We start from the raw sequence: 72,089 nt of genomic DNA, 5'->3' as shown, positions 1-72,089 counted from the left end.
CACACACACACACAAACACGTGTGTGTGTGCCTCTTTTTCAGTGCAGAAAGGCAGTCAGCCTGCAAGATGAGAGTATGTCCCTGAAGTTGCAACTGATTGGGTCATTCTTAATCCAGTTCCCAGACTTGGGTTTTCCAAGGTGAAGGACAAAGCAGAGCTGGGAGAATGCTGCATCTTAGACAGTTACCAAAGAGCAATCTGTTAAATCTTTGCAACAGCAGAGGAGATGGGTGGGCAGAGCAGCCCACCAGGGTGTCTCAGTGATTGAAAGTCTTCATGCTGAGATAGAGGAGAACAGCATAACAACAAATGTCCTGGCACATGGTATTTCACAACTTGCTAAGTCCCATGAGCCTCAGTTTATTCATTGGTAAATGAGGTCAGTGATTGCATTTGTCCAGAGGGGTTGGGTGAGGATTAGAGAGAGTCTTTGGATCATAATCAGCTTGGTGGGTGCTATTTGGTGATTCAGAGATGATGCTCCCTGTTGGGAGAACATCAAGTAACCATCAGGTATTCAGGATATCCTTGTGTATTAGCTGGGGTAGTCTCAGAGTCATATAAACACATTAGCTGAGGATTCAGAAGACCTGTGCCCAAGCTAACCTGTGCTTCTACTAAGCTAAATGATCTTGAACCAACCAGTCTGCCATGTTTTCTTGCTTCAGTCAGGTTTTCTGCTGTTGTAGCAGAAATCCTCAGATTGGATCTTCTGTAAAGAAGAGAAATTTATTTAGCTCACTGTACAGGAGATGGAAAAATTCAGGATCAGACTGTTACATGGGGTGAGAACCTCATGTTACATCACAACATGGTGGATGCCAACACATAACAGAAGGACTCAGGAGCATGGGGTTTAAGCACCTGAACACAAGGCGAGCACATGGGCTGACCTATATCTCCCTGCTCTTTCGATAGATAACTCAGTCCTGCATGAGTGAGAACCCACTCATTCCTCCACCATTAATCCATAAGGACTTTGTCCCAGTGACATAAACATGTTCTCTTAGGCTCTACTGACCAACACTGCCCAGTGAGGAATTACAAGTTTTGGTGGAAAGTGACCATACTTGAACCGTGGCACACCCCATCAGGAAAGTAGCAGGAGGAGGAGTGCCAGAATGTGGGGGTTCTGTACTGCACAGACATCTCCTCCTCTGCCCTCCCCCATTCGGACACAGATAGCTTACAAACACCCACAGACCTGGAGTCCTCCAGCAGACGTCTACCCTGTGTTCAGTATGTGTGGCTTGCTCTGCGTGCCAGATCCTGGGCCAGGCAGTGAGACGGAGATTTGGGGGGGGGGGGGTCTGGGATTGCAGAAGAAGAAAAGGCGCAGTTACATTGTTATTGGGGACAGTGGGTGCTGGGACAATAATACAAGAATGTTCAGAGTGGTTAGAGGTCTCTGAGAAAGTGGTAATAGAGGTGGGACATGTGTGGCAAGGAGGAAGCTAGGGAAGAGGTTCAGGTGAAATGTCTGGTAGGTGATAGTAAGGTTAAACTCCTACTCTCCTGAAAAGTGTTAATGGCACTGGTGCATTTGTGTCATTGTGATCAATTGCCTCACAGATACTAGAGAGGGAAGAATTGACCCATGGTTTCAGAGCTTTGATTCCATCGCCACAGAGAAGGCAGGGTGGAACCCAGTAGCTCACATCATTGTAGTCAGTAAACAGATCAAAAGAGTGAATTCTGGGACATGACACAGTCCCCAAGGATTTATCTATCCCCTTATGGTAGAAATCCATCAGATAGGCATGTCCTCCAAAACCTCTCAAAACATATCATCTGGAGATCAAACATGCAACATTTAATCTTATGAAGGGTCGTCATTTCAAACCTTATGGATAGGGTTTTATTTACTGGAAATACAAAAACAGGCGGATTGGGAGTGGACTGTGACTAGTCATGGACCTAGTCTTGTCATCTCCAGTGGTTCAGAGGATCTTGAATTCCAAAGTGCACTCAGTGGGGCGTGGAAAAGGTCAAGTGGGGTGAGTGATATGGGGAGACTTAACAGACTGTCAGTTGGGGAGTCACAGAAGCAAACGAAGAATTGCATCTGCTAGAAATGTTGACTGTGGGGTTTAATGAAGCAAATAAATCTGTGTCAGGGTAGTGGTGACTTCGTGTGGGAAAGGAGAGGAAAACATTCAGATCCCCAACCCATATGATTCAATAGGGTCATTACTGAGGTGGAGTTGGGCAGGAGGGGCGTGGCAGGACATGTCGAGCTGCATTTAGAACTGTTTATTGGGATGCTTTTTACCCATGCCATGTCTGCTTTCCCAAGTGTACTTGCCAACATCCTCATTAGGCTAGCACCTGGCTTCTAGGAGCGTTGCAATTGGTCATTTGCCCTGCCCTAGGCAGGGGGCTTTTGGCCAGCAATAGAAGGTATAGGAGGATTGAAGGCCAAGTAGGCACAGTCTGTCTCATCAGGTATGTTCTCTGTGAGTGTGCCTCCATCTGTCTTTCACTTGTCTTTGTTTTTCTCATTCTATGTGTGTCACTTGCTCCCTCTGTCTACATTCTTGTGTCTACCTGTCTCTGTCTCTCTCTCCATATCTACCTATTAGATAGATAGATAGACAGATAGACAGACAGACAGATAGATGGGCAGGCAGATATAAATACAGAAATATATCTTCTCTGTGAGTGTTGAGTGTGTCAGTGTTGACAGACAAACATAGAGACAAAGACATCTACATGGGCCCCATACTATATATGTGTGTTGTCCTTTGGCAGAAGAATCATGCATATTTTCCAGATGACTTGGAATTTCTCATCATTACATTTTTTTCATTCTCAGGATCATTAAAGGAAGCCAGATCCCTTTGTTTTTAAGAAGAACGATGCTTGTTTTCTTATTCAGCAGGCTGGAAGGTTCTACCTGGTTTCCACATAGTGATGGTACAGGCATCTCATTGACTATTCTCTGCCTGCTCTCTCCAACTTCACATGTGCTACCAGTCTTGGTACCTTAGTGCTCAGAGCCAAGCCTAGGACCTTTTTCTCAAATCCAGAACCATGGGTGTATTCATAGGACACCATAACAATCAGTTTTAGACCTCATTGTTAACTGTTGAGTAGCACCAGAATCTTTCCAGAGGAGGGAATAATCCCAGAGAGCATAAACAAAATAAATTTCCAATCAGAGTGGGGGAAGCACAATGAAGGACAAGCTCGGGAGGGAAAACAGAGGTGAAAACACCATACAGAATAAAGGGATGGGGCCTCTGTGCCAATGGCCACACTCAATGTGAGCACCTGAGAAGCCAGATTCCAATGGGACAAGGCACCATGGTGTTTTGGAATGATCACGGACCATGGCCTCAGGTCTGCCAGGGCTCAGATACTAGAGCTATGAGGAAGTGGCACTGCTAAATGGTCAGGACTATCAGAGGCCACCAGAGCTCTACAATTGAGATATAGAACTAGAAGATTGGTGATTTAAGTTATGAGCCAGAGCCCATTAAGCTGAGGGACTGTGTTGTATCTGGTCTTTGACTTTTATATCAATAAAATGGAGGTGACAGCATTTCCTGCCCAAGGTTGCTGGGAAATCAAGTCGACTCTTTTGGTCTATCTCAGCAGAACCAGGATTTTAAGCCCAGTAAAGAGGCAACCCCTTTCCCAGCGTAGCCATAATCACTTTTATGATTATCACCACCAGCATCTGGATCACATTATACAGTCATCCCCTGCTCATTCTATTGTTGCTGACAAAAAGAAATTTAAGGAACAAAGTGTTTGCATTGGCACAGAGTGTGGGTGTGCAAACATCACGGCAAACATAGCAGCAGAATGTCAGATTCCATCCGCAGTCAGGAAGCAGCAAGAGATGGAGGCTGGTGCTCAGCTCTCTCCTTTTTACTCAGCCCAGAAGCCCAGCCCAGAGGAGAGTACCACCTACTCTTCCCACTTTAATTAACTCAATCTAGAAAGTCTCTTGAAGAGGCTTGTTTCCAGAACACTTTAAAGCCCATGAAGTTTACAAGGTTAACTGTCGTAGTTGTCAACCTGTGAAAGAGCCATCTATTTTGTTTTGTTTACAGTGATTCTTTAAATGCTGAGCCCTGAGTTTTAATTTCCAGATGGCAGTGCTCTTAACAGGCACCTGTCACATAATAGACCAGCACCTCTCTCTATCTCTCTCTCTCTCTCTCTCTCTCTCTCTCTCTCTCTCTCTCTCTCTCTCTCTCTCTCTCTCCCCTCCATCCCTACCTCCCTCCCTCCCTCTTTCCCTGTCTCTCTGCCTCTCCCTCTCCCTCCCTCCCTCTCCCCCCCCCCCGTCTCTTTCTCTCTCTTCTGTGGGGCTGACTACTCTGGCATCCCATTCACAGGAGAAAAGCCTCTAGGATTTGAACTCATCAAAAACAGAACACACTTTCATGATGATATGTCTAGGAAGTGGGCTTTACACTCCAAAGGCCCAGGACCTTTGTTAGAATCAGTGAAGCCATTCCTTTGACACATGACCTTTTCACTAGAAAGTTAAGTGTCTGTTAGCTTCAACCCAATATGAACTGTGGGTTGCCTACCTCCCATGAGAAACTTTCTGTACTCACAGTCATCAATATATTGGTGAAGCCCAAGCTATGCTATTTCTACCAATCATTTAACAAGCTAACCAAGGAAAATCAGGGAGAAAAATAATTCCTTTTACTCTTCACTCATGGAGCAGAGGACAGAGTGAGGGACACTATATGATTCTGAAAGTGTTGCTCAGAGGATTGGCCACTAAAAACTGAAGATTGCTATTCCCCCAAGTATGGTGTTTAGTTAACTGAGATGTGAGTCTGTCACCTAGAGAGCTTTCTTTAGTATAATGCATTTAGTCAGCACAGAAAACAGTGGAGGTAGTTAAACTTTGTCTCTGATGATTTTATGTAGATTTACTCGGTCAATGATTATTGCTACTCTACTATGTGGAGACACTGTCCTATGTGCTTAGGTGACACCAGGGGACAGGACACACAGTGGTATCTGATCTTGAGGCACTTGGATTTTTTCGGTACAAGCAGAGACTGCGTGGAGTAAATTGTAGGCAGAATATAGGTGAGACATGCTGTCGTGTTAGAGGAATCCCAAATGCCAGACAGTGGCCACCAGAAGGGAGTCAGTCCTCGAAGAGGGTGGCATTTATAATAACTAAAGGAGAGAAAGACTAAGCTGGGCAGGTGTCTAGAGGAACTCCCTGTTGAGGGAACAGCCAGTGTGCAACAAGCACAAGCAGGAAGATTCAATCTGTGATTCAGTCTTTCCTTATTGGTTAAGAAATGAGGTAGGCTTCACTTATTCCTCATCTAAATGACCCCTGCAGGAGGCCCAGGTGTCAGCTTGCAGAGCACTGTGCCAGTAACCTCAGAAGGGCGTTGTAAAGAGATCTTGTAGGGAATGATGGATCTATTCTGGGTTTTAGTGTTTATGAGAATGTATTAACACTCATAGAACTAGATAACCAGAAAGTCCATTTTCCTCCCTGTTAACTTAAAAGGCAAATATTCTCAAAATCGGTTTTATACCATTTACTTTTGATCTACTTTAGCTCCACAGGTCTGGGTGTTTCTAGATATTGCTAAAGATGAGCTCTTCTGATGCAAATACTGCAGCCCCCACCACAGTGCCTTCAGAACCACTGCTGGACCTTCTAGTGGTTGCTGTCAAAAAGGGAGTTATACTAGTGGTAAACAGATTGCTCATTAATGCCAGGCACTGTTTCCAACACCATAATTCGTCAGTTGTTACTCATAAGAACACCTTGAGGTAGATGCTAGTCTATCATCTGAATTCTGCAAAGAAACCCAAGCACTGTGATTGAGATCGTTTTGCCCAGACGTGAGCAGAATGTAGCAGAGCCCATCAAACCAACCTTCAGGCTAACTGGTTGTGTCAGGCTGTGTCAAAACCAGAGGGTTGGCACTGTGTGATGTTTATTCAGTGTGTTGAGAGAGGCCTGTTCTAAACAACAACCACCATTGGAGTCTGTTCACTGCACCCTGAAGACTAAGCAAGAGGATTGACAAGATAAAGTGAGCAGGAATTTGAATCCTCTTTGGTGGAAAAGAAGTCGAAATATGCGGTTTATTGATGGATCCCAGAATGGGAACCCAGTTCTGTGCTTCTACCTGATTTAATCAAGGAAATGAGACATCTGAGCAGATATTATCTCTCTTCTTCTCTGGGCTGATGCCACCATGAGATGGTTCTTTTCACTCCACAGAGCTCTTCCCAAGTTGATGCAAAATCTGTGACCCTATGATTGTCCCTCTTCGGGCTCTACTGCCAACTTGACCTGTTTTCATCCTCTCAGCACTCCTCCTTCCCACCTCAGAGTGGCAAGGCTGCCAGCCAAAAGGTTTATTTTCCAATCTGCTGTGGCCACTCCTCCCCTCTGGTGGCATGCATGTGGCAGTGTCACTGCTTTTTAACTTGGCAGCCATTAAAGAAAATACTCATCACTTAAACACAAGAACTGTTATATTATGATACTAGAATTCTTGTGACCAAGATGGGGTATAAGTGACTGATGGGCAGGTAGCATATACAATGTGCATACCCTGGACAAATGGGTGGTCATTGCCTTGTATGTGGTGGGTCAGTACAGTGTGAGATTTTACCACACCATGTTAAGCAATGAAAAAGTTAGAGCACATGAATAGTATCTGTCTTAATTAGGGTTTTACTGCTGTGAACAGACACCATGACCAAGGCAAGTCTTATAAGGATGACATCTGATTGGGGCTGGCTAACAGGTTCAAAGGTTCAGTCCTTCATCATCAAGGCAATAAGAAGCATGGCAATATCCAGGCATAGATGTTGTAGGATGATCTTAGAGTTCTACATCTTCATCTGAAGGCTAATAGCAGAAGACTGACATCCAGGCAGCTGGGATGAAGGTCTTATAGACCATGACCACAGTCACACACCTAGTCCAACAGGGCCGCCCTTTCAAATAGTGCCACTCCCTGGGCCAAGCATATGCAAACCATCACAGATTCTTTCTGGAACTTTGAAAGAAGAAGACTTTGGATTATGGTGAATAGTGGATGTCTAAGCACACAAAACAAAGCAAAACAAAAGCAAACAAATAAAACCTGAAACCCTGGGTAAGGGATACCTGGGTAAGGTAACAGTCATATAAAGTCTTTACAGTTGGTGTCTCAGATAAAGCCAGAAAGACTTGATCATGACTCTCTTTCCTATAGACCTTCTGTAGAGTACTGCCACTGTTGCATTACAGTCAAACTCACTTTCAATATGCCTGTTTTTTAACTGGTATTTAATCACTCTCCCTCTCATCTTTCTCTTCAGAAAGTGTATTTTTCCCCAGCAGAACGGACCTTTTCTCTCCCCTTCAGATGTGACAACATCTTTCCTATCATTTACATAAATACTTTCCATTCCTCATGCTTCATCTTAAAGACCCATGGCCTACAGTTAAGTACTCAAGAGATGGCTCAGAGGCTAAGAGAACCGACTTCTCTTCTAGAGTACCAGGATTCAGTTCCCATCACCCACATGCTGGCACACAAACATCCGGAACTATAGTTACTGGGATCTAATACCTTCTTCTGGCCTCTGTAGATACCAGGCCAGCCTATAATGCTCATGTGTACAAGCACAAAACACTCACATGCATAAAATGCAAATAGACAAGTGTTGGTACAGTACAGCAGTAAGGAGAAATGGATACATAGATCCAGAACAGAGCAGTGAGCTCAGGGATAAAGCTGAGCACATACAGGAAAATCACTGTGGAGATGGCTGACTATAGGCATAAAAATGACACTGGAGCCTTGTCTTACATAATATAAAAAACTGAATGAATCAGTATAAAACTGAAAATGAAAACAATTAGAAAGACAGAAAGTGATGGTAATCCATTTTGCATCGGTGATGAGATCTGGAATATGTCTCCTAAATCCAGGGGACATATAAGTCAAAACAAACAAAGTTTACACCAAATTGAAAGAAGCAGTAGCATGAGAGACAGCTTATAGGTTGGTAGAATAATTTACAAATATCTGTCTGATAAAAGGCTATCATCCACAAACATAAGAGAACTCAATTTAACAGAAAACAAATATCTATCCTAAAAATATATCAAGTGCCTGAATAGATACTTCTTGAAATAATGCACACCAAAGATATACAAAGGTAATGGTCATCACAAAGAGATGCAAATGGATGCAATAAAACTCCTCAAACAGGATGGAATAATTATTATACACAAAATGAAAACATGGCCCAGTGGGTAAAGGTGCTTGCTACTTAGTTTGATGACTTGAGTTTGATCCCTGGGAACCACATAGGAGAAGGAGAGAATTGATTTCTGCAAGCTGTTCTCTAACCTCCACAAGCACATTATGAAGTGCACAGAGGTAAATGTAATTTAAAATGATAAAGGTAGAGCCATCAAGAGCATGGAGAATAGAGTCAATGGGAGTATAAATAATATATATATATATATATATGAATTAATATAGTTGTTACAGAGAACAGTATAGTATTCTTTGGAAAAAGGGAAATGGAATTACCATTTGGTCCAGCAGTCTCACTTCTGTGCACACATCCAAAGAAATTGAAATCATCAGGACAATGAGCTAGAGAGAGTGGCTCTCCCATGATCATTTCGGCATGATTCACAATACCCAAGGTGTTAAATCAATCTGCCTTCATTGTCAGATCCTGTGGGACTGGTGATGATGAAATTGTATTAGACAATTGAAAAGACGAAAATCCTGTTCCTTGTAATATGTATAAAACTGGAGAATGCTATGTTAGGGCAGATAAGCAGGGTACAGAAGGACACATGACCTCAGTTGGGGCATCTAAGATTAGAAAGCACGGAAGTGTAACATCCAATTCTGGCTACTAGAAGTACAGAGAAGGTGTGGAGAGAAAGCCGGTGACACTGATCAAAGTTGCAACTGAGAATGAGCTTCAGTCGTCCACTGTAGGGACCTCAGGTGTTAAATATTAAACAATAGCATATCCCCTATTATCAATTTGCCAAAGAGGATGTTAATTAAATGTTTGTACCATGTAGAAAATGCTAACTACAGAACACAGTTTTATTTACATAATTTAATCATCCCACAGTGTAAACATATGTTTAAAAAGTCTCACATCACCTTCCAGGTAAAAATCCAGTTATGAAAATGGTCACATCCTCAGGAAGAACTTCCCAGATGTCCTATTTAAAGACACATTACTCTGAGACAAGCCACCTAGACTTCTTTACCATCACATACCTCAAGTCATAGCTACCGGTTCATCTGTTACCAACTCTCACTTGCCAGACCTAAGTCTTACTGGGGCCCATAGTAGTAGGGATTGCATGAATACCCCTGATCATTGTTGGGGTTGACCAGAAGTTTATTAGGAGGCATGCCTCTAGAAACACAAGTTCAAGGTCACCCTGAGCTACTTAGTAAAGCTCTGTCTCAAAATAAAAAGTAAAAAGGGCTTTCCAATAGACAGAAACATTTTTAGGAGGCAAGTCTAATGATAACAGTTGAATTCTTACCAGTGTGATGTTGACCAGAGTTCCCAAAAATGGGGATTGTTATATAAACTGCATAATCTCTTCAGCTCAAATATCTCACAAACTTTTTCATCCAGAAATTGTACAAAAAGAGCACTTCAATTTCAGTAGTGACCAGTAGCTTGTTGGGATTAGGCCCCTTCGCAGATGCTGATCATGAACATTGGACAAACATTTAAATCCAAATACATGATGTTGCTAGAGAGAAACACAAAGCAGAGGAGAGCACACCATGAGGGAGGGGAGTCACTTCACATCTACCCTGGTGAAACAGAAAGCAAGAGACTCCAGCACTAAAGCAGAGGGCTTCTGTAGTAATGGTCTAATTTGTAACCAGTCAGATTATAAACTGGTGTGGGGGGGAGGGTCATCAAGAGATGTTTCAGTTTCTCTCAAGAGGATCAGCCAAGCCTTTGCTCAGACCAGTTCCTCTTTTTCCTCTTGCTGACAGTTGTTGATCAGGGTGGCGCTTGTCATAAGTCACTATGGAGAGAAACAGCACAATGAAGAACCAAACAACAGAAAGTAATTTTAAGCATCTGAATTCTTGTCAAGTGTAATACACCATCATCAATTTGGATCATATTAAACCATGAAGTTGGCCTCAGGGCTACACAGGTGGCTTTGCCAATGAAGTTCTTGCTGTATGAACATGAAGACTTGAGTTGGTGTCTCTGGCACCCAGGTAAAATCCCAGGCACAGCAGTGTGCACTAGTATATCAGAAAGGTGTGGGTTGACCAGAAAACAGTATGGGAGAATTTTCAGAGGTGATAAGAACAACAAAACCCTACCTCACCTTGTCATTGAGCAAAATCAAAGAATTGTAAAGATTTTCTTAATTTTACTCTAGGTAAATTTACAAGGATAAAATATAAACATAGAGCAGAAACATATACTTCGGTTCCATGACTTAAGTAGTCATTGTTCTGGATCTCAAAAAGATAATAAGGTTTTAAAAATTATTCTTGGGTTGATAAGATAGCAAAGGCTCAGCCACTGAAGGCATCTGACACCATGCCTGGAAATGTGAGTTCAGTCTCCAGCCCCACAGACTGGAACTAGGGAATTAGTACATGTGTAGGTGTGTGTGTGTGTGTGTGTGTGTGTGTGTGTGTATCTGAGTGTGTGTGTGTGAGTGTGTGTTTATTAGAGTGTGTGTGTGTGTCAGAGAGAATGTGTGTGTGTGTGTGTGTGAGTGTGTGTGTGTGTGAGTGTGTGTGTATTATGATAACTGGAACACACTCTATCAATAAATAAATGCAATTTAAAAAGCACAAAATGTTTATTTTGCTTAGAAATAAATTGTGTGTGTGTGTGTTTTATTTATCATAACGAAATGACACAGCCTGTTTCGCTTAAACAGCAGGAATTTATTTTGACTCAGTCTAGAAGCTGGCAGCAGAGCATTGCATGTAGGTTTGGCTAAGCCCACCTCCTAGCTTGCAGAAGGTCACCTTTTGCTTGTGTCCTTACGAGGTACAGAGAATGTCTGTTTTAAGAAGAGCTGTACTCCATCCCAGGGTTCCATCAATACCCACCCATCTCCAGCTACCTCCCATAGGCCTTGTCTCTAAATTTCTTTTCACTGGGGTCACATTACACCTGAACTTAAGAGGGGTGCCGGATTTCACAAACTTCAGCATTATACATTCAAGGAAATTTGGAAATTACAAATAAACAAATAAATAAGTGTTGCCAGAATGCATTCACTGCTGTGATTTACTTATAATTCCTTTTGCTTTACTTGTATATGGCTGTACTTATGTCATACATATCATTTTATATTATGATTATTTTTCTTTATTCAGTGCTAGGGATCCAGATCAGAGCTTTCTGCATAATAGGCCCCTCTATTGCTAAGCTTTCTGCCCCAGTCATTTAAAGTCTAATTTAGATATTTGTTTATCCACCTAATTTGGAGAGCATCTCTAGCCTTCTGCTGAGTTACTCAAGCTGGCCTTGGGTACACTAGAGTCCATTAGACCTTCTGCATTCAGTGTAGCTGGGGTTGTTAGCATGTGCCAGCAAGCCCAGTCTTGATTTACCTAATATTACAGCATGAGGCTTCGCTACTCAACATGCTTCATCTGAACTCTGTTTGAATGGACAGCAACAATTCTCCGGGTGACTGCGTCATCCTCTGGCTGAATATTGAATTGTGTTAAATCTATTTAGACATGAAATATTTACCTGTTTCTTGGATTTTTTTTTTTTTTAGTATAGAATTCCTGAAAATGGAAGTTGTATGCTGTTAAAGCATATTGCCAAATTACTCTCTAAAAGTGCTCCAGTTTGCACAGCCACGAGCAATGGGCTGGAAGTGTGCTTTATGTATTTGCTTTTAAATGGGAGGTAGTTGGTTCCACTAATGTGCTTGCTGGCTTCTTTTCGACGGGTAAACAGAGTGCTGTGAAGCCCGCTTCTGACCGTGCAGAAGCCCTGGGATTCTCTGACCCCAACTTTCCAGCTCCCTTTAGCTGGCGACCTGCACTTCAAACCTCATCTGCTTGATTTTGTGTGGATGGAGGCTTCCCCTCCATCGTAACCATGAACTTCCTCAGGAGGAGACTGTCTGACAGCAGCTTTGTGGCCAACCTGCCCAATGGCTACATGCCGGACCTGCAACACCAGAGAGCTCCAGGAGCTCCCCAGCATCCCAGGCCACAGAGAGGCAACACCCCCAGCCCCTCGCTGCCTCCTTCTCTTCTCCAGGATCCAGCCTGTTCAGCTCCTTCTCCAGTGCCATGATACAGACCCCACAGGCTCCTTCGGGGCTGATGGAACCACCGACTCCTGTCACACCCGTGGTTCAGAGACCCAGGATCTTGTTGGTCATTGATGAAGCGCACACAGACTGGTAAGCAGCTTCAGGGATAGAATCTGAGTGGGGTTGTCTTCCCTCAGAGAGGAAAGAATAAGAAGCAAATTTCCATTTCCCTTTTTCCAAAGAATTCCATATTGTTCTGTGTAACAACTATATTAATTTATATTTATATATTTTATTTATACTCCCATTGACTCTATTCTCCATGCGCTTGATGGCTCTACATTTCTCATTTTAAATTACATTTACCTCTGTGCACTTCATAATATGCTTGTTGAGGTCAGAGAACACCTTCCAGAAATCAATTCTCTCCTTCTGCTGTGTGGTTCCCAGGGATCAAACTCAAGTCATCAAACTAAGTAGCAAGCACCTTTACCCACTGGGCCAAGTTTTCATTTTGCTTATATTCATTATTCCATCCTGTGTGAGGCATTTTATTGCATCCATTTGTGTCTCTTTGTGATGACCATTATCTTCATATATCTTTGGTATGCATTATTTTGAGAAATATCTATTCAGGCACTTTATATATTTTTAGGATATATATTTGTTTTCTGTTGAATTAAGTTCTCTTATGTTTGTGGATGATAGCCTTTTATCAGACAGATATTTGTAAATTATTCTAACAACCCATAAGCTGTCTCTCATGCTACTGCTTCTTTCAATCTGGTGTAAACTTTGTTTGATTTGACTTATATGTCGCCTGGATTTGGGAGACATATTCCAGATCTCATCACCGATGCAAAATGGATTACCTTCTCTTTCTGTCTTTCTACTTGTTTTCATTTTCAGTCTTATACTGATTTATCCAGTTTTTTATATTGTGTAAGACAAGGCTCCAGTGTCATTTTTATGCCTATAGTCAGCCATCTCCACAGTGATTTTCCTGTATGTGCTCAGCTTTATCCCTGAGCTCACTGCTCTGTTCTGGATCTATGTATCCATTTCTCCATTGCTGCTGTACTGTACCAACACTTGTCTATTTGCATTTTATGCATGTGAGTGTTTTGTGCTTGAACACATGAGCATTACAGGCTGGCCTGGTATCTACAGAGGCCAGAAGAAGGTTTTAGATCTCAGCAACTATAGTTCTAGATGATTGGGTGCCAGCATGTGGGTGATGGGAACTGAATCCAGGTCCTCTAGAAGAGAAGTCGGTTCTCTTAGGCTCTGAGCCATCTCTTGAGTACTTAACTGTAGGCCATGGGTCTTTAAGATGAAGCATGAGGAATGGAAAGTATTTATGTAAATGATAGGAAAGATGTTGGCACATCTGAAGGGGAGAGAAAAGGTCCGTTCTGCTGTGGAAAAATACCTTTCTGAAGAGAAAGATGAGAGGAAGAGTGATTAGATACCAGTTAAAAAACAGGCATATTGAACGTGAGTTTGACTGTAATACAACAGTGGCAGTACTCTACAGAAGGTCTATAGGAAAGAGAGTCATGATCAAGTCTTTCTGGCTTTATCTGAGACACGAACTCTAAAGACTTTATATGACTGTTACCTTACCCAGGTATCCCTTACCCAGGGTTTCAGGTTTTTATTTGTTTGATTTTATTTTGCTTTGTTTTGTGTGCTTAGACATACACTATTCACCATAATCCAAAGTCTTCTTCTTTCAAAGTTCCAGAAAGAATCTGTGATGGTTTGCATATACTTGTCCCAGGGAGTGACATTATTATAAGGTGCGGCCCTGTTGGACTAGGTGTTTGACTGTCGTTATGGTCTATAAGACCTTCATCCTAGCTGCCTGGAAGTCAGTCTTCTAGTAGACTTCAGATGAAGATGTAGAACTCTTAGATCCTCCTAATCCATGTCTGCTTGGATGTTGCCATGCTTCTTTCTGCCTTGATGATGAAGGACTGAACCTTTGAACCTGTTAGCCAGCCCCAATCAGATGTCATCCTTATAAGACTTGCCTTGGGCATGGTGTCTGTTCACAGCAGTAAAACCCTAATTAAGACAGATATTCATGTGCTTTAACTTTTTCAGTGCTTTACATGGTGTGGTAAAATCTCACACTGTACTTAAAAGACCTCCGAAGGGAGACCCTCACTCAAATCTCTGGAGAGGTGTGCACCCAGTGAGGCACCGAGACCAGACTTGCTGCAATCGCATGAGGAAGTTTATTGAAAGTGAAAGAGTGAGATCTCAGGCCAGCATGCTGGGGTCAAGACTCATACACCACACAGGGGTAGAGGAGTTCGACCCCGGCCTGAACTTGTAACAGTCTTATAAAGGCAAAAATCACAAAGGAGGGGGAGGACAGGGGGAATGAGGAAATTCATAAGGGGAAGAATAATACATTTTTTATCAGTACACCCCCAGGCACACCTAGGGCGTTGGAACATTCCACAGAGGTCATCCGGACCTTCTGTGGTATTTTGGGAACTCAAATCTCAAGAAAGTGGGATTTCCTGGGTGGGATTTCCTGGGAGCGGCAGAGGAAATCCCTAGGGCAAGGAATCAGTGTCTTTTGACAACCTTTTACTCTTCATTCCCCTGTTTTTCTTTTTGTAAAAAAGCTCTAATCTTAGAGCGATCCCTCAGCTTCTTGTAATATCTGGTATTGTTGTCTTAGGACCATTACCTGTCCAGCAGTCACCCTTTCTTTTATAAAAGCCAACAGTCTATTGAGGATGCATGGTCCAAAGGTTAGGATTAGCATTAAAATGAGTAAAGGCAGGACCAAAGCAGAGACTAGCTTAGAGAACCAGGGTGACCGGTTAAACCAAATTTTCATACCATCCTTGGTATGTTTCTCTCTTTTTTTTTTTTATGTTTTCTAGTCTTTCTCTAAGCTTTGCCATAGAATCTCTTATGACACCAGAATGATCTATGTAAAAGCAACATTCTTCTTTTAGGGCAGCACAGAGCCCTCCTTCCTTTAGAAAAAGCAGATCTAATCCCCTCCTGTTCTGTAGCACTACCTCTGATAATGAAGTCAATGACTCTTCTAGTTTGGTTATGGACTGTTCTAATGCTCCCAGGTCCGTGTCCATAGCTGCTCTGAGTTCATTATAATAGTAAGGTTGTTGGATGAGGGCAGCTGCCCCTGTTCCAATTCCTGCTGCCACTCCAAGTCCTAACAAGACAGCTAAGGTCAAAGTAGTGGCAGTTTAAAACAACAAATGCACTATCAAGCAGATTGAACAGGCGGTCCTCAGTTCTCATAGGGAGATAGGAGGGTGTGGTCAAAAGGGGATACGAGTCCTCCTTTGGTGACAGAGTGAGACAAGGAGGTCTCTCAGGCCTGGGTGCAGGGTTATCAAGCACCGAATTGGGGCCTACGGGTCGTGTGGGCGGACTCTCTATCTTTATCTTAATAACAAAAATGAATCTAGGGTCCCCTCTGCCAGTATAGACTCTCCATCCCCAACGGTTTCCTCTTACCCACTGACGATCTTGTTTTCCCTATGGGGTGAAGCTGATATTTAGAGGGTTACAATAACTGTCTTTGCACGGTCCCTGAGGGCTACCGGAGCTTTCAGAGGCACACCCAGTCCTATAAGCCAGGTATTTGGATGGATCTCTTTCCCCTTTCTCTGGCTCCCCTGGCCTACGACCCTATTAGATCCCAAGCGGAGGAAGGGTTCCAGTAGGCTTCTCCCGTGGTCTCACATCCCCATTTACTACAAAAATAGTCTGAGGCCCCTCTCTTCATTTCCCTGGTGTGTCCCTGTCCGGGGCAGACATAGAAGTCTGCTGCCTGAAGGTTGGCTCAGTAAAACTGTCCTGAACACCCCAATGTGATCCCTATGCCATGAGGGACACACTGTTCTTCTGGGGGTGGCTTTTCTAAATTGGTATAACTGGAAAGATCCCAGGCCATAGAGCCGGCTGCTAACTTACAGACATTGGGTGCAAGATCAGGCCACCAAGTCCAAGGGGGGTGCACTGCGGTTGTTGACCACACGACGTCGCCCACTTCATTAAGCACTTCCCAGGTTAATTTTTGAGGGGCATGGGGGTTATTACCCAAGGTTGGGGCTATGACGAAGGCGCAGCTTAAGAGAATTGTCACCAGCTGCCACCGTACCCAAACAGCAATCCCGTTGACCTTGACTGCCGAGGGTGTAGTCAACAGCACCAGGTAGTGTCCCATCCACCGGGGCTCAAGCATGCCAGCGCGATGTCGTCTGACTAGGACTGAGTCTCCGACCTAGAACCCGTGGGGCACCGCGGTGGTTCCTGGAGTGTAGGCTTCTTTGATTCGACTCCAGATCTGTGTTTTAATAACTTCTAAGGCCTTTAAGTGGGCAAATAGAGCAGAGGAGGAGGGGGAGTTAGTGCCAGGATCCAATATCCCGCACGACTCCATTAAGGGGGGCGGTCCCCCATGTAGGATTTCATAAGGGGTAAGGCCGAAACGCCCCGGCGAGTTTCGGACTCTAAGAAGCTCAAAGGGGAGGAGGGTCACCCAGTCTTTACCGCCGGTCTCAATAGCTAATTTAGTAAGGGTCTCTTTTAGAGTTCTATTCATTCTTTCTACCTGTCCTGAGCTCTGGGGTCTGTAAGCACAATGCAATTTCCAATTAGTCCACAATAAACAAGCTAATATTTAACTTACCTGGGCAACACAGATGGCCCATTGTCTGATCCAATTACCTTAGGGGTACCAAACCTAGGGAAGATCTCTTCAGGAATCTTCTTAGCTATGACCAAAGCTGCCATTTCTCTCTTTGTGGGGAGGCTTTTACCCGCCCAGAAAAGGTATCTATAAAGACTAATAGATACTTACATCTATATCTTCTTGGCTCAGTTCTGTAAAATCCACTTCTCAGTAAACCTCAGGTCTATCTTCTCTCCTCCCGGCCTTCTACATACATTTGCTTTCTAACATGGCACACAGTTATCTAGTCAAATCTGGCACAAAAGAATTTGACCTCAAGACAGTCTTTACAAGTTTGTCTACCTCTAGATGAGTCCATTGATGCATTTTCTTCAAGTCCAGTGCTGTACACCAGGTCCTGGATAGGGCAATGAGCTCAACAGGTTATAGGGGTTAAGTACTGTGAGGTGGAGTTCTGCCACCAATTTGTTTAAATCCCAGAGATCTTGAACTGTCCAGCAGTCGTTGGTTCCATGTTTCCGCACCAGTAGGAGAGGAACACCTCAGGATGATGGACACATACGAAGTTGTTGGAGTAACCGAATGATGAGTGTCTTGATCCCGTCTCATGCCTCCTTTTATATGGGGTACTAACGCACCACTAGCCTGGACTTTCAGCTCCATATGGGCAGGGGCTGGTTCTTAGCCTCCCTCATTCCTGCAGTCTCCGCCTAGGCCTGTGGATATGCCTGCAGCCACCAGTCCTTTTGATCTGAGGCAGGCTGTTTAGAATTGGTACTTGTCCTACAACTGGATGGTTAGAACCTGCACAGGCTCCCCTTCTGGACCTCTAACCTGTGGTCCATCAGAGTGGAAGTGAATCTGTGCCCCATCTTGGTCAGGAGGTCTCTCCCCAACAGGGTGCAGGGACAGTCTGGCATTACAATGAATAAATGGGATACCCAGCCCACTCCGAGATCCACAGATCTTCGGGTAGTCCATAAATATTTAAAACTTTGGAGCCACATGTCCGGGCCTTCTGTTGCTGGTGTCCCCTTTTTTCTTGTTGGGGCAATTTTTTTGTCTCAGTGGCCTTCTTCTTTATAGTAAGCACATTGACCTTTGTCAAGAGGCTCCCTCCTAGTGCCAGACTTGATTCCTAACTCCCTGGCCCTTCACTACTGTGGCCAAAATCCTAAAAATTCCTTTTTTGTCTACTACCCTCTGGTCCTCTCTTTCCTCTGCCTTCTGCTTCTCTCTTTCTCGCTTCTCTTCCTCAGTCTCCTCCTTATGAAACACTTTCTCTGATTCCTTCACCAAATCCTGCAAGGGTTTTGGAACCCCTCTAGCCACTGTAACTTTCTCTTAATATCTGATGCTGACTGCTGTATGAAGGCCATAGCCACCTCTGCCTGCTGACCCTCAGAAGTTGGGTCAAAGTATAACCCCTGTAAGCTTCCATTAAACATTCAAGAAACACAGACGGCGGTTCAACAGGTCCCTGAAGAACCTCTCTTACCTTAGCCAAATTTGTGGGTCGCCTTGCGGCTCCCTTGAGACCTGCCACTAGAGCCCAGCGTTAGACCTTGAGACGCTCCTTACCTTCTGCAGAGTTGTAATCCTACACAGGGCGGATCAAGGGAAAAGCTGCATCTATAAGATTAGGGAGATTGGTGGGGGTCCCATCTGGTCCTGGAACATTTTTTCTAGCTTCCAGGAGGATCCTCTCCCTCTCTTCCATAGTAAAGAGGACCTGCAAAAGCTGCTGGCAGTTGTCCCAAGTGGGCTGATGAGAAAACATCAGGGACTCAAGGAGTCCTGTCAGGCCCGAGGGGTTCTCTGAAAAAGAGGGGTGGTTATTTTTCCAGTTATACATATCGGCTGAAGAAAACGGCCAATACTGTAGCGGGACTAGTTCTCCCGGAGCTGGGGTGGGTCCATAAGCCTGTAATGATAGGGCAATAGCAGAGCCAAGCCCCGCGCCATTTCCCCCTGGGCTTCGAACCCGGGGGCTTTGGGTCCCGGCCGCTGGTCCTGTTTCAGAGGTCCTCTGGTAGTCAGTGGGAGTCGGCGCCTGTGGGGGACTTGCATGAGAAGCCAGTTGAGGGTATGGGGGTGGAGGGTTGTCGAGGAGAAAAAAACCATTATCAATTTCAGGATAGATCTGCGTGGGGGCCGATGGAGCAGGTGCCAGCTTGTTCGAGGCCACGGGCACCGTTGCCATTTCTGCCCCCGCTGTCCAGGGTCTCACCCAGAATGTCAGGTTTTGGACGAGGTCCTCCCACACGATGATGTATGGGACCTGATCGGGGTGTCCCCCTGAAGCCTGAAAAACAATTCGCTTAACATCGGAGATAAGAGATAGATTAAAAGTTCCCTCCGAAGGCCATCCTACGCAAAAACTTGGCCATTCGGAGGAGCAGAAAGTTTGCCACGGTCCTTTCCTAACTTCAACAGAAAGATTATGGGCCCTTGTCCTAACGTCCGTCCAATGGTTCAAAGTCAGTGTTAGTGGGGTCGTCACAGTCTGGCCCATTTCTAGTTCTGACACACACACACAAAACACTCACAGATACTACAAAACAGAGAGACAAAGTCAGTCGCCGACCTCGAGTCGACCCGAAATCCCGAAAAGAGCCAGATGGCCCAGAATTGGCCCTCTGACACAGATCGTCAAGGAGAAAAACTGATCTCCCGACTTTTCCCGTGGGGGTCCACCAGGCATCCCTGGTCCTCCCCCTGTCCTCCTGGGATGTCTCCCAGGGTGAGCAAACGGTGGACCCTGGACACGTCTATCCCTGTCCACTCCACTCCTCCCTTGGAAGAGCAGACTTGGTTAGAGCGTTTGCTGCGATCGCACCAGACCTCTGAACAAATCACAAACACAGAATCACAATCTGGACAATCCACAAACACAGAATCACAATCTGGACAATCCACAAACAAAGAGTCACAACAGGACAACAAGGAAAGAAAGGAAAGAAAATCCTTACCTCCAAGTAGGTCTAGGGCCCCTAGGTGGTCGCGCAAATCCAGGACGAGCCCCCAAATAAAAGACCTCCGAAGGGAGACCCTCACTCAAATCTCAGGAGAGGCGCGCACCCAGTAAGGCACCGAGACCAGACTTGCTACAATCGCATGAGGAAGTTTATTGAAAGTGAAAGAGTGAAATCTCAGGCCAGCATGCTGGGGTCGAGACTCATACACCACGCAGGGGTAGAGGAGTTCGACCCCGGCCTGAACTTGTAACAGGCTTATAAAGGCAAAAATCACAAAGGAGGGTGAGGACAGGGGGAATGAGGAAATTCATAAGGGGAAGAATCATACATTTTTTATCAGTACACCCCCAGGCACACCTAGGGCGTTGGAACATTCCACAAAGGACATCCGGACCTTCTGTGGTATTTTGGGAACTCAAATCTCAAGAAAGTGGGATTTCCTGGGTGGGATTTCCTGGGAGCGGCAGAGGAAATCCCTAGGGCAATGAATCAGTGTCCTTTGACAACCTTTTACTCTTCATACTGACCCACCACATACAAGACAATGACCACCCATTTGTCCAGGGTATGCACATTGTATATGCTACCTGCCCATCAGTCACTTATACCCCATCTTGGTCACAAGAATTCTAGTATCATAATATAACAGTTCTTGTGTTAAAGTGATGAGTATTTTGTTTAATGGCTGCCAAGTTAAAAAGCAGTGGCACTGCCACATGCATGCCACCAGAGGGCAGGAGTGGCCACAGCAGATTGGAAAATAAACCTTTTGGCTGGCAGCCTTGCCACTCTGAGGTGGGAAGGAGGAATGCTGAGAGGATGAAAACAGGTCAAGTTGGCAGTAGAGCCCGAAGAGGGACAATCATAGGGTCACAGATTTTGCATCAACTTGGGAAGAGCTTGTCGAGTGGGAAGAGCCATCTCATGGTGGCATCAGCCCAGAGAAGAAGGCAGATAATATCTGCTCAGATGTCTTATTTCCTTGCTTAAGATCAGGTAGACGCACAGAACTGGGTTCCCATTCTGGGATCCATCTATAAACCGCATATTTCGACTTCTATTCCCTCAAAGAGGATTCAAATTCCTGCTCACTTTATCTTGTCAATCCTCTTGCTTAGTCTTCAGGGTGCAGTGAACAGACTCCAATGGTGGTTGTTGTTTAGAACAGGCCTCTCTCAACACACTGATTAAAGACAACACAGTGCCAACCCTCTGGTTTTGACACAGCCTGACACAACCAGTTAGCCTGAAGGTTGGGCTGATGGGCTCTGCTACTTTGTGCTCACGTCTGGGCAAAACGATCTCATCTCACAGTACTTGGGTTTATTTGCAGAATTCAGATGATAGTCCAGCATCTACCTCATGGGGTTCTTATGAGTAACAAGTGACAAATTAAGGAGTTGGAAACAGTGCCTGGCATTAACGAGCAATCTGTGTCCCACTAGTATAACTCACTTTTTGACAGCAACCACTAGAAGGTCCAGCAATGGTTCTGAAGGCACTGTGGTGGGGGCTGCTGTATTTGCATCAGAACAGCTCATCTTTAGCAATATCTAGAAACACCCAGACCTGTGGAGCTAAAGTAGATCAAAGTAATTGGTATAAAAGCAATTTTGAAAATATTTGTCTTTTAAGTTAACAGGGAGTAAAATGGACTTTCTGGCTATCTAGTTCTATGAGTGTTAATACATTCTCATAAACACTAAAACCCAGAATAGATCCATCATTCCCTACAAGATCACTTTACAACACCCTTCTGAGGTTACTGGCACAGTGCTCTGCAAGCTGACACCTGGGCCTCCTGCAGGGGTCATTTAGATGAGGAATAAGTGAAGCCTACCTCATTTCTTAACCAACAAGGAAAGACTGAATCACAGATTGAATCTTCCTGCTAGTGCTTGATGCACACTGGCTGTTCCCTTAACAGGGAGTTCCTCTAGACGCCTGCCCAGCTCAGTCTTTCTCTCCTTAAGTTATTATAAATGACACCCTCTCCGGGACTGACTCCCTTCTGGTGGTCACTGTCTGACATTTGGGATTCCTCTAACACGACAGCATGTCTCACCTATATTCTGCCTACAATTTACTCCATGAAGTCTCTGCTTGTACTGAAAAAATCCAAGTGCCTCAAGATCAGATACCACTGTGTGTCCTGTCCCCTGGTGTCCCCTAAACACATAGGACAGTGTCTTCACGTAGTAGAGTAGCAATAATCATTGACCGAGTAAATCTACATAAAATCATCAGAGACAAAGTTTAACTACCTCCACTGTTTTCTGAGCTGACTAAATGCATTATACTGAAGAAAGCTCTCTAGGTGCTGGACTCACATTTCAGTTAACTAAACACCATACTTGGAGGAATACCCATCTTCAGTTTTTAGTGGCCACTCCTCTGAGCAACACATTCAGATTCATATAGTGTCCCTAACTCTGTCCTCTGCTCCATGGGTGAAGACTAAAAGGAATTCTTTTTCTCCCTGATTTTCCTTGGTTAGCTTGTTAAATGATTGCTAGAATTGCATAGCTTGGACTTCACCAATATATTGATGACTGTGAGTACAGAAAGTTTCTCAGGGGAGGTAGGCAACCCACAGTTCGTATTGGATTGGAGCTAACAGACACTTAACTTTCAAGTGAAAAGGTCACGTGTGAAGGGAATGGCTTCCCTGATTCTAACAGATGTCCTGGGCCTTTGGAGTGTAAAGCCCACCTCCTAGACATATCATCATGAAAGTGTGTTCTGTTTTTTGATGAGTTCAAATCCTAGAGGATTTTTTCCTGTGAGTGGAATGCCAGAGTGGTCAGCCCCACAGAAGAGAGAGAGAGAAAGAGAGAGAGAGAGGAAGAGGGAGGAAGGGAGAGAGGAAGGGAGGGAGAGAGAGACAAAGAGACAGAGAGACAAAGAGAGAGAGAGGGAGGGAGGAGGGAGGGAGAGAGGGGGGTGCTGGTCTATTATGTGACAGGTGACTGTTAAGAGCACTGCCATCTGGAAATTAAAACTCAGGGCTCAGCATTTAAAGAATCACTGTAAACAAAAAAAAAAAAAAAAAAAAAAAAAAAAAAAAAAAAAAAAAAACAGAAGGCTCTTTCACAGGTTGACAACTACTACAGTTAACCTTGTAAACTTCATGGGCTTTAAAGTGTTCTGGAAACAAGCCTCTTCAAGAGATTATCTAGATTGAGTTAATTAAGGTGGGAAGAGTAGGTGGTACTCTCCACTGGGCTGGGCTTCTAGGCTGAGTAAAAAGGAGAGAGCTGAGCACCAGCCTACATCTCTTGCTGCTTCCTGACTGCGGATGGAATCTGACATTCTACTTCTGCTGCTATGTTTGTCGTGATGTTTGCAAACCCACACTCTGTGCCAATGCAAACAGTTTGTTCCTTAAATTTCTTTTTGTCAGCAACAATAGAAATGAGTAGGGGATGACTGTGTAATGTGATCCAAATGTTGGTGGTGATAATCATAAAAGTGATTATGGCCACACTGGGAATGGGGTTGCCTCTTTACTGGGCTTAAAATCCTGGTTCTGCTGAGATAGACCAAAAGAGTCGACTTGATTTCTCAGCAACCTTGGGTAGGAAATGCTATCACCTCCATTTTATTGATATAAAAGTCAAAGACCAGATACAACACAGTCCCTCAGCTTAATGGGCTCTGGCTCATAAATTAAATCACCAATCTTCTAGTTCTATATCTCAATTGTAGAACTCTGGTGGCCTCTGATAGTCCTGACCATTTAGCAGTGCCACTTCCTCATACCTCTAGTATCTGAGACCTGGTCGACCTGAGGCCATGGTCCGTGATCATTCCAGAACACCATGGCGCCTTGTCCCATTGGAATCTGGCTTTTCAGGTGCTCACATTGAGTGTGGCCATTGGCACAGAGGCCCCATCCCTTTATTCTGTATGGTGGTTTCACCTCTGTTTGCCCTCCATGGCTTGTCCTTCTCTGTGCTTCCCCCACTCTGATTGGGAATTTATTTTGTTTATGCTCTCTGGGATTATTTCCTCCTCTGGAAAGATGCTGGTGCTACTCAACAGTTACCAATGAGGTCTAAAGCTGATTATTATGGTGTCCTATGAATACTCATTGCTGTGGATTTGAGAAAAAGATCCTGGGCTTGGCTCTGAGCTCTAAGGTACCAAGACTGGTAGCACATGTGGACTTTGAGAGAGCAGGCAGAGAATAGTCAATGAGATGCCTGTATCATCACTATCTGGAAACCAGGTATAAACTTCCAGCCTGCTGAATAAGAAAACAAGCATTCTTCTTAAAAACAAAGGGATCTGGCTTCCTTGAATGTTCCTGAGAATAAAAAGAATATAAGGGTGAGAAATTCCAAGTCATCTGGAAAATATGCATGATTCTTCTGCCAAAGGCAACACACATATATAGTGTGGGGCCCATGTAGATGTCTTTGTCTCTATGTTAGTCTGTCAACATTGACACACTCAACACTCACAGAGAAAATATATTTATGTATTTATATCTGCCTGTCCATCTATCTGTATATCTATCTGTCTGTCTGTCTATCTATCTATCTATCTATTTATCTATCTATCTATCTGTCTATCTAATAGGTAGATATGGAGAGAGAGACAGAGATAGGTAGACACAAAAATGTAGACAGAGGGAGCAGGTGACACACATAGAATGAGAAAAACAAAGACAAGAGAAAGACAGATGGAGGCACACTCACAGGGAACGTACCTGATGAGCCAGACTGTCCCTACTTGGCCTTCAATTCCTCCTATATCTTCTATTGCTGGCCAAAAGCCCCCTGCCTAGGGCAGGGCAAATGAACAATTGGCAATGCTCCTAGAAGCCAGTTGCTAGCCTAATGAGGAATTTGGAAAATACACTTGGGAAAGAAGTCATGGCATGGGTAAAAAGCATCCCAATAAACAGTTCTAAATGCAGCTCCCCATGTCCTGCCATGCCCCTCCTATCCAGCTCCACCTCAGTAATGACCCTATTGAATCACATGGGTCGGCTGTTTGGGGGTCTGAATGTTTTCCTCTCCTTTAGCACACGAAGTCACCACTACCCTAAAATAGATTGATTTATTTGCTTGATTAAACCCCACAGTCATCGTTTCTAGTAGATGCAATTCTTCATTTGCTTCTGTGACTCCCCAACTGACAGTCTGTTAAGTCTCCCCATATCACTAACCCCACTTGACCTTTTCCACGCCCCACTGAGTGCACTTTGGATTTCAAGATCCTCTTGAACCACTGGAGATGACAAGACTAGGTCCATGACTAGTCACAGTCCACTCCCAAACCGCCTATTTTTGTATTTCCAGTAAATAAAACCCCGTTCCATACAGTTTGAAATGAGGACCCTTCATAAGATTAAATGTTGCATGTTTGATCTCCAGATGATGACATGTTTTGAGGTTTTGGAGGACATGCCTATCTGATGGATTTCTACCATAAGGGGATAAATCCTTGGGGACTGTGTCATGTCCTAGAATTTACTCTTTTGATCTGTTTCCTGGCTACAATGATGTGAGCTACTGGGTTCCACCCTGCCTTCTCTATGGCGATGGAATCAAAGTTCTGAAACCATGGGTCAATTCTTCCCTCTCTAGTATCTGTGAGGCAATTGATCACAATGACACAAATGCCCCAGTGCCATTAACACTTATCAGGAGAGTAGGTGTTTAACCTTACTATCACCTACTAGACACTTCACCTAAACCTCTTCCCTAGCTTCCTCCTTGCCACACATGTCCCACCTCTATTACCACTTTCTCAGAGACCTCTAACCACTCTGAACATTCTTGTATTATTGTCCCAGCACCCACTGTCCCCAATAACAATGTAACTGCGCCTTTTCCCCTTCCGCAATCCCAGATCCCGCCCCACCCCCAAATTTCTGTCTCACTGCCTGGCCCAGGATCTGGCACGCAGAGCAAGCCACACATACTGAAAACAGGGTAGATGTCTGCTGGATGACTACAGGTCTGTGGGTGTTTGTAAGCTGTCTGTGTCTACTGGGGAAGGGCAGAGGAGGAGATGTCTGTGCAGTACAGAACCCCCACATTTTGGCCCTCCTCCTCCTGCTACTTTCCTGATGGGGTGTCCCACGGTTCAAGTATGATCACCTTCCACCAAAACTTGTAATTCCTCACTGGGCAGTGTTGGTCAGTAGAGCCTAAGAGAACATGTTTCTGTCACTGAGACAAAGTCCTTATGGATTAATGGTGGAGGAATGAGTGGGTTCTCACTCATGCAGGACTGAGTTATCTTTCAAAAGAGCAGGGTGATATAGGTCAGCCCATGCGCTCGCCTTGTGTTCATGTGCTTAAACACCATGCTCCTGAGTCCTTCTGGTATTTGTTGGCATCCACCATGTTGTGATGTAACATGAGGTTCTCACCCCATGTAACAGTCTGATCCTGAATTTTTTCGTCTCCTGTACAGTGAGCTAAATAAATTTCTCTTCTTTACAGAAGATCCAATCTGAGGATTTCTGCTACAACAGCAGAAAACCTGACTGAAGCAAGAAAACACAGCAGACTGGTTGGTTTAAGATCATTTAGCATAGTAGAAGCACAGGTTAGCTTGGGCACAGGTCTTTTGAATCCTCAGCTAATGTGTTTATATGCCTCTGAGACTACCCTAGCTAATACACAAGGATATCCTGAATACCTGCTGGTTACTTGATGTTCTCCCAACAGGATCATCTCTAAATCACCAAATAGCACCCACCACACTGATTATAATCCAAAGAGAAGCAGCCTCTCTCTAATCCTCACCCAACCCCTCTGGACAAATGCAATCACTGACCTCATTTACCGATGAATAAACTGAGGCTCATGGGACTTAGCAAGTTGTGAAATATCATGTGCCAGGACATTTGTTGTTATGCTGTTCTCCTCTATCTCAGAATGGAGACTTTCAGTCACTGAGACACCCTGGTGGGCTGCTCTGCCCACCCATCTCCTCTGCTGTTGCAAAGATTTAACAGATTGCTCTTTGGTAACTGTCTAAGATGCAGCATTCTCCCAGCTCTGCTTTGTCCTTCACCTTGGAAAGCCCAAGTCTGGGAACTGGATTAAGAATGACCCAATCAGCTGCAAAATTGGGGACACACTCTCATCTTGCAGGCTGACTGCCTTTCTGCACTGAAATAGGCACACACACACAGACACACACACACACACACACACACACACACACACACACTGTGTGTATGTGTGCGTGCATGCATGCATGCATGTGATGGAGTAGAACTGGGCTGGTTAGTGCCACAGGCTCCTCATTCTCATGAGAAGGACGATGGCACTGACAATGTAAACAGCAGCAGCTTAGACAGTGCTATGTCCTGTTCCAAGTCTCTTTTGTGTAACAAACTCATCAGTCCTAATAGTTGCAGGGGAATAGAATATGCAACTTAGGCTCAAATACTTTTTTGAGATGAAGTTAAGAAAGATCAAACAATAACGCTGAGATTCCACCTCACACCAGTCAAAATGGATATAATCAAAAATTCACGTGACAGTAGATGCTGGTGAGGATGTGGAGAAGGAGGAATACTTCTCCACTGTTGGGGGGTTGTAAGCTGGTACAACCACTCTGGAAATCAGTCTGGCAGTTCCTCAGAAAATTGAACATAGTACTACTTGAGGACCCAGTTGTACAACTCCTGGGCATATACTCAAAAAAGCCCCAACATCTTACAAGGGCACATGCTCCACCATGTTCATAGCAGCCTTATTTATAATAGCCGAAACTGGAAAGAACCCAGATGTCCTTCAACAGAGGAATGGATACAGAAATTGTGGTACATTTACACAATGGATTACTACTCAGCTATAAGAAACAATGACTTTACGAAATCCCTAGTCAAATCGATGGAACTAGAAGCTATCATCCTGAGTGAGGTAACCTAGTCACAGAAGAACACTTATGGTATGTACTCACTGATAAGCAGATACTAGCCCAAATAGCTCGGAATAACCAAGATACAATTCACAGAACTTATAAAGCTCAAAGAGAAGAATGGTCAGAAGGTTGATGCCCCAGTTCTTCCTAGAAGGGAGAACAGAACACTCATGGAAGAAAATGAAGGAACAAATAAAGAGCAGAAATTGGAGAAAAGATCATCCAGAGACTGTCTCACCTGGAGATCCAACCCATATGCAGCCACTAAACCCATGCACTATTGCTGATGCCAAGTAGTGTTTACTAGCAGAAATCTGATATGGATGCCTCCTCAGAGGCTCTTCCAGAGCCATACTAATACAGAGGAAGATGCTTTCAGCTAACCATTGGACAGAACCCAAGGACCCCAATGAAGGAGTTGGAGAAAGAAATTAAGCAGCTGAAAGGGTCTGTGACTCCATGGGCAAAACAAAATTATCAACTAACCAAACCCACCACAGCTCCCAGGGACTAAAACACCAACCAATGAGTATACATGGAGAGACCCATGGCTCCAGAGGCATATGTAGCAGAGGATGGCATTCTTTGGCATCAATGGGAGGAGAGGACTTTGGTCCAGTAAAGGTGCGATTTCCCAGTGTAGGGGAATGCCAAGGTGCTGAGGTGGAAAGGGTAGTTGGGAGACATAGCACCTTCTTGGAGGCAATGGGAAGGGAGGGGGGATGTGACTGAGGGGAAAGGGGATAACATATGAAATGTAAATACAGAGAATATCCAATAAAAAATTAAAAAAAATAAAATAGACACAGTAAATTTAAAAAGAGATCAAAGGAAGACCTTACTATCTGTTGTTTGCCTAAAGCCAGGGCACCCCAGTGCCTGTGTCTCAATTTCTACCAGGAAGGACATGAGTTAATTGCTCCAGACAACATCGATCCTTTAGCACCCATCCCAGCACAGTAGGAATTTCTCCGATAAGATTTTTACTAAGTAGTTTTTTTTCTATTAGTTTCCCACTTATTTGCTGTCTGATAAACCCAGCCCCTTTCCTCTGTGTTGTCAGTTCTCTGGACATCTCTGTTCTTACGTTTCGATGTTCTAAGGTTCAGGGTCCATTTACCCTTCAGAGTTGATCAAGTTCGCAGTTGAGTGCTTGCGCTGCTGTGATCCACAGCTACAATGTGAGTTGAAAATATCTGAAGGGGAAAATGCAGAGAAGCCAGACCAAGTGCACACCATTCCTCAGCCATGCTGCACACTGCAACACCGCAGGGTATGGGACGCTGCCTCTGTGACCACACACTGCCTGGACCACTGGCTGCAGCAGCCCAGCATCATGGAAAAAGAACACAACACACCCTGCTAGCTTGGAAAAAAAAGAAAGAAAAACATGAAGAAAACCAAAGCACTCTTACAGGAGTGTCATAGTCCCACTTAGAATGAGACAGTCTCAGGTGAACCACAGGAAGATTGCATGAAGTGTCTGTGTGCACTGCATGCCTTAGACGCAGTTTTCCTCTGATAGTCTGTCCTTTGATAGTATACAGTCCCAGTAAATGGCCCAGAGATGACTGACGGCAGTGATCAACCTGCCCAAGGCACTGACTCATGTTGCCTTGACTCCATTGCTATCTCATAACTGTAATGTTGCTACCCTTATGGATAATAATGTAAATATCAGATATGTAGGATGTCTGATATTTGACCCCTGTGAAAGCTCACACCGCTGACAGGGGCAGTGCTGCCCTCCTCTCCAATGCTTCATCATTTTCCTTGCTTTGCAGATAGAAGAAAGGATAGAAGAGGGAGAACTACTTGCCCAGTGGCAATGCCCTAAAGCCAAGAGAGATAGTTTGGCTTCTGACTATAAGCTCCTCCCCTTCCCACTCCACCCTTTGAGCAAATTACCCCATTACCCTGCAAGCTTCTTTTGTATCAGCAAATGAAAGGCCCTCATGAAGACTTCATGCAAGTCTTTCTTAGTCCCAACTGCCAGAGCCAAGCACAGCAAAGACATTAATTTCTCTGCCTTTGTTTATTTTTATTTCTACTAAAACATATTAAATTACTAGTGACATTTACTGAAATTATTTTTAATTGTCCCATTTAGAAAAGGGGGGAGGGCTTAGCTAAGCATTCCCATGAATTCCTAACAAGCAGATGGAAACGGTTCTACCTGCGTGATTTTATGCAGAGGCAGCCACATCTCAGCAGGACTTGTAATTTAACCAATGAAACGTAAGCCACCTCATAGCTCAACCAGGCTGCTGGGATCCAATGTCTAGGTCCTTAGATTTTGTTCAGTTACCTCTTGCTCCTCTACCCTTCCTTGGAAACAGCGCCTCCTGGGGGCCAGAGGAGGAGCTGTCTGAATTTCTTGCCTTACCATGAAGCAGGGAACACTCCTTATAGTTGGAAATATCAATAAGAAAATGTGTAGGGGATTATAAAAGAATAATAATAATGAGTGGAGACATTAAATTAAATCAATATTAAAATATAGGAGTAATATATAGATTAAAATATAGGAGTAAAAATCGCGACTAAAATAAACCGCATTAAAAGCCTTTTCAGTAGGTAAGTTAAAGAACATAGGGGCAAATTTGTGCCCTCTTACTGGGAGCTCACTGTCTCCAGACACCTCCCTTCCTACAAGTGGCTTCCCAGCTCAGACGTGGCTGAGCCTCAGCCAGGTGGGATCTGTGACACCTAAGGGCAAAGGCGATTCCACAGGCAGAGTAGACGGAGCTTTGGAATCCTGGCGTCAGATCTTCCCAGCAGCCCCAGTAGTGTCCCTAATGGACTAGTGGGGGTTTTCCTCAGTGGACGGCCACCTGGCAGCTGTTCCCTGGGCTTCTGCAATAACAGCAGCTCTGAGGCCAGCCCTCGCCAAAACATCCTCCCACCAGCTCTCCTTTACACCCAGTTGGACTTATTTTCTTTTTAAAATGTAGCATTTTATTAATACTGAGAATTAGATGCATGTACAATGTGTTTGATCACATTCATCCTCCATTACTTCTCACAACTCCTGCTAAATCTACCGTTTCCTCTTTACCTCCTCACAACTTCACGTCTTTTTTAATCCACCAACTCCATTGTGTGCTGTTCATATGGGGTCAGAGAGTGTGGTCCACCTCCCAGGGCCTATATCTTTTCTAAAAATACTTGACTCTCCTCCCATAGAAGCCATTAGCTGCCAATAGCTCCTCCATTACGGGTGGAGGCTCCTGAGCTCCTTCCCCTCCATGATAGTTCACTAGCTTCATTTTGGACCAGTCCTTTCAGCTGCTATGAGTTTATGTGTCACTATTGACATGTACAGAAGACACTGTTTAGCTAAATCCATCTTGACCTCTGGCTCTTACAATTTTTCAGTTCCCTCTTCCACAATGGTGCTGAGCATTGTGTGTGTGTGTATGAGTGCAGGGGGTTGATGCTGATGTCCCATTAATAGTTGAGCACCTAATAGGCACTTGTTCCCTGTACTTTGAGCAGTTGTGAGTTTCTATGTCCTAGTTTGAGTTTTACTGCAGTGAACAGACACCATGACCAAGGCAACTCTTATGTGGATGACATTTAATTGGGGCTGGCTTACAGGGTCAGATGTTCAGTCCATTATCGAGGCAGGCATGGTGCAGGTAGCACTGAGAGTCCTACATCTTCATCTGAAGGCTGCTACTGGAAGACTGACTTCCAGGCAGCTAGGACAGGGTTCTTAAAGCCCACACTCACAGTGACACACCTACTCCAATAAGGTCACACCTACTTCAGCAAGTCTATAATTCCTAATAGTGCCACTCTCTGGGCCAAGCATATATAAACCATCACATGCCAGAATGGCTAAGATTATGAAAACACATTCTAGGGAGAATCATACTCTTCTGTCAGGCTCTGGTGGTGGGAGCAGCGTGTAAATCAGTGTAGCCACTGTGGAATCTGTGACAGTTCCTCAAGACCATTAAAAACAGAATCACTACATGACACAGCCATCTAATATCAGAGCATATAACCAAACACATTTATTTCCTGTTGCAGACACACATCCTTGTCTATGTTCATAGGTGATTTTATTCACAACAAATCAAACATGAAAATAGCTGGGATATCCATCAACTAATGAATGATTAAAGAAAATATGGTGCATACACATAACGAAATTTTATTCATCTAGAAAGGAAAATGAAATTTGAAGATAAATGAATGAAACTGGAAAGCTTTATACTAACTGATTTAACTCAGACCAGGAAAGACAAATGTTAAATATTCTTGCTTCACATGTGGATGTTCACACTGACTCCTTAGATTTGTAAGTTTAAACTGGAGTACCTGTATAATCCAGAAAATAAGAAAGGGTTCATTCATTGATGGGAAGAGGGAAAAAAGATCTTAAGGGAGAGGGAATAGTGAAACCTCGGTGATGTGAGAGGGTACTGCATAATTTTTTCCGGGATAAAAACATCCATCTTGGAGAGAAGTTTATTAAGGCACAAAATGCTTTAAATGAAGGTGAACCATTCTTTTCTATAAAAAATACTTTTTCAGCTCATGAACCAAGCAACTCAAAATTTTCAGGAAGTCCCTAAAATTGACCAGATTACCTGGCCCTTCCTCCTCATACATATATAAGCAATGGGGATTGCTGAGACACTCAGATAAGCCAAGTAGCCTAGAGGAAATTAAACAGAGACCCACCAGGTTGGAAGAAGCAGAGACCAGCAGAGCATGTAAGAGCTGAACTGCTTGAAAGAGACTCTAACCTGCTGAGATTTCAATTAATTTTGTAGTGCACTTCTGCTTTCCAGCTTTCATGAACCATTACCCATGTTGGGTGATATGGTTGTCTTGGGAGTCAATCCTGCTAATGTATATAATGCCAAAACAATCCATTGGTTCACAAAGTTGGACACTGGGATTATCCATACTTTGGTCTGTCATTGCTTCCCTATCAGAGATGGGTATTTGTTCACAATTCCCCAGGGATAGTGACACACAAGGGGACAAAAGGGGTATAATGACAGTGAGGTTTAAGTTGTCTTATTTGCTTGATTTCCATATCCTTTCTCTTAGCATCAGAACTTGCTTAGAGATGAACCCAAAACTTATGATCCTCAAGCCTTGCTTTTATTATTGAAATAGTGTCTGCATTGTGGGGGGACTTACAAATAGCATAAAACAGTGAAGGTCCTCAGTAACTACTTCCTTACTCCCCGAGGTATGGCTCGTGGTCCTCCCTTCTTTCTTCTCATTCTCTGAGGTGTACCCCAGTTCACCCATCACACAACAGGGATAATAATTCTAGGTCATCTCCTGGATTTCAGCAAGAGTTAGATGATCCCATACAAACTACCATTTCCATACAGACAGTGAGTTAGAAACCAGAAGCTACTCTACAGCATGGCTCTGGCACCCTTAGTGAGTAGGAAGGATGATGTGTGAAAAGGAGGTGCTGAGTCTGTCAGGCACTTCATGGAAAGCTGCAAGTGGTACCAGGAAGAGTGTTCTGCCAAGCTCTGCACATGCCAGCCACATGCAGCTAGCTCCTTTGTCATAGCAGGAGGTCTTTCTCTGATGCCCTTATCAAGTTAGACTCTGAATGCACAAGTAACACTTCTGTGGACCTCCTGCTTGGAACATTTTACCTGGGCAAGTCCGTGCTAAAAACTGAGGCGTTGATGAATTGCTACCATTGCTTCAGATCCCTTGCTCATGTTTGAATCTGAAATGTCTCTGTGAGTTTTAAATTAATCTCAGTGGTCAACTTGACTGAATATGAAATCCATTAAAAGACAAGCTGCGGGCACACCTGTGAGGGGTGGTCTGGATCAGCTTGTCTAAAGCAGGAAGACCCACACTAAATATGGGCAGTACCTTCTAACGGCAGTTCAGATAAAAGGAAATCAGAAGGGGAAAGTTCTGCTCTTTGGCTTAATTCTTCACCAGCAAGTTCACTCACCGTGTTTCCAATAGTCGTTGATCTTGTTATTGAGGCTGTCACTATGTCCATCCCTAATTTCCATCTTCTTTGGGATTCCAATGTGGGCTAAAGACCAATGTCTCCTCAAGAATCTTCCAGACCTGAATTACCAGGGTGGGAGTGCTAAAGCATTTCTGAACTGAGGAGCTACATGGTTCTCAGGGTCTCCAGAGTGAGGACAGCCACCGTTGGACTCCCTAGCACATACCATGTAAGCTGCCCTCATAAATGCATCTCTTTCTAATACATATTCATTCCATCAGTTCTGTTCCTCTAGAGAATCCTGATACACTTTCCTGTAGGCTCAGGGTTTGAACGTTTATTTTCCAGCTGGTGTTGCTATTTCAAGTGGCTGGGTAGCCTTTAGGAAGTGGGGCCTGGTTAGCTAATGTAGGTCCCTAGGGGTGGGCTTTGAAAGGTGAGCCCAGTCCTGGTTCTGACCTAGTTCCTGCTGCCTGATCTGCTGCTATGTGCAGCCTCTTCCCATGTGCCCACTGCCATGACAGACTGTAACCCTAGAAAACAATGAGCTGAAAGAAACCTTTAAGCTTTTTCTGGCAGATACTGTGATTTAAAAAAAAAAATACTGTGAACCTGATAGTCACTGTTCAAGAAAACACTGAAACCCAAGTGCTGTTGAAATTGTTCATTTCTATCTAGGGCTTCTATCCTGCCTTTGCCTGAGACTTAATCTCAGGGTCATGGGTTTGAGCTTCCCATTGGATGCCAACATGTTGTCGAATATTTAATCTCAATCCAGGGATTGTAACCCCACCCCCTTTGGTTATACAATTGCCAGATAAAACATACACATGACCTTTAACCTATAAAAAGCCTTTATCACCACTAAAGATAGGTAGATATCTACCCTCTATGTTATTACACTTACCTTCCTCTTGATAACCCTGAGCTATTACTTACTATGCTCCACCTGGGTTGCTCTGAAATGCAATTGGTCAGCCCTCATGGCCATGATTTAAAGGGTCTTACCATGGCATCTTTTCTTTCTGCCTTCCTTTCCTCCCTTTCTTGGTTCTATTCCAACCCCAATGCCAGAAATTTCATGCTCTATTGATTTCAATTCTGCCCAGCTATAGGCTGTGGGTACCCTTATTCACCAATCAAGAATAACTTGGAGGGCAAGGACATGTAGCACCACTTGGATCTACATCTATGTATGGATTCTTTCCTCTCTGGAGTAACCAGGCTTTAGGGGACAGTATTTATCATTACAAAACAAGCAGCTTCAGACCAATCAACCACACCCAAGAGATCTATTGAATACTAAAACATGGGGCTCAGTCTGCAAAGTGCTTCTTGTACAAACAAAAAGACCCAAGTTCAGGTCCCAGGACCTATGTAAAAGTCAGACATAACAGTACACACTACAGTATGTTAGCTGAACCTAATCTGTTAGCTCTACTTTCAGTGAGAGATATTATCTCAAACAGAAAGGTAGGGCTGGAGAGATGGATCAGAGGCTGAACTGGTTGCTTTTCCAGAGGACCCATGTTTCATTTCCAGCACCCATGTCAGACAAGACACCTCTAAATTAGCCACAAAAGATAATGTCTTTCTTTAGCTTCTGTGGGTACAAACTCATACACACATAAATAAATAAACAAATAAATAAATAAATAAATACAAACAAGAAGAAAAATAAACAATTGAAAACAAATAGAACAAAAAACACAAAGAGTTACAGATCATAGCAGAAATTTTATCCAGGATAAAAGATATATAAGATATATAAGATTGGCAAACACACACATGAAAAGATATACAACTCATCTAGCAAAATGTAGGAATTCAAATCATGATGAGATAGCACTGAGCTAGTAGAATGGCCAAAATAATTAATAGTCGTTACCAATGCTGACAAGGATAGAGATTACTTGGAATACTCAGGCCTTGCTAATTGACTGAAAACCAGCACAGCTCCTTTGGGGAAACAGCTAACATTTTCTCACAAACTTACACATAGCCTTAGCACATGTCCTAATAATCCAGAATTCTGTGTTTGCACATAGATGCTCACAGATTTGTGCTATACATATATACAGGTGGTGGTGTCAGTGTGCACAGGTGATTGTATGGAAATGTGCAGGACAGAGGTCAGAGGTTGATGTCACATTACTTCCTATATCTGTCTTCACAGTTTTGTTTGTTTGTTAGAGACATGGTTTCTCACAGTACCCGGAGTTTACCAATTCAGCTAGACTGAAGGGTGAGTAAACTTCAGGGATCTGTATGACCCTCCCCAGCTCCTTTCTATTGCTGGAATTATAGATATATACTGCTTTTCTAAGCTTTTTTTTTTTTTTTTTTTTTTTTTGGTAGTCATGCTGATAGTGGTAGAGTTCTGCTAGGAATCCAAACTCAGGTTCTCCTGCTTGCCCAGAACACACTTTACTGAATGAGACATGTCTCTGCATATGACATAATTGTGGAGACAGAACATGGTGATAGAGATCAGTTCTATGGTTGAGAGGTTTCAAAGGTGAGATGTTTGTGAAAATTGCAGGAAGCATGTTGTCATAATAGATGGGACTGTTCAGTATATTTGACATAGACCCTACAGTTCACACACACACACACACACACACACACACACACACACACAGAGAGAGAGAGAGAGAGAAAGAGAGAGAGAGAGACAGAGAGAGAGAGAGAGAGAGAGAGAGAGAGAGAGAGAGAGAGAGAGAGAGAGATCACAAGGCTGATAAAGTCTTTATGGCAAACAGATTAAATGACTTTCTGGTCTCACTTCCCATGAGTCTTTGTTATTGCTGCTATACCAGGCTCTATATGGCAACCCCCACCGTACCCACTGGGTCCTGGGAGATAGAAAGATAAGACCAGGTAAGGGAGAAGTTCTCACACAGGAATCAGGCATCAGAAAGCAAGCACAGGTGCTCTATGCCACTCCCCTCGGGCTATCCCTGATAAGATAGAGGTCACAGCTACCAATACAATGACACAAAGTTCAGAAGCAAGCATCACATGGTAGCATCTCCCTGCATGAATTCATGTCCAGAAGCCAGGGTTACAGGGCCCTGACCGGATAGTTTGCCTTAAGTGGCCAGAGTCATTGCAGCTATGTTGCCTGAAAAACAGCTTTTCACAGCTTACCAACTTGTAGTTCCCAACTAGTAGGGTGGCCATGGGACCAACCGGAATTCTTTCCCAGCCCTCTTCATTCTAGAATAAACTTGTGAGGCTGCATGGATCTCTAAACCTGTGCACATTTTGGCTAGCCCCTCCACCTTGCAGTTTATGTCCTACTGAAAGTCCTGGTCATACTTCGTAGTCTGCTGTTTAATTATCAACTGAGATTCTGGCTTCTTTACTTCTTTCATCTGCACTTAAAGAAATCTACCTGAAATTCTTCTGTCGCCGATGGCCCTGCCTCCCCAGTTTTCAGGCTGGCAAACTCTCCAGTTTCTGCTGTCTGCATTGAATAGAGACCACCCAGGCGTCCAGGCTGCATCATGAACCACCCACTTCTGCAGTTTGCTCTACACCACACTGCAATCCCTCCTATCCTGTCATCCTTGTTGGGCCCCAGGAACTCCTGAGCTCCCCTTTAAGCCACTAGAGCTGAGCAGTGTCTGGCATCCAGCCCAGGAAGTCATGAATAAATAACCAGGGTGCTCCATCTGTGTTAGTCCCTGTTCCTTGTCTGGTCCGGGAAACAAACCCTTCAAGGTTTCTTTCTTCACCACTGGATAGCTGGAAATAGAAGACTACACAAGAGATCTGAGCCACAGACCCAGGGCAACAACAGGTCCGGAGGGTCCTGCATGAAGCAGGTGCTGGGATCCAGTGCAGAGCACCAGCACCTGCTGTGGTCTCAGCTTCCCAGAGGATGCTCTTCCCTGGACACTTCTGGATGTTGCATTAAATGACTCAGAAGTCAAAGCTATGAAAGCCTAGGCGCTCCGGAGCTCTGCAGGGACTAACAGCAGCCTGGGACCAGAGGGTGGCACTCCAGGCCCACAGAGCACCTGCATCCCACAGCCATGCAGCATCAACATTCTGCTAACAAAAGAGAAGGAGCTTATGAGGATGTATCACTGTGGGAGGACGAACCAGCAGCTCGGATTCGGGGTAAGTGCTACCTATGGCCAGAAAACCCACCTAGTTCACTTTGATGTGGCTTACCGCCATGCCAGCTAAGGTGGCCCATGTGTACCTCGGACTGGCACCGCCAATTATGGGATCTGCGGAAGTGCTGCAACCTCAGAGCCCTGTTGCTGCTCTGCACAGTGAGAGGGCACCTCCTCTGGGCAGCCTGGTTCCCCAAGCGGGAAAGCCCATTGACTGGGGCAAAAAGGGCCCCACACCTAGACCCGCCCCTCCAGCCCCTCCTACCTCACTGGGTAGGCTTTCCCTCTCCAGCAAGGGAAAGTTGCTATAGCAGGCATGCTTTGCTATTGCTGCCCTCAAGTGGCCAAAAGAGTGATCTTTCTCCATTCCAGGAGGGTGAGATGTCCCTCAGGGAGTGTCAATAATCAAGCTCAGTATCCTGGAAAGAAATAATCCAAAGAAACTCACCTGACTTCCCTGGTCCTTAGTAGGAGATTCTGAGAGACCAGTGAGCCTGCTGTCAGCAAATGTCACAGGAATACAAGCACAAGAAGCAACAAGGAGCTAAGCTCTTACCCTGGCGTGGGGATGGTGCAGGACTTGATTACATACAAGTACACATACAAAGATAATGTCAGCCTGCTGTAAGCTGAGAGGGCTGTGGAGTAAGACGACAAAAGGGATGCCACGACTATGCCAGGACTCTCTACAGAAGAGATTTGTGAGATGTGAATTAAGACAGCAAGGTTAAAGGACATCCAGATTGGAGAACAAGGCAACCTAGAAGCTTAACCAGAACAGACAGGGGGGACACTTGGCAGGTCCTTGTCTCTTGTTCTATTCTATGCCTCAGGGACATTCAGAAGGTCAAAGCAGATCTCCATCAAAGCTCTTGTCTTCTACGGTTGTTTGTTTGTTTTTTATGAGAGAGGGTTTTTCTATGTAGCTCTGCCTGGCCTAAATTTCTTATGTAGACCAGGCTGGACTCAAATTCATAGAGATCCTCCTGCTTCTGTCTTTTGAATGCTGATTTAAAAGGCATGTGCCACCATTCCACCTCTAACTTCAACATCTAAACCTATAAATATAGTTACTTTAAAAAACACTACTGGTGTTCAAAATAAATAAAAATGCTCGGGATAAAAGGAAGCAGAATTCTAGCCAGGACAGACAATTCTAAAGAACCTTAAATTAAAAAAAATTATTAGATAGTCTCTGTATTTACTTTTGAAATGTTATCCCCTTTGCCCACCCTGCTCCCCTCCCTCCTCTACATGTCCTCACAAAGGCACACTAGCTCCCAAGCACCCTCTCCTCCTCAGTGCCTTGGCTTTCTTCTACATTTGGAAAATGTGCCCTTAATATGCAACTGGAGCCTTGGGCCTCTCAGCGCATGCTCAGTGGTTGGTGTTCTAGTCCATTTGGAGCTGTGAAGAATTTGGTTGGTCAACAATCTTGTTCTTCCCTTGAGGGCACAGCCCTCTCATTTATCTCCCCCCCCCCCCGAAGAACCTCACTGGGGTCCCCGTGCTCAGTTTGATGGTTAGCTGTAAGCATACTCAGCTGCATGACTCTGGCAGAGACCCTGAGAATGCACCCCTATCTGGATTCTGTAAGCAAGCATCGCCCAACATGAGCTACAGTGCTTGGGCCTGGAGGCTGCACATGGGGTGCATCTTCAAGTAAGGCAGCCCCTGAAAGATCCTTTTACCTCTTCCATTTGATCCTGTATCTCTTCCTGTGAGTGTTTTTTTCTCCTTTCTAAGAAGGACTGAGGCTTCCACATTTTGGCCTTCCTTCTTTTTGAGCTTCATAAGGTCTGTATATTGTTTCTTGGGTACTCAGAGCTTTCTGGGGCTAGTATCCAATTATCAGTCTGCATTTTATGTGTGTACTTTTTTGACTGGGTTAGCTCACTCACATGATAAATCACATTTGCTTAGGAATTTCGTGAAGTAATACAAAATGGCTGAGAAGCATCCAAAGAAATGCTCAACATCCCTAGTTATCAGGGAAACGCAAATTAAAACAATCCTGAAATTCTACCTCACACCAGTAAGAATGGCTAAGATCAAAAATTCAGATGACAGCAGATGCTGGCGAGGATGTAGAGAAAGAGGAACACTCCTCCACTGTTGGGGGGTTGTAACCTGGTACAACCACTCTGGAAATCAATTTGCTGGTTCCTCAGAAAACTGGACATAGTAATTTTTTCGACTCAGCTATACCACCCCTTGGCATATACCCAAAGTAGCTCTGATATTTAACAAGGACACATGCTCCCCCATGTTTATAGCAGTCATATTTATAAAAGCCAGAACCTGGAAAGAACCCAGATGTCCTTCAACAGAGGAATGGACACAGAAAGTGTGGTACATTTACACAAGGGATTACTACTCAGCTATTAAAGACAATGACTTTATGAACCTTACATTTATGACGAAAGAAGGAGTGGGACAGAGCTTTAGATGATAAGCCAAGCAAATTACGGCCCAAGTATTCATGTTTTATTGCACGATAAATAAGAAAAGGTAGAGGTTAGATGCAGGAGCTGTAGTGGTTTCCATGGAAACATCAGTGTATGGTGGCCAGTGTTCAGTATACATCATCAAAAAGTTTGCATTCATGATATTCATCTGCCATGCACGGAGTTCAGTGTCACCTAGCACTTTAATCTTCATCTACTAAATCTGAATAATAAAAGGGTCTGCAACAGTCATCACACCAAGAAAAAGCAATCCCTTTTCTCCTACTGTTCTCACCTCAAAGGGTGTTTAAATATGGAGAAAATGTGGAAGACTTCATAAATCACTGGCTTTGGTCTTGTAAGTTGTACAAGATCTTGTGAGGTGAACCATGCCAATTTATTGATTCTGAAACTTTGTCAGCAGTCAAATGAGGACCACGTAAAAGATAGCTTTCTAGAAATGTCAATTACTTTTCCTTCCACATATTTTTAAAAAGAGATTTCCTTATTTTTAGTTATGTGTGTGTAGGCTTGTGAACATGAGTTCCTGCAGAGACCAGAGGAAGAGAATTCCCTGGAGTTGGGTTATAGGCTGTTGTGAACCTGCATATTGGGTGCATGGAACTGAGCTCAGGCCTCTGTTATAGAAGGACAACACACTCAAGCCCTGGACCATATCTCCAGTCCCTGTACCTCAGCATCTTCATGGGGGTAAAATTTCAAGGAGTAACGTCTTGGCAACTCCCCAGGTCAGAACTCTCCATAGTTTCCCCATCTACCATTTACCTCTAGTCTCAGCACAAAATGCTAGTCTAAGTAGCACAAGAAGTATAATTTCGACAGGAGGTTGCTCTGTGTGACAGTGACAGCTGTGGCATTATAAAAGACTAAAAGGTGTACTTCTGACTCATGGGGGTCAGATCCATGGCTCCCATGGTTTTTGCCAATATGTCAAGGCTCATCCTTCTGGTTACCCCTGTACCACACCCTACCATTTTCTGTAGTGAATCTCCATCTCTGCTTGCATCCACTGTCTTGTATTAGTCACCCAACCATTTCTGTTGCTTTGTACCAAGACCTTGATGGATTCAGGAGAAAAGATTGCCTCATACAACAGCAAGTGAACAGTGCAGAACACGGATCTGTTACACATGATAACAGATGTGTGTACACTCCTTCATCATTCCAAAAATATGACGCCCAAAGATGGTGGTAGTATTAGCATTTGAAAATTATATTTGTATTTGAAAAGAACCTAGATATACTGTTCTTAGCAGGACTAAAAAGAAGTGAGCTAGCTCTTTGTATAACGAACTATTCTAGAGAAAAACCTCTTTACTGTAAAGTTTAGATATTGCAAGTATTTCACATTCGATATGTATAGTTTGCTACTGATCAAGATGCGGATAAAGCCTGGTTTCTAACTCGCTACAGGTCAGGAATTCCTTGGGTATATCTCAGCTTTCCTTGTCAGCAAGGGTAGAACTGTTATGTTTTCTATACATAGCAAGATGTTTTAGATGATTGGAAGGCTTAATTTTTCAAAATTTCTTTAATAGCTCTACATGATTGAAGATGCACTATAACATGGCAAAATGGATTAATGGTACCAGGATGAGGTATTATATCTGCATCCTCAGAATTAATGTAAAAGTTCAGGTTTGGTATCACACCTGTAACTCTCGGGCTTGAAAGGCAGGATAAAAGGTAAATTCTGAAGAATATCCAGAAACTAGCCTTTGTGCACCAGAAGAAAACAAAGACCTGGGTCAAACAATGTAGAAGGAGAAGATGAACCAGCATCCGAGTTATCCTGTGAACTCCACATGTCATCTATAACATGCTCATAGTAATATGTGCTCACACAGTTACACATAATTAAAAACAGTCAAATTTCTAAGCATGGAATACAATGCTGTTGAGAACAGGCATCATCCACATTCTGAGGGATTAGTGCTACTTTAGCAGTTGGAGAGATAAAGAAACAAAGAGCTTTGGAGACTATCAAAGATGGTCAGCGGGGAAATAATTTTCAGTTCCATCTACTCCCATGCCTGTTCCACTTGGACAGGTGGTTGCAATTTATTTCCCCTCTGAACCCTAGTAAGGTGAGTGATAGCAAAGAATCTCATAGTGTATGTTTTGTTTCTTGAATAACAGAGTAAAGGCTCTGCAATACTGTGCTTCAGTCTAGGGCTGAGGGGGATTCTGAGCTAGAGACTTGGGGGAGCTTTTTGCTAGCTTTGTGTATTGTGGAGCATTTCTGCTGACACTGCAAAAATTTCCCATGGCAACCAGTAAAATAAGTTTATGAGTTCTTGCATTCTTCCTCAGAGGAGGCAGATGACAGAGGGCGTTGCTCATCATTATGGTGCATGGAAGCTTCAGATGATCGTGTCACACTCACGGCCTAATAAATTTTTCTCCAGGTCTCAGCCAGAATCAGCTCCAGCAAGGTAAATAGGGGAGGGCCCCATCCTGTGGGTCAGGAGATGAAAACACTTTGACAGGAACACAATCCCATGGTTGGCTGTACATTCTAAGCACCTTCCCGATTAAAATTCAAGATGCATGGATTCCTCAATTCCGTTCAACCAACTAAATAAGCAGACAGGGGAGTAGCCAGGATGTCAGCAGCTAGATACTGCATCATAGTTAATCACTTTTCTGTTGCTGTGGAGACATCACAACCGATGAAACTTACAGAAGGAAGAGTTATCTGGGATCCAGTGCCATAGGATTATAGTCCAGGGCCCTCATGGTGGGAAGCATCAGATCAGGAAATCAGACAGTGATGGTGCTAGAGCAGGAGCTGAGGGCTTAAACTATTGGGAGGCAGCCAGTGGTCACTGGGAATGGCATGGTCTTTCTGAACCTAAAAAGACAATCCCCGGGAGTAATCCTGTCTCAGTCGAGGCCATACCTCCTAATCCTTCCTATATAGTACCACTGACAGTTAATTAAGAATTCAAACATGTGAGGTAACAGAAGCCATTCTCATTCCATCTACCACAACCAGTATTATAAAAACAATGTTGATAATCCCTGAGCAAGAGGGTTTATATTCATAGCATGAGGGCTCCGTGTGCAGTCTTGGCCTAAAACCCATTATTTCTCCAGGCTTTGTATCCTTCACCTACAAAATAATGTCATCATGGTGAGTAATTAGCCTTGTCAATTGGACACAACCCAGAATCACCAAAAAAGAGCATCATATCGGTAAGGGACTGACTACATTGGTTGTGCCTGTAAGCATGACTAAAGGGGATTATTTTAATTAAATTAATTCTGTAGGAAGATTCATCTCACTGACGGTAGCAACTTTCTATATACACAGGGTAATGAACTATGTAAGTGGAGAAGTTGAACTGAGCACAAACAATCAGAGAAGCCACTGAGCCTACACACATTCATTTATCTGTTCATGGTTGTAGATGCGGCCTCACCAAATGTCTCAAGGCCTTGCTACTGAGACTTTGCCACAATGATAGACTTCAAGCTAGAATTGTTAGTTAAAACAAACCCTTTGTCTCCCATGTGTCTTTTGCCAAGAGATCTTACCACAGCAATGGAGAAGTCAGTAGGACAGACATCCAACTTACTGTGAAGTGCCTGTCAGGTTCAGGTTCTTTGTATTAGGTGTGTTTTAATTAGAACTAACCTTGAGTCAGGTCCCTAGATGTAATATTTTCTGTTGAATCTATTTTAACTTTTCTCTTACACATTTTAGCTTCTCAGGTTCTTTGGCAGAAAGACACAGCAAACAGGTTATCTTGCTCATATGTCTGCCTTCCATCCTAAAACACACATATAATTGAGTCTGTGTAGGATGCTCTCCATAGGGTTATCTATCATTTCAACCTAGCTCAGTTGCCAGAGGAACATCTGTCATGAGTGAAAATGGGCATTTCTTCCTCATCTGCACTGAGCCCCAGAGGTGCAATGTCATTGCAGCACTGAAACCATCCCATCTTCATGGCATCTCTGTTCTGCTATTTGACATTTAGGCAACTTGAGCAGCTTAGGCAAACCATGGACAACAATAAAATCAAGAAGGGACCTTGTGTTTCCCTGATGATAAGTTTCCCTAGCAGCATCTCACACTAGCAACACGGAACCGTTGTTCAAATCACATCAAAATTTCTACACACAAGGCACATGTTAACCATCTCTATAGCCATGTGACCTTCACATTTTCTCAGCTGCCCTGAGTGGTGCTTATTCCCCTGCCTCATATTGTAGAACAAGAGGCCTGAAGAGACTTACACATTGTTTAAGGTGACACAACTTTTGAGTAAATGACCAGACCCATCAGCACATCATTCCACACCCTTAAGTATCATGCCCTCTGTCAGTTATGCTCTGGATCAACCCCTGTAATGTGTAGTCTCTCCCTGGCAAAGATCCACTGCCTATTTCTTGCCGTTTGGTGGTGAGTCTGTTTTTCATATCCTGTAATTCTTTCCTTCTCAGTGTAGACTAACATTTTCTCTCTGTGATCCTTTTCTTTCTGTGTTTCTCTTCTGAAGCTGAACATGTCCACCTCATAGACATTTTCTGTATAGTTCTGGAACTTTTTATCAAAGCAGTGTTATGCTCATGGGAGCTCACACATCCTGTTGTAGACTTAGGGGTTATGTTTTGGGTTAGGACTATGGGCAGCATGCAAATATTTTTTTTTGAACACAAGCTATGGCAGTTCTGTCATGATTTTCAATATCCATCTGTTTTGGGGCATGTGGCATCATTTAATAAAGAAAATATTTTCTTGGTATCCAATTTGGTAAAGACACATTTGGCATGAGAACCTACCAAGAAATTTTTAAGCACCAAGTAAAATTTGGGCCCATGGCCTCCTGGGAAATGCTTGTATCTCATGATCCATCTATTTGTCTTTAGGAATCTCATTATCTGGCATGTTCCATGATGTCATGAAGAATGGGTGACTGAGGTGAAGGCTTCTCTTGTAGCACTGTTTTAAACCATGTCTGTTCATGACTGGTAGAATGGATGAGTAAGCAATGGCATCTCCATGCATGGGAAATATTATAAAAACTGAAAAATATGTGGATGATTCACATGTACTAATAAGAATTGGTTCATCTTGAACTGTATATGCTAAATTAAAACATGTACAAGAAACTGCTACAAATTCCTATCTTCAAGTAAAGCAAGGAGGAACTTTCTATTTGTGTATTTGCATAGGTGGGTTCAAAAGTGATTAGCTTTATTCTTTAGACTTGTGTTGTTATGAAATTATGTCAATTTTATTGATATAATTAAAGTATTATTCAAATAATCAAGGCGCCATTCTCATGGATTTTCTTAATTAAACATGACAATGAAATATTTACTCTCAGGAACCTGAAAAAGTTTTAAATAGGTGCAATGCAGAAGAAACACTGGGTTAAGAAGCCTCTGTTACCTTGTTTAACTTCCTGGATTCTCCATGGCTTCTCAACAAAATGAGGGGTTTTCTGTCAGATATACAACTCCTAGGAGTTCCTTGAGGTTGATCACCAGGCACTGTAGTGTGTGTGTGTGTGTGTGTGTGTGTGTGTGTGTGCATGTGTGTGTGTCTGTGTATGTGTGAGTGTGCATGTGTGTGTGCATGTGTATGTGTGTGTGTTTGTGTGTGTGTATTGGTGGGAAGAAGAAAGTGGGCAGGACAGGAATGGTTTGGGTTTTTGAACCTATGAAACCAACACAAGGTACATAGCTCTTCATCAAGATGCACTTCCTTATTATTCTTTTTTGTATTTTTATTATTTTAATTTAAAAAATTTATTTTAAATCAGAGATAAATGTACAGATTTTAAAAGCATTTTGACATAACTAATATGAATACTTTTTTGTCAGTACTTAATTCTTTTAGAAGTTTGATAGTATGCATTGAAATCTTACTAGTTACCATAAGCATTAAACACATGTAGAACAGAACATAACATGGGAGCAGCAGAGTTTTCTAGCTGTATATAGATTAAACATAATGATTCTTAAATCAAAAATTGTTACAAAGCTAAACTTTTAGCTCTTGAATTATTAATGTTTTAAGGTCCTGGTATACCTCATCTTAAAAGGTGCTTTACACCAATTTTTTTTTCCTAAGAAGGAATGAGGATTTCAATTATGGCCTATGGTTGTTGTTTTTTTTTTTTTTTTTTTTTTTTTCTTTTTTGTTTGTTTGTTGAGATTCATATGGTCTGTGACTTGTTTCTGGGGTATTCAGAACTTTCTGGGCTAGTATCTAATTATTAGTGACTGCATGTTATGTCTGTTCTTTTTTGAACTGGGTTACCTCAGGATAATATTCTCTAGATGAATCCATTTTCCTAGGAGTTTCGTGAAGACATTGTTTCTAATAGCTGAGTGGTATGCCATTGTGTAAATATACCACAACTTTTTATCCATTCATCTAGTGAAGGACATCTGGGTACTTTCTACCTTCTGGCTATTATAAACAGGCTGCTATGAACATGGTGGAGCATGTGTCCTGACTGTATGTTGGAGCGTCTCTGGGATATATGCCCAGTAGTGGAATAACTGGGTCTTCAGGTAGGACTATGACCAATTTTCTGAGGAACCAACAGACTGATTTCCAGACAGGTTGTTTCAGCTTACAACCCCACCAACAGTGGAAGAGTGTTACTCTTTCACCATCATCCTTTCCAGTATCTGCTGTCAGGGGTATGGCCCTACTGTGGGCTGCAGGGGCAAGTCCTTTGTGAGCTCTGCCCAGCCCTCTCAGCACCAAGGTCACTCACAGTGCAATATCGCCAGGCCTATATCCTCTCACTTCTGAATAGAGGCACAGAATATATAGTTGTCATACCAAATTCATAGGACATAGAAGGCCAATATGGTATGGCCTGTAGAAGTCTCACTTGAAATAGTCTGTGAATTTTTCTCATTCATATTTGGTGAATGATGGTGTTTCTGAATATCTTTTAGCAGGTGCCAACTCTGGGGCAGCTGTAAAATTCAGTACATGAGGGATTTTAGTTCATAAGAGATGGGACATTGAACTTTGTGGATCCCTGTGAGGATGTTGTCCTGCAGTTCACCTTGTGTTTTCCCTTGGATGTTTCAGTCCTGCATTGAGAGTAATAGGATTATCATAGGAGGTGAAGGGAGAGGAGGACCTTGGAAAGAGAGGAGGCAAAGGAAATGAGGGGTTAGAATGAGGTCCTGGAGGAGATGGGAGAAAGGTGTAGAACATCAGAACATCAAATAATATGTAGCTAGGGAGGGGGAGTGTTGAGGAATTGGAAATAGCCATTGGAGGGCCTCAGACAACAGGAAAATGAGAGGCTCCTAGGACTCAGTGGGAAGGATTTTAGCCGAAATGTGCAGAGATTATGGAGATAGAACCTTTAGAGAACTCCTGCAGTAGATAGACATGGCCCCCAATCAAGGGATGGGCCACCCATCTCAAATATTTTAACCCAGAAATATTCCTATCCAAAGAAAGCGTAAGGACAAAAAATGGAGCAGAAACTATAGGAAGGGCCATCCAGGGTCTTTCATACCTGTGAATCCATCCTGTCTGCAGACATTAACGTGATGCTGTTGCCTTTAACTAGAGGTGTTTTCTGACAGTGACTGGTTGGGCTGTTCCTTGGAAGGTCTGGAAAGCAATTTAGATGTAGATGCTTGAAGCTAACCTTCAGACTGAAATCAGGGACACCGGTGGGGGAGCTATCAGTAGGACTAGAGCAGGAAAGGGGATTGCAATGGAAGGAAGAACAACATCAGCTGACCAGATGACCCAGTGCTCCCAGAGACTAATTATACTTAAAAGTATCATGGGAAATGAAGTCCCAAGCTAGCAGAGAAAATGGCCGACATATATTCAACATCTCTAAGCATCTGGTGGCCTTTTTATTCTCCCTGTTCTGTCCTCCAAGATTAAAAAATTGATTTCCTGGACATAAGCTTCAAGTGTATCCCCTCTTATCTTTCCATGCCTCAGTAAACTAGGAAATCTGCCAGTATAAATCTGGCCTGACTTGACTCTGCCTTATAGGGAAACTTTCACAAAAGCAGACAAAATGGCTCCAGAAAAGGCAGGTGGGTCTAATCTCAGAAAAGGCACAAAGCTGCCTTTTGGTAAAGCCTTTTGAAGCCACACAGAAATTGGAACCCAAGCCCGGCATGATTGTGAGAATCATGGGTATGAGTCATCCTCTTACTTCCTGAAAATACATTCCTACCCACTAATCCGTGTTCCATCCATCTAGAGGTTTTATGGCACTCTGGATATTGATATTGATGTACTACTTGGTAGAGTTGTTTGAGCTCCGAGATCCAACCATGCTCAAGATCAGGAGAGTAAGCAATAATTTCCTATTTCTCTCTATACAGAGACATATAAAGAGGGATTTCAAATAATCCACCCAAATCTTACAGGCCCAAAATATTCCATATGGTTACTGACCTTATACCATGCATTAGATGCCAAACCCAGTTTCCCCAGGCCAGCAGACAATAGGATAGAAAACCTATAGTCCAGTTCATCATCAGAGAATGTGATCCTTTCACTCATTTTCTGTTCAAACACAGATTAGAGCCAAGACCCCTCTCAGATGTTTTTCTGAACAAGTGAAGCATTATTTGGGATAAACAACATAAAGAGCCCTGAGCCAAAACTGTGAGTCATACAACTGTTCACAAACTGACAGACACAGGTAATCTCAGGTTCCAGCCTCACATCCATTTCATACTTGAAATATCTTATCAGTACCTACTCTACGTGACTTCCTGTCTTGGGAGTTAGAATATCTGTGGTAAAAGTCTGGTATCCCAGTAAAAGAATTCTAATAACTAGGTTTTATACCTCAGATGTTTTTGGCAAAGCCTTAATATTAAGCATTATTTGGGAAGCTATAGAGAATCCCCTGGTCAGTGAGCGACATTTGGTAGATAGAGGATCTGTGAGAATTCTTTCCATGCCAAGTCAACAAGGGGAGGAACCATAGCGAAAGCTACCAGGTGCACTGTCCACGTCAATAGTCAGAGGCCCACAGACCTTCTCCTTGACAAACATGTCAGCAGGCAAGTCTTGTGCACATATACCTAGGAGAAGAAGCACTCCATCCTTCCAGGTCTCATGTTGCATGATGTTCAAATAATGGGGCTTGTCTTTTCCACCTGCAGCAGCTAAAGAGATATTCACTAAGAGGTACCATGGCTCCAATACAAGCTGAAAACAAACTGCTATTCCCATCTGGATGAGCTGAGCTACAAGGTCGAGCAGCTAGAACTTAAGTGACATGCCCTGGGGAAGAAGGTAGAATGTATCTTTCCCCCAGAATGCTTCATGGCTAGACAACTTGTCTGCACCCAGTGCAGCATCACAAAGACACTGCCTTATGTCTCCCCATCTAGGTTGAGGGAATTTGATGGCCACAGTTCCTCTGTCCTCTCAAAGAGGCTCTGTCAAGTTAATGTCTGGCAGCAGGCTGGCTAGGCCAAAGTTAACAGTACTAGATATGCTGCTATTCCAAAAAAAGTGCCTGATTATTTGAGCTATGTAAATCCATCGCTGTTGCTACAGAGAAAGGCCCACTCAACAAGCAATTACACCCTCTGTAGTGTCAGTGTCATAGGACCAGTATCTATGGCTTCTCAATCTGAGGTCTATTTTATTATTTCTTTGCTTTTCTCTTTCACACTCATGGTTGTTTTAAACCTTTTGAACAATCTCCAGTTTTCAGGACCTACTTAGATGCTCAAACTGTTTAAACCTTTGAAGATTCATTCCCAAGATCTGAGGCCAACCTCACAATAAAAGCAACATTTTGAGCCCCCCAAAAATTCTATTTTGATCTGGACAAACATTTTCCGGGGCCTCATAATCCTGATAAGTATTGGGCATAAAGCCAGGTTAAAGACAAGCCTGGGGAATGGTGAAAATACACTCTTTTTTTGCGGCTTCACTCTCTGGTTTAAAACAAGACAAATACCAAAAAGTCATAGTTGGGAAGCAGAACTCACCATGCAGGAGGGAGGAATGTCAGTGTTACCAAGTGGGGCTAAAACCAGGTACAAGTTTTGTTTTTTCCTGAGCGATATGACTATCCAAAGTTAGTAAGACCCCTGAGAAAAAGGGCAAGTTTTAGTTAGCTGTGTTCTGGGCAAGTATGAGTGGTCTTGCACAAGAAAGCTACTCTTCAAAAGAGAAAAACTGGTCAGTATAGCTGGTTTAGCCTAGTCATAAGGTTCAAAATCATCAGTGGGGTATCTGACTGCAAAACAAGGCCAATCTGTTTCAAACAAGGTCTGGAGATTTTCCTGCTAAAAAGAATCATCATATGCATGCTGTCCAGGAAAACTCCCCATGGGGTATGTCAGGTACTGCACAAGAGTGCCTTGTGGCATTCTTTATAGCCATCTGCAAGAGCTCCAATGATAAACCATATTCACAGTTGGAGAGAGTGTGTGCCCTCAGTCAGAGAAAGTGTGGGAGAGGTGGCGTTGCCACCTGTTGCCAATCTAGTGCTGTGGTAAAGAAATAGACACCCTGCTCAGTCCTTGTACCTCACCACCTATGGCAAGGACAAGACTTGATTCTGGTGTGACTAGAGCAAGAGAGCTGCCCCTGCCACTCACTTACTACAACACTGGGGAGTTCAGGCCCCAGATCGTGCTCGGGAAGTTCATCAGAGCTAGCCCTGTACATAAAGATTGTGTATGAGCAGCCCCCAAGGGTCTTGCTTCTTGTATACTATGCAATAGTAAAGATGAGGGAGAGACCCCTCTCTGCTCATTCATTCACTGACATCTATGGCAGGCAGGAGAGATGGCTCTGTGGTCACTGTCAAGGAACATCCATGTCCTCCTTAACTGCAATACTTGGAACACTGGGACTGGCACCTCACCTAGGCAGTAGGGTAGAGCTCTCCCTCTTTGCAAGGAATACTGCATAGGCACTGCCATTGAAGGGGGCTAGAGCTCACAACATGACAAACTCAGATAATTCTCATGCACAGATCCAGGCATTTGAATTGTCCCACACCAATATCTAGATCATTGGTGAACTACTGTAGTACATGAAGTGGCCAGTTCTACACGTCCAGAACTCCAGGATTTATATAATATAGATAATCTCCATGACAATAAGATACCAGAGAAGAGTCCCATTGAAATTCCAGTGTTGACAGTGTAGCTGAAATAGCATACAATGCCAAACAGGCATCATAATGAAAATGTGCAGGCAAAAATGTGTGGAGCAAATGGTGACATACTACAGCTTCCACAGAAAAATACTGAACCTGAGATTGGGGAACGTGGGCGAGGGAGAAGAATGGGCCAGGGAGGAATGGAAGATAGGAGGATTGTGGCATGTGGAGGGACATTCACTCACTCACTCACTCACACACTCACACACATGCAAACACACACACACACACACACACACACACACACACACACACACACAAAGAGAGAGAGAGACATACACACCAAAATATTATAATGTCAACCAGGATAAAGCTCAGAGATCTTTGGGATGAGAGCTAGAAAGACTGTAAATGCCACAGTTGTAGTTAACATCAAGGACACCACCAAGTTGTTAGAAGTAGAAACACACAGTGATGGTTACAGCATGCATGAGAGCTAAGCAAGCTCACCAGGAAGAATCTCATGAATAGGGAACTGAGGACTTGGACAAGAAATCCAATTACAAGGTGAGAAATGGCTGGCACTTGACAGGGGATAGGAAAGGGAAAGTCTTTTCTTTGATGCAATCCCTGAGAGGGCAATGATCCCCAACCCAGACTTCATGACTTAGGTTCATTGGGTAATAAAATATGGACCTGAGAGAAAGACAAGAAGAAACACGATGAGGAGGTAAGGAATGAGGAAAGGAGCATGAGGAGGAACTAACAGGAAGGTGAGGGAGAGGAAGAATATGAATATGAAGAGGAGAAGTATAGGAAAGGGTGCTGAAGAGGAAGACCAAACAACTTGTCAGAGTTGAGTGGTATCAGGTATGTGTCTTCTGTATCCTTTGCCTGAGAGATTGAAACATTCTTTTCTGCAGTGAATTAACCTGGAAGGGAAACAATGCCAAATAGCTCCAGGAAGTTCCTGAAACTGACCAGATTCTTTAGATCTCTTCTTTTCAGGATGTAATCAACCCAAAGCCCTCAGAGTCTCTCTCACACAAAACAAGGAACAAAGACAACTGAAACCAGACCACCTCTTGCCATGCTGCCTGGAAAAAGTTTAAACAAACTGCTACTTGTAACAGGTACTCATCTACCTATTAAGCTACTCTCAGACTGTGAAGTGTGCTCCAAGTTCCCAGCTTTAGTAAGCTTGTAACCCATTCAGGGACTAGCTTTGATGATGATTCTGTCTTTGATTCTCTCTTCCATTGAGTCACCTTCCACTCCATATTCCTTGGAATAATTGTCATTGTATCACAAAGCTAGGCTTTGTGGTATCTATACTATGTTCTTTGTTTCCTATATGCAGTGGGTAGATTTATGTTTTGCTTATTCACAGGGAATGTTTTGAAGGGAACAACACACAGGAGGAATAGAGAATGCTCACTACAGGAAGAGGATTAAACTGAGACCACAAATGCACACTTAAACACACATGTTTTTCACTGTTGATTTAAAGTGGCTAATTTCTGACTCACTCAGGCACAACAGCAAATAATCAATATCTCAGATTTTCAACAGGAAAAGGTTACAATGGGTAGAATACACTGGATTGTTGTTACTGGGCATGGCAAATAGGTGAGTTAAAAGCGGATTCTGATTGCTGAAGTTCAATTCTATGATAACTGGACCTGGGTAGGAGCCTCAGAAAGAAGACAGAGTGAAATAAGCTAATGGAATTGGTTGCTAAACTAAAGAATGGAATGTAAGGATTTAACAAGAGAGGAGAAATTAGTAAAGGCACAGCCCACCAGAAACATATTTGTCATGCTGGGACTGGAATTCAATAACCCCCTCTGGTTATGTCACAAAACAGAGGATGTTGGGTAGGAATGCCAATGCATTTTTGGTAACACTTGGAAGAAGGGGAGATGAATATGTTTGAGACATGCCCTTTGAACTTTTAAATATTAACCAAATTATTGTTTACTAAGAAAACAGAACAATGAATGCTGGTAATGTGGTAGACAACAGGGCCTTAGACACTGGTAATGCTAATGTGAGCTGGTCAAGTGACTGTGTGAATCAGGATGCAGGTTTCTCAGAACACACAGATTGTCAATATGACCTAGCTGTACTACTCTATGGTATATAATGGATGCCAACATAGCACAGAGGTAGGTATTGCATATCATTGCTCACTACACTAGGAAGTATGACACCAAACAATTGAAACCAGACACCCATCTCCAGAGCTGTGGACAAATGAAATATAGTACACATACAAGATGGGATTAGTAGAAGTCATTATCTGGACAATGGAAGCAGTCATGGAAAATCACATTAAGTATATCAAACTAGCCACAGTCCTGAATTCTATATGAACATATTAAGTCATCATACATACATAAAGGTGACGTAATCTTGTGTAATATGTAGACAATGGAACCAATGTGATGGGAAGTGGGTGACAAAGGGAGGTGAGTGAGGAAAAAAGAAATATACTCCACAATATTCATGTGCAAAACCTTTTCTGAACATTTGTGCGCAAAAGAAATGGTTAAGTTTTTAAGAGCTATCATTGTTCTAATAAAATACCTGAGTTCAGCTCCTAACCAAATGTTGACTAAAGATCCAAGTCATGCATCAGGCCATCCATGAACCCTACATTGTAAGAATTTGAGAGACACCTCAAGAGTGAAAAATACTGTCTGCTCATGCCAACGACCTGGGTTGCAGTATCAGCACACAAGTAGTGACTCACAATCATCAGTGACTCCCGTGTAAAAGAGGAAACTTCATCAGAATAAGTAAAATGGGACTGCTGTTTGATCCATCAATATGAAGCAGGGATACTCAGTCATACAGGCTCATTGCTGCACTGTTTACTATAGCTCAGAAAAGAAATAAGCTAGGAAGATCTCCAACACATGAGTGGGAAGAGGAAATCAGAAACTTGCCCTGTACATTTGTCCCTATTAGTATAAAGTACTTTGTTGTGGCTCTAACCAAGCAAGGAAAGATCTGTATGACAAGAACTTCAAGTGTCTGAAGAAAGAAATTGACGAAGATCTCAGAAGATGAAAAGATCTTCCATGCTCATGGACTGAAAGGATCCACATAATAAAAAGTGCATGATCTTGATACACAAAGAGGCAGGAAGATCCGTGGAATAGTGTTGAAGGTCCAGAAATGAATCCACATACATATAGTCAGTGGATTTTAGAAAAAGGAGTTAAAATCATCCAAAGGAAAGCATTTTCAGTAAATGGTGCTGTTTAACTGAAGGTCAGCATGTAGAAGAATGCAACTATCCTCATCCAAATTTCAAGTTCAAGTGGGTAGAAGACTTACACATAAAGAAGATACACTAAAACTGATAAAAAGAAATTGGGCAAGACCCTGAAACACATGAACATGGGGGAGGATTCCATTAACTGAATACCAATGGCTTATCCTATAAAGTCAAGAATTAAGAAATTGGACCTCATAAAATTGCATCACTTCTGTAAGGCAAAGAATGTCAATAAAACAAAACAGCAATCAACAGATTGGGAAAGGGTCTTCACCAATCCTTCACCCAATCGAGGCTAATATCTAATATATACAAAGAACTCAAGAAATTAGATTTCAGGGAACAAAATAATCCTAGTAGAAATGGGATGCAGAGGTAAACAAAAAATTTTCAACTGAGGAATATAAAATGGCTGAGAAGCACCTAAGGATGATTCAACATTCCTAGTCATCAGGGAAATGCAAATGAAAACAACACTGAGATTCTACTTCACTCCAGTCAGAATAATTAAGATGAAAAAAAAATCAGGTGACAGCAGATGCTAGCAATGATATGGAGAAAGATGAATACTCCATAATTGCTGGTGAAATTTGAAGCTACTACAAGCACTCTGGAAATCCCTCTGGTGGTTCCTCAGAAAATTGGCCATAGTACTACATGAGGATCCAACTATACCACTCCTAGAAATATACCCAAAAGATGCAGAAACGTTTAACAAGATTATGATCTCCACTACAATCACAGAAGCCTTATTTATAATAACCAGAAGGTGGAAAGAACCCAGATGTTATTCAACAGGAATAAAGACAGAAAATATGGTACATTTGCACAATGGAATACTACTCAGCTCTTAAAAACTATGACTACATGAAATTCTTAGGAAAATGGATGGAACTAGAAAACATCATCCTGAGTGAGGTACCCCATTCACAAATGAACATCCATGGTATGTACTCACCAATAAATAAATATTAGTTCAAAAGCTTGGGATACCCAAGAAACAATTCCCATACCATATGAAGCTCAAGAAGAAGAAAGACCAAAATGTGGATCCATCAGTCCCTTTCAGAAGAGAGAAGAAATACTCACAGGAGGAATGACATTGACCAAAAGGGGAGCAGGGCCTGAAGGAAAGGTCACACTGAGACTGCCCCATCTCGAGATCTATCCCATATGCAGCCACCAAAATCAGTCACTATTGTTGAAGTCAAGACATGCTTGATGATAGAAGCCTGATAGGTATGTCTCCAGGGATAAGGATGATTGCAGTTAATCATTGAATTGTACAAGGAGACCCAATGGAGGAATTAGAGAAAGGTTAGAGAAAGGACTGAAGTAGCTGAAGCGATTTACAGCCCCATTAAAAAAAAAAAAAAAAAAAAAAAACAGTATCAACTAACTAGACCCACCCCCAGAGCTCCCATGTACCAAACAACTAACGAATGAGTACACATGGAGGGATCCATGGATCAAGTGACATATTTAGCATAAGATGGCATTGACTGGCACCAATAGAAGAAGAAGCCCATGGTCCTGTCTGTGAAGGCACCTTTTCGCCAGTGTGGTTGAGGTGGGATTGTGTGATTGGGAGTGGGAGCACTTTTACAGAAGCATGTAAGGGGGTTACAATGAGCCTCCAGGGGACAGGATAAGAGAACAGGGAAAGGGGATAACATTTGTACTGTAAAGACATAAAATATCCAATAAAATTGTCTATGAAGAAAATCGGGATCAATGGTTTGAAAATGTGAAATTCTTATGAAAATGGATGCATCTAGAGAACATCATCCTGAATGAGGTAACCCAGTCACAAAAGAAGTAACATAATATGCAGTCATTGATAATTAGATACTAACCCCAGAAAGCTCTGAACACCCCAGAAAAAACCCACAGAATATATGAAATTCAAGGAAAAAAAAAAAGAAGAGGAAAAACTTTTATGCTTAATCTTTACACACCGGGAAAACTTTGACTATTTCCAGGTTACATCTGGTTTTACAGGTACTTTATGCTCATTGTAATTACTAAGATTGTAATGCATCCTATCAAATCTTTAAAAAAAATCAAGTACAGACAAAAATGTATTCTCATACTTTTATGCATAAATGCTTAAAATCTGTACATTTGTCTTTGATTTGTAAAATAAAGTTGTAAAAGAACAGAAAATATGTTCATAATAAAGAAGAGAGTCAGTTACAGAAGGAAAAAACTCACCATATATACATGTGCATATATTTTCAAAGAAAAAAAGAAAGAAAACAGGGTTGGGGAAATGACTATGTGGTTAAGAGCTCTCATTGCTCTTGTGGAAGACCTATGATTGGCTCCTTTGAACATATTGTCTTAGTCAGGGTTTATCACCTGCACAAACATCATGACCAAGAAGCAAGTTGGGGAGGAAGGAGGTTTATTCAGCTTACACTTCCATATCACTGTTCATCACCAAAGGAAGTCAGGACTGGCACTAAAGCAGGTCTTGAGGTCAAGAGTTCTACAAGCACTAATTGATCTTTGTTAGATTTTTCTTTAGGTGAGAGGTAATGTGGACAAGAAGGGGAGTACCCAGGAAAAAGCCATAGGACTGACATGTCCTCCTCTTAACCTGTTTGCTTTCTAGTAGTCAATGTTTCTTTTATTCCTGCCCATTAAGGCAGGAACTTATGTTTTTTCTTTACTTTTTAATTTTTTTTTTAAATTTTCACTTGGCATCAATGAGTGTTTTTCTTGCCTAAATGACGGCAGGCCATTCCAGCCCTTGGTATGTGAGGACAATAGAGGAATGTGTTCATCCACTGGACCTGGAGATTAAAGATGTTGTTAGCCACAATGTAGGGCCTGGAACCACCATGTGAGTCCTGTGAAAGAGCGTCCTGTCTTTCAACTGCATTGTCTTGCTAGCACACCCATATCATCTTATAGGAATAAATTGAAATTCAAGATTAACTTATCGGTTATCTTTGTCCATTTTGATTAAATATATTCTTCCTGCATGGACAAATGCTTGTTCAGTGGATGAAATGTAGCCCCTATGAAAGACCCCCGCTTAGCAACAATAACGCCATTTCTTCAAGGCTGTGCACACAGGGCGGGCCAGGTCATGGACCCAGGTGGCCAAACAAGATACTGATGGGCAGCCAGCTTGCAACAGACAGAGAACAGAAAGCCCCCAAATAAGCCCTATAAGGCAACTGCTCTCAGAGAAGCACAAAGCAGCTATTCTCAGAAAAACTGCAGCCCCAGCTGACACCAGGAGCAGTGTCTTTGGAACCGTGTCCTTAGACTCACTCCTTGACCACACTTAAACTAAAAAATTAGAACGCTGTAACTATGCTTCTGCTTCTGTACCTCACATTTGCCTCACAAGCCCTATAAAAAGAAAACTGTCCCTTTGTCCGGCGCACCAGTCCTCCAATAGGCTGTCGCACACGGACACCCATATGAGAGCAATAAACCCTCTTGTGACTTGCATCCAGTGGTCTCAGCTGGTTCTTGGGTCCTGGGGTCTCCTCAGGTAAAGGTCCTCTAGATGAGGGTCTTTTACCTAGTTTGCTCCATAGAATCTCATGGGACAGTGTGATTTGTCACCATGCCACACAGATTGGCATAAAATTAAAAATATATAAAGTGCTTATTTACAGAACTTTACACTAAATGTCTATTCCTTTGTTTCCAAAACATTATATTTAGTTCTCCCTCTCGTTCTCTTTCTGTCTCTCTCTGGCTGTGTCTATGACTCTTTTTTAAGCTATTCATGAAAGTGCAGGCAAGAATGACAACCAGTGGAGGGCAGTAGGTCATCCTAAAGCTGGAATGACCAGTGATGATTAATCCTGGGACAGGAGATCTGGAAACCAAAATAAGATCATCTCCACTAACAGAAATGATCTTTCCAGGAGCCCTTTCTCTAGATGGTCCTACCCTGCTTCAAGAGAATCTATTGATGAACAGCACTATACTGTGGAGAGAGTTGTGTCAGGAACTTCTTCACAAAAATAACTATTTAGGCTCTGACTACATACTTCGTACATCTTTAGCATGGGAGGCTGGAGAGAGACATTAAAAAAAAAAAAGAGAAAAAAAGAAAGAAAAAAACACTCCCTGAACATTGATGCCCCAAAACAAAGTATTCCACACTCATAAAAGAAACTTTACTGAAGGTCAAAACACACATTGAATCTCACACAATAATACTGGGAGACTTAAATACCTCACTCTCATTAATGTCCAGGACTTTGATACAGAAATTAAACAGAGATACCATGAAACTAAGAGAGGTCATGAACCGAATAGATTTAACAAGTGTCTACAGAACATTTCAACCTAAAACCAAAAGAAATATCTCCCTCTTATCTGGCCATGGTTTCTGTTTAAAAATTGACCATATGATTGGTCACAAAACAAGCCTCAAACAATACAAGTTTATTGAAACAGTCCAGTGCATCCTATGAGATCACCACAGACAAATACTAGATATCAACAATAATGAAAATACCAGAAAAACCCACATATCTATGGAAACGGAACAACTCTCTACTCTGTGGTAAATTGGCCAGAGAAAAAATAATGAAAGAAATTATAGACTTACTGAAATTTAATGAAACTGATGACCCGGCATACCTACACTTATGGGACATAATGAAAACAGGGCTAAGAGGAAAATTAATAGAACTATGTACCTTGGTAAAGAAATCAGAGAGATCTTAAGCTAGCAATTTAACAGCACATCTGAAAACTCTTGAACAAAAGGAAGCTAACACACACAAGAGTAGTAGATGCCAGGAAATAGTCAAACACAGGGCCAGAACCAACCAAATAGCAACAAAGAGAATGAAACAAAGAATCAACAAAACCAAAATCTGTTTCTTTGAGAACAACAAGAGAGATAAATCCCTAGCCTAACTTAAGGACCCAAAGAAGGTATCCAAATTAACAAAATCAGAAATGAAAAGAGTAACACAAGAAACCCAGAAAATTCAAATACATCATCAGATCCTACAACAAAAGTCTGTACTAAACAAAATTGGAAAATCTAGATGAAATATATTATTTTCACGACTGCAAGTTCCAAAGTTAAATCAAGAGCAGATAAGCTATATAAACAGTCCCATATCCCCTAAGGAATAGAAGAAGGTATTAAAAACATCCCAACTCAAAAAGCCCAACAGAGATGGCTTTAGAGCAGAATTCTACCAGTCCTACAAGAAAGACCTAACATCAACACTCCATGTGTTCCATAAAATAGAATTCCAGAAAATAGAATCATTCCTTAAAGTAGAATTAGAAGGAACAATACCTAATTCATTCTATGAAAGCATGATTACTCTGATACCTAAACCACACAAAGACCCAACAAAGGAAGAAAACTTCAGACCAATTCTGATTATGAATGTTGTTCCAATAATACACATTACTATTCTTACAAACTCAATCCAAGAAAACATCTCAAGCACCATTTACCATAATCGATCAATTAGCCCTAATCCTAGGGATGTAAGAGTCATTCAATATATGAAAATATATTAAATTATCCCACTACATACATGAACCAAAGGAAAAAAATTACATGGTTCTCTCCCTAGATGCTGAAAATGCATTTGACAAAATACTGCAGGCATTCATGTTAAAAGTACTAGAAAGACCGAGAATTGAAAGCACAAACTGAAACATAATAAAAGCAACATAGAGCAAAGCAACAGGCAAGATCAAATAACATGGAGAGATACATGAAGCAATCCCAATAAGATGAATGAGAAGTCAACAAGACCCACTCTCCTGTATCTATCCAAAAAGGCCTCAATCTTCTACCTAGAGCAATAAGACAACAAAATGGAATCAAGGGGATACAACTTGTCAAATAAGTAGTCAGGGTATCACTATTTGCCAATGATATGATAGTATAGAAAAGCAACTTACAAAAAAAAAAAAACTTCTATTCCTGGACCTAGAAGAGAACTAGCAAATCAAATGACCAGTGACTACAGTGACATCAGCAAAAAGCTATCAGTAATTTGTTCTTCGGTTGGAACTACCTAAGGTGGTCATTTTGAAGGAGTGCATAGTGGGGGTGATTTCTGTTCGGAACCCCAGGTTGTGGTAATACTATTTGGATATGGGTTTTGCTAATCAAGTGGACGAAATTTTATGTGTGGCAAATAAGAAAGCTTTTGAAGACAACCCCCAAACACTGCCTTTTCTCTGAAACTTGACCTCATGGGATTTTAATGTTTTGAAGAAATACACAAAATGTGCACACAAACAGCTGGACCTGATAGGGATGAAGACTCAGGAAGCAGCCATAACTGTGGACACCTGGAGATTAAGTGTCACAGGACAGAGAGGGCAGTGGGGATTGGGGATGTGATCTGAGTGCACAGTGGTCATCTATGGCACACACCCATCTTCTCTGATAAAAAGGAGGAGGTCAAGGAGCTGTTGCCTAACACATTCATAAAGCACGATGTCCAGTCTGTACATGGCTACATTACAAAGAAGCCAAAGGAAATCACACTGAAGGGTGTTTTAATGGCAATTTTCGAGTCTTGGTGGCAACCACTGGTACTGCCTAAGGTAGACATGGTGGTTCAGAGCTGTTCATCAAAGAATGTGGAGTCTTGACGAGGACCAGTGGAGACCCAGAGATACAAGCCTGAGGAGAAGGGGTTCTGACTAGCCAGGGGGCAGAGAAATCTCTGCAGAGAGCACACAGAAAGTGCGCCCCTGCCCTGCCTGATCCAGGGACCAGGAACCCATCATTGGGAAGGAACTCTGGAAGAATATCTAGATGGCAGAGGTAAGCAGGATGGCAGCCATGGTGCTTTCAGGGGACAGCATTGTGGATGCAGGAACTATCAGAAACACAGGCAGGAACAGTGAAGAGGAGGAGGAACTTCAGACAAAGTTCAGAGGAAGAATGGGAGGTTGCAACAAAAGAAACAGATCCCAGAACAAAGGCAAGAAGAAGAGTTTTAGTAAAGTAGTAGAGGCAAGAAGAAACTGTTCCTACTGGGGAGCCCAGGGCCCTTCCTGCTCTGAGTCCCAGTGCTTCCTTCCTGTTTGATCATTGCACTTTGATTGGGCCTCCTTATTTGCAGAGGGAGGCTTCTGAACTGTCCAAGCACTCATCATAAACTGTCTTTATTTTGGAAAGTGATAGGAATAAATAAATTAATCAATAAATATCCTGAAGAGGACTAAACAAGGGCTCTCTTATTGGACCTTCAGTGCACCTCCCAGGTGCTGCTCCTCTAACTGGAGGCTCAAGAGCCTAAAAAGCTGGAGGGTGCAGAGCTGACCAAAGCTCTCTCTCTGGCTGCAGCTTTAAAACACTTCCCTGGTGCAGCAGATGCCCTCTGCAGCCTGTAACTTCTAAACAAGTAAATATCTGTCTTTTGATCTGCTGAAGAAGATGATAGAGGATAGTCTCATTTTCATGAAAGTGGAAATAACCCTGTGGCTCAGAGTGGAAACAGCCACACTGCAGGATAACCCTATCTCCATGGTGAAGTTCATGCTCTGACCTCACAAAGAACCACTGTGATAGAAGAATGAATGTCCTCAGTATAAGACTGTGGACTAGCCTGTGAGTTTTGTCCAGATAGAGCAGGAAGCTGATTTGGGTGACCTGTGGGACTCGTTCAGAGTTGACTAGATTGTTCATTTTCAGGTTGTATTATCTCACAACCTCTGTGCACCAGAGCACAGGGAACAGCCTCATGGACAGCAATTTAAAAACAGAGACTTTGAGAAGTCAGTATAATGTGGGTTTCTTACTTGGCCAGGGTTCATTTGGCACTGTGAAATTGGCCTGGCACCTGAAAACCAAGGCTCTGGTTGCCATCAAAACGGTACAGATTAGCGAGAAGAACATCAGGTGGATCCAGACAGAAAGAGCAATATTGGAGACACTACAACATCCTTACATCATTCGCCTTTTCCAAGTCTTAGAAACAGCAAGTAACATACATTTTATATTGGAATATGTCCCAGGAGGAAACTTATTTGAAATAGTAAGAGACCAAGGCCAACTGTCGGAGGAGGAGGCAAAAAAAACATTTGGACAGATAGTTTCGGGAATAAAATTCTGCCACCAACGAGATATTGTACACGGAGATATCAAGCCGGATAACATAGTAAGAGATGCCAAAGGTAATATCAAAATAATAGACTTTGGCCTAGCCAGGAGATGCAGACCTGGGAGATTAATGAAAGTGCCACGTGGAGCCAGAATATATTTTGCCCCAGAGCTTATATTAAGGGAGCCCTACGAGGGAAAGAAGGCGGATGTGTGGAGTTTGGGCGTGCTGCTCTTTTTTATTACAGCAGGGTTCTTCCCGTTTAGAGGAGAGACCATCAAAGAGATCAGTAAAAATATTTTAACAGGGACCTATGCTGTTCCACGTTTACTCTCTAGACAACTGGAGAACCTGATCCACCAAGTCCTCACGGTTCCCCCAGAGATGAGGCCTTCCATCGAAGAAATTGAAAACCATCCATGGGTGAGGAAGTGCGAAATAACCATCTCGACCAAGATAGACCCAGACTTCAAAATCATTGATATGCTGTGTGACATGGGATACAATGCCATCCAGATTTTGAATTCCCTGCACAAAAAGAAATACGATGCACCAATGGGTGCATATCTAACATTAAAAGCACATGTAGACCTAGGGCATGAGCATGGATCTCCCTCTTCAGCCAAGGCTGTGGATCCCTGTCCTACACCATCCGCATCCCCAACACATACTCTTCCCCTAAAGAGAAGGGCCAGTGAGCCAAACTTTGGCCTCCTCCACATCAGGCCCTCAGGAGAGCAGGGGCCTGTTCCACTGAAACCATCGGGACACAAGTTGGCCAGGAGTGTGTCCCTGCCTCCCATTGCTCTGCATTACCCCTGTAAGCAGAGCAGAGCTTCTAGCAGTGTCCCACATTCAAGAGCAGTGGCTGGCCCATGTGTGTGTAACAACGTATTAGAAATCGAAACACTCCCGACTACTTCACAAGACTCTGAAATTAAAATAACATCTCCCTGTCAGAAGATTGGGCGACTGAAGAAATTTCGTAGGTGGATACGGAATCGCTTCTCCAACATCTGCTGCTTTCCCTGTGCACGAAGGAAAAAATGACAACATCCATTCTCCAAAAAAATGGCTCCCCTGGAAGAGGTAGTGAGAAAAACCCGATGAGAAGGTAAGCATGTTTGCCAGGTGGGGATGCATCTCAGCTCTGAATTTTATTGTCTCTGTTTTATTCATGTCTTCTTATTGGAAAAAAATCAAAAAGATGTATTTTTTGGAGTCTGTCGGGATGACAAGATTTCTTTCTTTCTCTTTTTTATTTGCAATTGATTTTCAGGTCTTTTAAAAAATAAACAAACTTATTTTTTTAAAAAAAAGATAAATATACAGATTTTCAAAGCATTTGTGCATAAAACTATACGAAAATATTTTTTCAGTACTTAATTGATTTTTATAGGTTTGATAGTACTCTAAATTTACTAGTTATGATGAGCATAAAATACATATAAAATAAATGTAATATGGAAATGTCGAAGTTTTCTTGATATGTAAAGATTAAACATAATGATTTTTAAATACCAAGGATTGCCACAAGGCTGCATTCTTAGCTCTTGAATTATTAATGCTTTAGTGTCTAGAGGTTTACCACACTCTTAGAGGGTGTTATAAGCTTATTTTCAGAAATTATTTCTATCCCAGCTGGATTAAACCCTGATCCTTAACATCTGAGGAAAAAACCTTTTTGGAGAATGCCTAGGTGGGATCTAAGGCAACTGAACTAGCAGTAACCATCAAGTGTCTGTGGGTACAGCCAGGGTGAAAGGGGGCATGTATACCTGTTGTCTGTGGGGAAAATATACAGGAAGAGATAATGCTCGGAGTCCTAGTGCTTGAAATAGTGACAATGGTTGAGGTACAAGGTGGCCATATCAATGTCTTTCTATAATTCAATTGGACAAGCACAGTGTACTAAGCCCTGTGAATTCTCACATTGCTGCTATGTTTCTTACATTGGGTATCAGATGTGGATTCCAAGTTCTTATGTGTATTACATTCCTCAGAGATGAAATGGTTACAATGTCACCTTATTCTCCGCTGTGGCATTCATAGCCTAGGCATACAGCAGCATTCTAGTCTTTCAAACCATCTTGAAACCAGGGCTGACGAGCTTCCAGAGGATCTTCACAGCCAACAGGCTGAAGGCAACAGAACTTCAAACTGACTCTCCCAGCACACTCACCTCTCACATTCTACACTGTCCTTTCCTCCCATCACTTGCCCTGATACCAACAAGAAGAAATGTGCTCCCCATGAGCACAACAAATGCCTGCTCCAGAACACAGAAATGTGAAGCCTCCCGACACAGCAGCATTGTTGCTGGCTTACCTAAGCATTCAGTAAATGTGCTGTCTCAGGCAGCTACTCTGCAGGCCACACCACACTCAAAGTGGCATCTATTCAGATTCCTACACATGTGCACACCTAGGATGCACCTTCATGGTTTCTCACAATAACCAGGTGCCTTAGGTATCACTCTAAAGGTGCAGCAACATTTGAACTAGCCATCCTCCTGAGAGTCAACCCCAGAAGGATTGGGACATTGTATGTAGCTGACAGCAGTGCCATTGGCAGACATAGAAAGTGGGCTTCAGGTGTGAAAAAAAGAAAGTCCAGGCTTCTGTCTGCCTGACAGTGTTAAGAGTCTCGTTGCTGGGCTCAAGAACCACACACTGAGGTTTAGAAAACACAGAAAGACAGAGTGTTCCATGAGGGAGATCACTCAGCCTCTGTGACCTGCTTTCCTGTGGGTTTGATGGGAGTAGTTACACAGCACATCTTTTGCACTTTGCCCAGAGAAGCTGTAAATCTTTTGAATGATCCAAAAAGGCTTCTATTCCTAAGAATCTTGAAGATTTGCATCCTAACCACTGCTATCTTTCTAACACTAAGTCTTCTTCCAGCAGCAGCTGTGCTCCAGGTTCCTCCATCTCTGGCACCCCTGACTGCTCTAGCTGAGGCTTTCTGGGGACATAGGCTCCTTGAGATTGAGATACCTCTGGAGGCCAGTCATACCTACAAAGGGGCATGATTATACTGATCTGGCTATTTTTTTCTCCTTCACCTGCTATCCCATATCTCTGTAGAACAATTCATCTGGGACTTTGTTTTGTTTTGTTTTGTTTTGTTTTTTGAAGACCATACTTCATTGTCTGCTTTTATTTTTCTGTATAAAAACTATACCAGTATGATTCAGGAAGAGAAGAAAACAAATACACTTGACATTTAGTGTAGAAAAAAGGGAGGTACGGGGGGGGGTAAACCTATAAGGAGAAGTGAGGGATTGTCATTTAAGGCTGAAAATGATCTCTGTAAAAAGTTGGAGGACTCTGCACGGCCTCAGGAGTAGGCAGAGCCTGCCACTTCATCCAGGTCCTCCCACCAAGTGTCTGGAAACTGAGGCAGGCAGCCCCTCTTCTCACTCCAGTCGCTTTCCTCCTTGTGCAGGTCTTGGTGCTGCAGGGATGCCTCGGAAGGCACAGACTTGCTTCTGTGGGTTAAAGGTCAAATTTTCCAGCAGCAGCTGTCCTCCAGATTCCTCCAGGTCTGGCACCCCTGACTGTTCTGGACAAGCCTCTCTCGGGGCAAAGGCTCCTTGAGGAAAAGATACCTCTGGAGGCCAGTCTTCTTCTTGAGGATATCAAATAAGTTCAAAGACTTTGCCCAACTGGTCAGCTTCAATTTCCACAGAAGAGAGGCTTCTGTTGAAACATCTCTCTGATGATACAGCCAATGATCCACATGCCTACAGGTGTTGCATAAGTAGACGGCAGAACTTCATGAGCCCAGCACCAGAGGATAACATCCACAGACACGAGGGCCATCTGGAAGCTGAACATTCTGGCTAGGCCAAAGTCAGCCATCTTGACTGTCCCATTACTTATCACTAGAATGTTCTCTGGCTTCGGGTCCAAGTGAACAATGCAGTTTGCATGAATATAATGGAGGCTACTTAGAAACTGGTGCATCAGATCTAAAGGTCTCAAATGGCAAGCATAGTGGCGTTGCTTTGTGCAGGTATGTCCTCATGTCCTGGTATATATGTTCAAATGCTAGGATGAACTTGATGTCCCCATCAGTTCAGGAAGTAGCACAGATATCAGTCAGCCATGCAACACTGGGATGTTCAAAGATCTTCATCATCTTTAACAAGGCTGCCTCATGAACGGTGCTGAGAGAAAGGACTTTCCCAGCTGCTGTTCCATTAGGAACTCTCAAATACTTGAAGGCCACACAGTGGCCACTGTGGGGATCTCAGGCTTAGTGTACCATCCCATAAGCACCAACACCAGACATGGGTACATATCAAATGGTCGCCATTCATGTAGAAGGGGATCTTAAGCTTGGCCAAGGGCAATGAAGGTGTGCTTTTATCTGGGCCTGGGAGCCAGTACCTGAGGCTTTGTACCCAGCTGAGATTTTTTTTTTAATAATGTAGGAAGCTCCCATGAGACTTCTGTGATAAGACTGCCCTCATCTGGAGCTACAATTCAAAAGGTGTTTATCAAAGCCTTTCCCTCTACATTGCTGAAAGAAACAGAGAGAACAGTGGGGTGTGTTTGGCTGTGGGGAAAGGTTTTTAACTTAAAACTCATGCATACAACCATCCTGAGGGAAGTCAAGTATAGTAACTGAAGGTAGAAATTTAGTAACAGAAACAACAATAGAGGCCGTGAAGGGTGCTCTCTATTGGCTTCTTTATGATTTCTGTGTCCTGTTTCCTACTCCCAGCTAAGCTCCAATCCATACTTTCCTAAACACTTACATTCAGTAAATAATGAGGAAAATGTACATCAGGTGGAGTCGAGAAAATAAATAGGGCATAATTTAAAATAAACAATGTATGACTTAAATTTGACCAAATTGTCAGAAAAGTATCCAACCCAGAGGGACAGAGGCAGTCCCTTACTGGCATGCATGCCAGGCACTTCAGGGTGTGAGCTCCTCCTCACTCTTGGAACAATGAAGAACTTGAACTTGTCTCCTTTCACCTTTTAACTCATGCATCTATTAGGAGGCTCAGCCACTTTCCCTCCCCCAATCAATTCTATTCTCCATTTGTTTCAGATCTAGGACTTGTTGCTGCTGTCTTTATCTGAACATGGTGGTCATTAGAGTCATCCTGAACCAAATTCAGACAGGGAATAGAGGGTCTGGACTCTCTATATCCCAGAGTCAGCATGAGACAAAGACCATTGGCACAACTAAACTCTCCTCTCTCCATCCTAAAGTCCCGGGTGTTCCTTTAGGTTTCAGACACACAACATGCTGACATCCAGTAGTCAATGGACTTGACAATTTTTAGTAGTCACTGGCTGTCTCATGTGCAGTTTTTAGTCATTCTGAAAAAGGTAAAGGGTCCATTGCTTCTCTCATCTCTGAACTTGTCCCAGTTCCCTGTTCTCCTGAGCCCTTTGGCAGTTATCCTAGTTGTAATCTTCCAAGGAAAGTCACATTCAGTAGTATATTCTCAATAGGGATTATCCTGCCACTGTCCAATGTGTCCTGTGTTTAAGTCACCTCACATCCAATGCCTCTCTCTCCTTCAGTGTCTCCTCTGCAGATGATGGTGCTGTGCTACAGAAGCTTGTTCATGTGAGTCCAGGATGGTCATGGATTCCTGACTATGAGGGCTGTGGTTCATTGTTGCTAAGGATCACATCTCAAAATAACAACACTGAACTGGAAATACAAACTGAAATTCTGCTACCTGAGCAAGTTATGCAGAAAATAAGGAAGGATGTTTTACACAGGGACAAGTGTCCAAATGGAATCTATAGTGTTGATCTGGTGCCTGGAAGAGGAACAATGATCAAGTCTCTAATGGGCCACCTCAAAGTCTCCCTGCAGTTCAGAGGAACACCAAGGGCCCAATCTCTGTGGTTGTGATACCAGTGAGGAACATCTCCCAAGCCTTGACACCAGCATCTATAGATAAACAAAGGACTGGATTTCTACACTTTTGTTCTGCATGCTAAAACAGTAAAACAACAGGTATATAAGAAATGACATACAAGAACAGGGCCTCTTTGATAGCTGCCCAAACCATCTGATACACAGTCCTTCAATTCCTGTACCCCAAGAACAAGCAACTCTCATTCTCATAGAACACATAAGCTGGCCCTTGTTTCTCTTCCTTCCCCCATTTGTTCTTTCCATCAAGAGGAAGACATTTCCTTCCTGTGCTGACATGGTATTAGGATATGGTTCCCACAGACAACAGAAGCTCCTGAGAAATCTAATGCTTGTATGAGTGAACCTAGAGATGAAAGTGTGGATGGACATGTTCCCCTTCACTTCAAGCTGCAGTGATGTCACCATCTCACGCAGAAGTCCATGTCTTAGTGGAGTACCCGCTGACAAGGTTTTTCTGCCATTGAAACTCAGGTAATGATTGCTTTGTATCCATAGAGGAGACTTGGCCGTACAATTAGCTCCTGGCACTGAGGAGGCAGAAAGGATGATATACCTGTGACAGTGGAAGGCTGTATGCAAAAATTAATGTGAGGCCAATCTGGAAGCTACATGGTGCATCCCCTGATCTTTTCTTCAGTTTTTCATTGCAAGCTGGTGTTTTCCTAGTGACAGGACTGTTATCTCCCTGACACTCACCCAGCCCTCCTTCTCAGTCTTTAAAATTTGGACAATAGAGAAGGACCTCTACAGATGAGTCAGTGGGTGAAACCCTGACATCTGTCCCTGCATTTCCTAGCACTTCTTTCCTAAGTGTGGGATGTCTGCCAGAGCTAGGCTCTCAGTTCTTGCCTTGCAACCTGTTGAGTCACTTCCTGGACTGTGCCTACTCCAATCTTCCTCTAGCACCATGGAAGCCATTTTCATTTCACAGGTCTGACTTCATTCTTACCCACAAGGAGCAAGGGTGAAGACTGGCTCTGAGATGTGTTCCCAGCTTCTAGACTATTTGAAGTGGTGTGATCTCTTCTTTTGTCAGTTGCCATTCAATAACCAGAGTGAGGTGCAAGGATTTCACTACGTGCTAGATCCCAGGATCATCAGTGTGATACACATGCCTTGTCCGAGGGGCTGACAGATTAACAGAGCCCATTGCATCCAGGAAGATGAAGGTGGTGAGGTAAGTCCATATCAAAAGAGGTAAGAACAGTAATGAAAATGGAGTTAGCATCCTAGTCCTGGTGGTTGGGAAACAGTGTCCCTGAGAAGACAGCTCTGATTGGCTGAGCCTGCAGAGAAAGAAGGCATGAAACTGAGGACATTGAGAGCAACCATGTGGCACTCAGCCATCATGAACACGTGGAACTGAGGAGTGTTTGTGATACTGTGCACACCCTAAAGGGATTTACTCTATTTCATCTCTTGGTGAAATTGTGTTCTCTACACAGATCACAGGCCCTGGGAGAGTTTACTGTCACAACAAGCCAAAAGCATGAACTGTGCACTCCTCTTGTGCTGGTGATGGGAAAGTCAGAAGACGAGGAGGCCATCCTGACAGAGGGAAAATGTAAGGATGCTGTGTTCCTGCATGTGGTTCCGCCTTTTTCACATATTCATGTTGAGCTTCTAAGCAGGTAAGGGTGTAGATAAAAACTGTCACCAGAGGTAAACCTAGACCTTGGCTGTTCATCAGCCTTTGGTTTATTTATTTCCCATGCAGACTCTCAGTCCCCTTGAGCACAACAACTTACTCTCCCTGACTTTATTAACTATGGAAATAAGCGACTGTGTGGTACAGGTAGGTTGAGCTGCCTAAATCACGTATGCTTAGACCTTCTATCAATGCTATCTTTTCAGACATCTCCAGATAAGATCCTGACATTCAGTACAGCATTCAAGGGTCAAGGGGATCCCTGACCAAAGCAACACAGGCTGGAGCCAAATTGCTGATACTCTGCACTAATGTCCTTCCCTGTTTGTTACTGCCAAGGACAGTCTGAACTGAAAGTATGTACCTACTCTCTCAGTGAAGTCACAACCACTTGAAATCTGAATTTGAACTGGCTTTATAGCTAATACTGTTGACCCCAAAATCTAGTTCAATGTCTGAAAATATGAGTTTCCCATTTTCCAACCTGGAACATTCTGTCTCAGGGAAGACAGTGTTTACACGTGAAAGGAGAGACCTGGTGAGGAAGGACAGGTGCCATGTGGCTTTCTCACCATGGCTTCATCTTAACCTACGTCCCAACATTTCTTCATTCCCGGCCCAAGTAAGTAGTATTTCTAGGATGACTAGACCTCTGAAGTGCTGATAGGTCCTGAGGGATCACTGGGTGTCATGCCCCATGAGGAGACTCTTCAGGATCTTCTGTGAAGGCCTACTTCTCTTCATTCTTCAAACAGCATGTGGGATGAATGCTTCTCTTGAACACTTGATGCTCACTTGTCAGTTTGCAGATCACTTACAAAAAGTTTTCTCACTATGATTGTCTTCTAGATTCCAGCTTACTTTTCCATAGATGGTGTTTAGTGTGGTCACACTTGAAACTGACTAATGCAGTGCATTGACCAGCTAGACTTCTCTAATGCCTAGAGGCAGTGCATGATGGAGCCACAGGATAGAGTCATTTCTATTTCTCTCAGATTTTATTATCACTCATCTGCACAGAAAGAATATTCTGGGCTTCCATCCACAGTTTTCTAAATCTTTTCTGAATGGCATTAACCTAGAATTGACCTACATGTCTAGAAACATGGGAACATCCTATAATGTTCTTCCATATTCACAAACTCACTGCTGTCCTCTCCTTCTGAGCACTGAACCTCTGTGGTTATTGCTAGAGAACTTCCTTTGCTCTGCATATACTTTTTCTCTCCAGAGACTCAGTACAGTGTCAGGATGTCAGGAAGCAATGGGCAGAATCATGACTAAGGTACTGGGAACTCTGTCCTTCTCATCCCATTGTATTCCATTCTCTCGCTTCTCTTTTGCAGATCATGGGGCTTTCCCACAAGAAGTTGCCGAATGTGGCTACCTGGCAGGCCAACAAATACCCCTATCTGCCAGACCGGAAGCCACCATCAATGAGTCAAGCAACCTCATCTGCAACATCCCAAACATCTGTAGCATGAAAGTCTGGTAAATGCAGTATGGCCCTCTCCCTTATCTGGTTGCCACCATCAAGTATCAAGTAGCCATTTATTTCAATGTGTAAACCTTGAACTCCTCTACAGATTGGGGTTTGGAAAAGGGTTATGTGCAGATGTTATGGTGGTTCATGTCATTGGTTATTTCTTAAATGTGAGAAATCTGGGTATCCACCAGTTACTGA

General features: G+C 43.0%; 1 protein-coding gene and 1 pseudogene across 2 annotated transcripts; one reads left to right on the top strand and one right to left on the bottom strand.

Moving 5' to 3' along the window:
• Window positions 1–37,975: 37,975 nt before the first annotated feature.
• On the top strand, window positions 37,976–63,891 carry LOC308435404 (putative sperm motility kinase W; the record flags this gene model as incomplete). The annotated part of the gene is made up of 3 exons (XM_080942647.1): window positions 37,976–38,189; window positions 48,651–48,694; window positions 62,548–63,891. The coding sequence occupies 3 exons, from the start codon at window positions 37,976–37,978 to the stop codon at window positions 63,889–63,891; spliced, it is 1,602 nt and encodes a 533-aa protein (XP_080798773.1).
• Window positions 63,892–66,180: 2,289 nt separating this feature from the next.
• On the bottom strand, window positions 66,181–69,800 carry LOC308435402 (cyclin-dependent kinase 4-like; annotated as a pseudogene). The gene is made up of 2 exons: window positions 69,707–69,800; window positions 66,181–67,094 (listed from the first exon to the last, which is right to left on the bottom strand). The product of its transcript is annotated as a cyclin-dependent kinase 4-like (transcript).
• Between the last annotated feature and the right edge of the window lie 2,289 nt (window positions 69,801–72,089).

This window comes from Micromys minutus (genome assembly GCF_963924665.1).
Source record: "Micromys minutus genome assembly, contig: SUPER_22_unloc_1, whole genome shotgun sequence".
Classification (NCBI taxonomy): domain Eukaryota; kingdom Metazoa; phylum Chordata; class Mammalia; order Rodentia; family Muridae; genus Micromys; species Micromys minutus.
The sequence above is the reverse complement of the archived record's forward strand: the minus strand, read 5'-3'. Positions and strand labels throughout refer to the sequence as shown.